This window comes from Podarcis cretensis (genome assembly GCF_951804945.1).
Source record: "Podarcis cretensis genome assembly, chromosome: 4".
In the NCBI taxonomy this organism is placed as follows: domain Eukaryota; kingdom Metazoa; phylum Chordata; class Lepidosauria; order Squamata; family Lacertidae; genus Podarcis; species Podarcis cretensis.
This window is the reverse complement of record NC_137173.1, coordinates 57,797,326-57,869,257: the sequence shown is the minus strand read 5'-3', so window position 1 is coordinate 57,869,257 and position 71,932 is coordinate 57,797,326. Positions and strand designations below refer to the sequence as shown.

At 43.7% G+C, this 71,932-nt stretch overlaps 1 protein-coding gene and 2 long non-coding RNA genes across 4 annotated transcripts; 2 read left to right on the top strand and 1 right to left on the bottom strand.

Annotated features, from left to right (window-relative positions):
• The first annotated feature begins 26,113 nt into the window (after positions 1–26,113).
• LOC307215447 lies at positions 26,114–30,095 on the top strand. The gene is made up of 2 exons (XR_013838510.1): positions 26,114–26,414; positions 28,959–30,095. It is a non-coding gene; the product is annotated as an uncharacterized lncRNA (long non-coding RNA).
• Positions 30,096–38,024: 7,929 nt separating this feature from the next.
• Positions 38,025–52,583, top strand: SIK1 (salt inducible kinase 1). Of its 2 annotated transcripts, none has more exons than XM_079974665.1 (14): positions 38,025–38,174; positions 38,902–39,132; positions 40,032–40,148; positions 42,351–42,414; positions 42,732–42,893; positions 43,270–43,394; positions 43,520–43,643; positions 44,222–44,445; positions 44,995–45,144; positions 45,697–45,819; positions 46,181–46,403; positions 47,887–48,162; positions 48,568–48,817; positions 49,616–52,583. In XM_079974665.1, the coding sequence occupies exons 2-14, from the start codon at positions 38,980–38,982 to the stop codon at positions 50,019–50,021; spliced, it is 2,397 nt and encodes a 798-aa protein (XP_079830791.1). In that variant the 5' UTR covers positions 38,025–38,174; positions 38,902–38,979; the 3' UTR covers positions 50,022–52,583. The 2 variants fall into 2 exon arrangements, with proteins under 2 accessions (XP_079830791.1, XP_079830792.1); XM_079974666.1 differs by lacking the exon at positions 38,025–38,174 and adding an exon at positions 38,275–38,397.
• Positions 52,584–58,180: 5,597 nt separating this feature from the next.
• On the bottom strand, positions 58,181–61,558 carry LOC307214534. Its single transcript, XR_013838198.1, has 2 exons — positions 61,289–61,558; positions 58,181–58,372 (listed from the first exon to the last, which is right to left on the bottom strand). It is a non-coding gene; the product is annotated as an uncharacterized lncRNA (long non-coding RNA).
• Between the last annotated feature and the right edge of the window lie 10,374 nt (positions 61,559–71,932).

Genomic DNA, 71,932 nt, shown 5'->3' with positions numbered 1-71,932 from the left:
CTATGTTTTGACCCTCTGCACATCAGTAGAGGGAAATTTATATTAGGCTGCAATTCATGTTGGGAATCGGAGCTAACGTGATGTGCATATATGGCAGGCTTCAGGCTGGGATCCAGGTAAGGGAGACTGCTAATTGTAGGCAGATGTGGGTACAGGCTGAACAAAAATTAGTGCAAGCAAGGTGAACAGCTGTGGTCTCTACAGCTTCAGCTCAAATGGAGCGTATGAGGAACAATGCACAGTGAAATGTTTGTGGAAGTCACTTCTGGCCACAATCCAGAGATATAAACATGCAGTAGTGGGCCGCAATTAGGGATCCAAGAGAAATTCCATTCAGATCGCATTTAAAAGCAAACCTACCTAGTTCACACAATGCATGATCTGTAACACAACCATCCTTTGAAATCACCCTTCTCTGAATTTTGCATTGCGGTTCTCTAGCCATGTAATGTGTCCAAAAATGCATATGCTGGGGCAAAGTCTGAATAAAAATGCATGTATTAGTGAAAAATAAAAATAAAAGTGCATATAATAGTGAAAATAGCAAACGAAATTGGCAATTTCCTCAGGTAGTGCAATGGGTCAGTGTGTCTGGCTGTTAAGCAAAAGGTTGGTGAGCCCACCCAGGGACGGCTGTGGGCAGAATTCCTGCATTGCAGAGGGTTGGGCCAGATGACCTTTGGGGTCCCTTCCATCTCTACAATTCTATGAAAATATATGGGTTAATTGCTTTGCAAAAAAATGTGTATATTAGGCAAAATTACATACCAAATTGTGTATATCAGGAGACATTTGCACTAAAATGCTGATGAGGACTTGAACAAAATTCACAAATTGCTATGGAAATGTGGAGAACTGAATTTAAGCCTGGAAATTTTGTGAAACAGGGAGAAAGCAACAGTGACAGATTTGAACATAACTAACTGCAGTGCATGCAGATCTTTCTGAACCTACCCATTGGTCGATAGCCTGAGTTCTGTCACCCGTGGTTGCTGACTGTTTCACAAAGCAGATGCAGGGGAGCTGCTCAGAGGTAGTTGTGAACATCTTCCACCTCCTCCTTGCCCACCTGACAGAATGGCACAGGTGCCTTCCACACTAAGGAGAGGCCAAGGAGGCCTTTTCTGACAGTGCAGTAGCACCAGGGTCAGGTTTAGCTTCTCAGATTACAACTTTTTGTGACTAAGTACCCTGGCCCTTAGGGATGCAGGTGGCACTGTGGGTTAAACCACAGAGCCTAGGACTTGCCGATCAGAAGGTCGGCGGTTCGAATCCCAGCTACGGGGTGAGCTCCCATTGCTCGGTCCCTGCTCCTGCCAACCTAGCAGTTCGAAAGCACGTCAAAGTGCAAGTAGATAAATAGGTACTACTCCGGTGGGAAGGTAAATGGCATTTCCGTGCGCTGCTCTGGCTTTGCCAGAAGTGGCTTAGTCATGCTGGCCACATGACCCGGAAGCTGTACGCCGGCTTCCTTGGCCAATAAAGTGAGATGAGCGCTGCAACCCCAGAGTCGGCCATGACTGGACCTGACGGTCAGAGGTCCCTTTACCTTTACCCTGGCCCTTAATCCATCATAATGTCATGGGGAGAGTGTCAGATTAGTTAGGATTGGGGGAATCCAGGTTCAGATCCTCACTCAGCCATTGGGTGACTTTGGGCCAATAGCTCTCTCTCAACCTGAGCTACCTCACAGGGAGGTTGAGAGGAACAAATAGAGAGCGAAACCAGGCATGTTGCCTTGAGCTCCTCGGCGGAAGCCGGAATATGAATGTAGCACATTAAAAACAACTTCAGAAAAGAAAATAACAGGAATTGGAGAGGGAAGGCAGGCAAATGGAAATATTGGAAAGCCTAGCTTAATTTGTGTTGACTTTCACCTGTTTTCAGTGCCAGGGCTCAACTATGGAAAATGAAGTAGAAATTGATGGTGTTGCCTCTGAGCAGGTGCAGAGCGCCCTTTATTTCACAACGGAGGGCAGAACTACATGTTATGATGCATTGGAATCTCAGTCCTGTTTTGATTTGTGGGGGCGAATTGGAAAGTGAGAGATATTTCTTAACCCTTCCCCTGCCCGCCAGTTCTTTCCTTCATCATTTCACCTCGACTGTTTTCCCCATGGCTCCCTCTCACAACCAGCTTCGAGCCTGGAAATAAGCTGACGGGAAAAGGAGAAGCTGTGAGGGATAAATGGTGAGTGGGGGGGTGTTATATACTCTCCCCCATTACCTTTACTTGGCAAACAAATGTTTGGGAAGCACAGACTTCCTCCTGGCAAGGTTTCATTCCATTCTGAGCAACGGCAAGAAACACTTCACACACACATCAAGGAACAGGCGGGAAAGCTTCCAGATCAGAGGGTGTTGTTTCCAGACAGACTTCAGCTCTGGCATCTTTTTTTCCTAGAAATCAGGAACCCATGCGACCAAAGTAAATAGAAGGCTGTAATTGTGCTGCTTGACATTTTCAGGCCCGGCAATTGACATTGCTAAAGCAGTCTGACACAAATTCCACAGCCGAGAAAGACGTGTGGGGAAATGCATCACACATAGAAGCGGCTGTGGGCTCCTGATGCAATCTGGCCCTCCCCTGGTCAACTGCTGTGGGCATGACGCTTGCCTGCTTCTGGTTTAAAGAGATTCAAGCTCTCCCGGGTGCTCCTCCCATCTGAGCCGGCCTGTGTAAACCGAGCGCAGCAGCAGGGGTGGGGAAGACATCGCTTTGGTTTGTCCATCAGAATTTGCTAGACGAGGGATATGATCGATGGCAGCTCTTTCGGGACAAGCCATATGGAGCCCCGTCCCACCCTGATTCGGGGCATGTGGCACGTAGACACAAGCACCCTTGTGCGCATGCACATGTACACACACTGCTACAAAGCTATCCTTGTATAAACTTTATCAGGAAGTCATCTGGACAGAGTTTTCCAGACTGCTGTGTTTAACTCTTCCCTGATGCTGGTCTGAATTTATACTGTCTGATTATTCCCACAGATTAAACAGTCTGTTTCCAGTTGTTCCAGTTTTCTATGAATCACTTCCATACTCTGGCCGATGATCTATAGTCCAGTAAGGAACTCCGGCTTTTCTACATGGATTTGGGCAATAATTTGGAATGCACACCTTTGGACGAGGTGTCAGATTATAGCACAGATTCGGCCGAGTTGCACAGAATTAATGTTTGTTGATTGCATTTGCACTTCATCTTTCCTCTAAGGAACATTTGAACCAGTGCACCAACTCCAGCCAGATCCTGAACTGAATAGGGCCGATTTAGGTCAATCTGGGATTTGGCCAGAGCTGGTTGAAGCAGCCCTAGACAAGTCAGATTGGGTCCACGTGGAGGAATCTGAGGATTCCAAAAAGTAGGTGGGTGGGAAGCAAAGAGAGTTGGAAAGCAGCAGACGGAGGGAGAGGGGAGAAGAAGTAATTGAGATCACATGGAATCTGCGCCCATCCTTTGTGGACTAAATGAAAATGAAACACGAAACAATGATTTACAGAGCAGGAGAAGGAGCAAGTGGTGAGGCTGGGTGTGCTGAGTGTGAGGATAACAGATCGAAGGAGCTTAAGGGCATCTCTTAAGGGCACACATTTTATTTTATTTGTTTATTGCATTTATATACCACCTTTTCAAACTCGAGGTGATACAGTGGTTCCTTGGGTTAAGTACTTAATTCGTTCCAGAGATCTGTTCTTAACCTGAAGCACTACTTTAGTTAATGGGGCTCCTGTTGCTGCCACGCCGCTGGAGCCTGATTTCTGTTCTTATCCTGAAGCAAAGTTCTTAACCTGAAGCACTATTTCTGGGTTAGTGGAGTGTGTAACCTGAAGCGTATGTAACCTGAAGCGTATGTAACCCGAGGTACCACTGTATATGCGGTTCTCCCCCTCCACAACAACCCTTTGAGGTAGGTTATTTTGAGAGACAGTGACTGACCCAAAATCACACCGTGAGCTTCATGGCGATTCGAACCCTGGTCTCCCATGTACTAGTCCAACACTCTTAACTGTTACACCACACTGGCAGGAGAGATACTATGATCATAAAGGTGGTTTTCTCAGGGTGAGGCTCATTTATTATACTGCAAGTGTGCTGACTCATGCAATTTAACTAAATGCAAGAAACTCAACATATAACATGTGTATTACTTGGTGGAAAGACCTTTACTTTTTATTTTATTTTAAAAACTCTATTTTTAAAACCCTAATTTAAAAGGCCTCAAATTGCTTCAGGACCCAGATCCAAGTCAGATTGGGACCTTTCTGAAGCACTGGATCGGGCCTCAAATATGATGAGGGCAGGGCATGTGTACAGCCCCAGTTTTAACCTTACAACCCTCAACTGCTTAAAAATAAAAGCAAGTGGATGAGGAGCGCCAGTAGCACATCTCCTGCATAATGTGCAGCTTGGTCCTCCAACCTCACTAGAATTGCCTTGGCTTCTGGCATTACAGTTTTCACATGTGGGAATGCTGGAGCACAGGAACTCACGAGATGTTCCTGAGTACCTGAGTTTAGTAATAGTAAGTGGTGTCCATTACAGCTAGATTACATTTGTTGATCTTTAACATCTGAATCCTTAGAAGGCAAATAAACAGGGAAGGAAGTTCTTAAGAGTTCTTATCTTTGTCACTTCCGAAAATAACCACATCTTGAGCAAAGACGTGCTGGTCATCTCACTCATTGATCAGCAGAGCAACAGACACAAATGGGCCCATGAAAAAACTGATTATGTCTTGCTACTCCAAACGATTCCATCAAAAAATGACATGAAATAATATATATGATGATGACACCACGATCTTACATGTTCTTTAAAGCCGTTATATCACCACAGGCAGCAGAGAACCTGACATCTTGCACTGCACCTCACAAGGAATCTGAGGCACTCAGCTAGGGATTGAGTGGGTTGTGGAATTCAGAGTTTATCCTTTGCAAACAGGTGCAGAAAGGGTGTGTCGCAGCGGGGGCTGACATCCAGCTACAGTTACAGGCCAAACACTGACATATTACACCAGTTTAAATTTGGAGGGATTCTTTCCTGCCAATTGGGTCCTTCTGGATTTACAGCACTAATTACAGCAAAGGTCCAGTAATAGAATGTTCACCTGGTTACAGTGGAAAATCTAGGTTCAATTTTTTTACTGAGTTTTGGACTTACCCAATAGAAAGCTGCATTGTACAAAGTCATGTCATTGATTCAGCTAGTTCAATATTGTCCACACTGACTGGCAGCAGTTCTCCATGGTGTTGTGGTCAGAATGCCAGACTAGGACCTGGGAGACCTGGGTTCAAATCCCCACTCAGCCACAAAACTCACTTGCTGACCTTGGGCTAGACTCTTCATTTCAGCCTGGCCTACCGCATAGGGTTGTTTGCAAAATGAAATGAAATGAAAGAGGATTGTTTGGATAAAAAGGATAAAAGGCAAATATACTCTGAAGAAATAAGCTTCTGCCCATAGACTCCCATAATTCATAGACACATGCATATGTACCAGGCATACAAGCCATGGATGCAAAACACTTGACTTCATATTCATAGTGCCCAGGTAATCAGCTGTCCCTTTCTGAGTTGGAAAAATCTAATCTCTAGGGTCTCTTTTGCTCACCTTACCTGCAGAGAATTTGGTCAAACTTTTCTATAGTCAGCTCAACATTTGCAGATATGGTGCCAGAATTTTACATAGCATTCAAAGTATGGGCTGCACATACAATTTGTTTATGCAGGATCAAAATCTTCTTTAACATATTATTTTTACTAGAAATCTTAGTCCCTCTTCCAGATCATCAGTCTTGTCTCTTTTCCTCCCTTCCTGCTTGTAGGCCCTGGGTGTGGTTTCACTGAGCTCTCCCTTTCCCCAGGAGATATTTATTCAGTTCCAGTCTTTCCTGGGCTCAACCTATTGCTTATCTACCCCCTTTCTTCAGCCATCCTAGCTCTGGACTTGCTGCTTCTAACTCGCCTGCCTCTCTTTGGAGCATCCTTCCCATTTAGCTTCCCCATCCTCATTGTGCTGTGAGCCCCTGGGGCTCCTCAAAACCATAGATCCTCTCACTTTCCTTACATAGTCACATGTAAAGGGCACCAGCATTGAAGAAACACAACCACTGCAAGCAGGGTGCTTGTGCTCTCCAGCCCTCTCAGTCCTCTTGCAGATTCAAATGGCTTCAATGCAACAGCTCAGCTAGTTAAAACATTAATATAAACAATGATAAAAGCAAGAGTTTATTAAAACAAAGCCATCAGAGAACCAGATCTTTTATGGAAAGTAGCATGAGAAGAGCATCTGCTCTTGTTCCTGGGAAGACACAGCGAAGACATCAGAAGCAGGTTCTTTCATCATCATTTAATTTATATCCCACCTTTTTCAATGACAGCAACTCAACAGGCAGTTCCCAAAAGCCTACTCAAACAAGAAAGTCTTCATTGCTGGTATGATGGCTCAGGTGGGGGTGGGGGAGGGAAACAGTCTCTGAGGAAGGAGTCTTGAATCTTTTTCATTCCCATCTGGGCAACCTGACAGGGGCCACATACAAGTGGTGGGTAGAGTCAGAAGCAAAAGTGGGCTGGGCAACTAAGGTAAAATTTACCTTTGTACATTAGCCTAGTTTCTACATGCAATCACCTACCCCTCTCTTTCCTCCAGCCAGCATGATCACAGATTAAGGACACATTCCAGCCAGGCAAAAAGCACTCACGTACTCTCCAACAGTCCTTTTCCCCCCTGGGGGGACGCAGGGAAACTCATACCCCTAAACATTTTGTGAATCTAACTTTGGCCTCATTGAGGGGCATTATTTCAATATGAGTAGAAAAATGAGAGTACCCCTAAACTTTTTTTTTTTAAATAGGGAAAAAAAACACTGCTCTCCAACATTCCTTAGTTGAAAATCGGGACGCTTGTTGCGCCATCTCATAAGTCACCTGGCTTGTGTGGGAGAGCAGTACCAAAAGATGCATGCTGCTGTGGCAGTCAGCTGTCCGTCTCCCCTGCCACAGCCCATACCTGGCAGCTGATCACTCCCTTCGTCTGCCCTTCCTCTGCCCACATTGCACCTCAGGCCGCTATGACAGCGGAGGTGGTGGCTTGGACAGCAGCAGGTAGGGGTTGGCAAGAGCGTTGCGCATGTCCACCACCTCTGCTCCGGCGGGGAACTGCCTCCCCTGCACACTAGGGTTCTGCTTTATGAGGGTTCCACTTCAAGTGCAAGCACTGTCCTCCCCAAACTCAGAAATGGTGGTGCTGAAGGGGGGGAATGGGATATTCTGGGAGCAAATCATAAGCCGGGATGGCTTCTGTAATTCCAGGAATGTCCTGGAAAAACAGGGTCACTTGAAGGATGATGTGAAGCAGGAGCAGTAAGGGTCATGGCCTTGGGAGGGTGTGGCCAGGACCAGATAGGGAGACACAGAGGGCTGCATTTGGCCCCTGAGCCTGCGGTTCCCTACCTCTGCTCTGTCAGCCTTCCCAAAACATGGAGGCCTTTAAAGGTAAACACCAATACCGTGAGTCATGTTTTAACTACCCCCCCCCCGTTTTGTTTAATTTAATAGCTAAATGTGCTCCTCTGTGACATTCATGACTTGAAGATGCTTGCTCAGTGGCTTTTGAATGATGGCAGCAATTGACTAGCCATACCTGTTTGGGTGGGGGCTGTAATAAACAGTTTTGCAACTGGAATGTAACCAGCAACGAACATGCAAAGTTTTGCGGTTTGGTTGTGGGTGTGGGAGGAGAGAGGGATATGTTGTTTGCTTTGGGGTTAATTGGTGCTACTTTCGCTTCATTGCATTTGCTTCCCTGGTTCCCCAGGCTCACCTTGTATATTTGCAAATAAGGAAAAACCACCAACAACACATAAATGGCTAACACTCTGCCCTTCAAAGGAAACAGATATAAGAACATAAGAAGAGCCAACTGGGACAAGCCAATGCCCCATCTAGTCCAGCATCCTGTTGTCACAGTGGCCAACCAGATGCTTGTGGGACATCCACAAACAGGACCTGAACACAAGCGCACTCTCCCCTCCTGCAGTTTCCAGCAACTGGTTTTTAGAAGTATACTGCCTCTCATCAAGGAGGCAGAGCGTGGCTTCTATCATGGCTAGTAGCCACTGATATACTTGCTGAACTCTAAATCCCATTGTACCTGGCAATAATTGGAGTTGGAGTTTCATGACATCTAGAGGACCGCAAGTAAGAATGAGGTAGAAACTGGATGCCCTATGCATTTAAGGGTGAACCTACCTAATTCACACCATCCGAAACAATACGTAAGCTGAAACACATCCGCACCTCAACATTCACACTTCTCTGAATTTTGCAATGCAAAATAACATTTAAAAATGTGTCCTGTTAGGGACAATTTTGTTGCGAAACTGTCTTAGGCAAAATCACATACTAAAAGGGGTATAGCAGGAGAAACTCACACACTGAAAATCTGATCAATTAAAAAAACAGAATCACAAAGTAATGTGGAAAACTGAATTTAAGATTGGAAAAATGAGAAGCTGAAACTGCTGGGGTGACTGTAGAGTGAGATACAATATGAATCAAGAGGAAGATCTTAGTGCTTTGATTTTCCACTAACATCCGTGTGGTACAATATCATCAACTCCCCCACACCCTGCAGGAAAAGCCTCAAACAGTCCCAAGGAAAGGAAAACTGAATTAAAAGGGAGGCCTTTTACGAGTCCAATAGTTCAGCTAGCCGTGTGCGTATTCACACACTGCACACCAAATAATGTTGTGTGCTGACTCAAAAACACATCTTTGGTGGTGTATATCTTTCAGAGATTCGGTGTACAATATTTAGGAGGATAAAGGGTGTACTGAGCGAAAGTTCTGACCTTTCAGCAACCTGTTTGGGACCAACAAAGATTCAATTTAGCCATGTATGGTATAAACACCAAGGGGAACACAAGCAGCAAAATTAGAAAGGAATCTAATCAATAGCCCCAAAGATAAATGCCACTTTAGGCAGCCTTAATCTAAACTGTTGACAGAAGCCTATTCACAGCCAAACGATGAATTCTAAGTGCAGCCCCCCTTCTGGGTGGGATAAGGTGGCACAGCCAAGCCAAAGTAATCAGTGTTTTATCTGTCTCCCTCACATTTAACTTCCACTCTCCTAGTCCTCTGGGAGGGCTCACGCTGGAAGCATTAAGAGCAGACTACGCCAAGTACTCCACTAACACATTTTGGAATCAAAGGTTTTACTGGAATCTATTGATTCCAGCAGACTTGTATAAGCCTGCGATATTTTTAGTGAGAAGTCATGCACTTTGCAAATCACTAAAAAAAGGGAAAAAGTTCGGCTATGTGCAAATTGTCACAAGTAGCAAACAAGCTACAGCAGCAGTTCTGGCCATTCTTGCCTGGAAGTAAGATCCACTGAACTTGGTGAGACTTTCTTCTGGGTAGATTTGCATAGGTTTACGCTGGAAAATTACTTCCATAGTTCTTATTAAGCTATTCACAGCAGGGAATTTTCAGGAATTGGAGGCAGCCCTTGCCAAATGAGACTACTGGGGAATGATTACGCTTTGCAATGTTGCCTTGGAAGGGAAGAAAACAGGCAACAAGATGTGAAGGTTCTTGTTCAACTTTATTGTTTACTTCCTGTTTTGGAACGGAGGGCACCCGTGGACAGTGGCTGATGCTCGGAGCAGAGCCAGGTGAAATAAATGCTCCATTACAAAACCACAGAAACACTGACCAGCCTAGACCACAAAGCTGGACATTCTGAATATTCTGTGGATGCGACTTGCTCATGACCATATCTGAGAAACCGATTGGGGTGTGTGTGTGTGGATTGTGAAGACATTTGATTCAGTTCATATTTAAAGGTGAACTTACAAAACTTGCACTTTCTGAAATCATACGCAAATTGAAATGCAACCCTCGTTCACAATTCACACTTCTCTGAATTTGGAATGCAGTTTTCCAGCCTAGTATCATAGAATCATAGAGCTGTAGCGTTCGTATGTACAAAAATGCATGGACTAAAGTAAAGTGTGCATATAAATGCACGTGTTTGTGAAAATAGCATAAAAATGAATTATATTAGGGGAAATTGCTTTGCAAAAATGTGTATATTGGGCAAAATTACATGCAAAAATGTGTATATTAAGAGAAATTAACACTTTAATGCTGATAAATTTTTCAAAGGCCTTAAAAAATAATCAAGCAATCACTAACTGAACTGTGCTGAAGATTGGGAAAATGAGAGGAAATGAAACTGACATATTCCCCCATCCCTAATGACAAGGGGGGGGGGGAATACCCAAGGTGCATAAGTGAGAGAACTCCACTCCTGGCTTGTGCATGTTGATCTCGGGCTGCTTCAAAATTTCCCACTTGAAATGTTTCTTTTCTATATGGTAGGCAGGCTAACAGGGTATGGTTTGCAAGCAGCTATCTTGTCCATTGTTGTGCCAAGTGAGTGGGAAGTTTTTAAATCAGCTGCTTTGATGCTATGGTGCTACCTTGGCGTCATGAGTGGACTGCTGATTTTGGCATGTGCTACCCTATTGGGACACGGGTGGCGCTGTGGGTTAAACCACAGAGCCTAGGACTTGCTGATCAGAAGGTCGGTGGTTTGAATCCCTGCGATGGGGTGAGCTCCCGTTGCTCGGTCCCTGCTCCTGCCAACCTAGCAGTTCGAAAGCACATCAAAGTGCAAGTAGATAAATAGGTACCGCTCATGCGGGAAGGCAAACAGCATTTCTGTGCGCTGCTCTGGTTCGCTACAAGCGGCTTAGTCATCCTGGCCACATGACTCGGAAGCTGTACGCCAGCTCCCTCGGCCAGTAAAGCGAGATGAGCACCGCAACCCCAGAGTCGGGCATGACTGGACCTAATGGTCAGGGGTCCCTTTACCTTTACCTACCCTATTGGGTGGAGCCATGGCCACATGGAAGACATCGTGATTATCTTTGCAGGTCTGCGCTCACATTTGAAGTAGTGGTTGGCAGGTGGGAGGAGAGATCTCTTCCCTGTGGCTATCCAGGCACTAATGCTGCAAAATGAAAAGTGTGGAACAGGGAATGGACTCACTTTTGTGCCAGAATGCCAAAAGGAGCAAAAGGAAAGCACCATTCTAACCCCCAGTCTTCCAGAGAAAAGGACAGTCCTATATGTATAGTGGCAGCAATCACCCAGACTTGCCCTGGGTGGGAACGGGGCTGTGATATATACTCTTTCCACACCCATGGCCAGCTCACCAAATCACTCCACATGTCCTCAAGGCCTTCCTTACTTATTAGATGAGGCTGCCACATGTTTACAGGTGAGGCTTTGCTATATTCAAGCTACCTGAGAGGTTCACATTACGATTTAAATGTCAACAAAAGGGAGCGGAGCAAAAATAGTTAATCCTTCATGCCTGAGCGCATGACCGCACCAGAGGAATGGGAACATCTGTCCCCTTGCTTTGAGAAATGAAGGTGCTTCAGATTCCGCAGTGAGGTCACTATGTCACAACTGCTCTATTTGTTTATGACAGCGTGCCTTGTCCCACACCCACATGGGACAGAAGCTCAATACGGCATTTGATGCATTTGATCAAAGGGGAAGTTGCTCAAACTCACTACCGGTTGCACAAGCTCCTCTTTGTTGTAGGTTCTGGGAATAGTCTTGGCATGGCTCTGACGGGTGGGATTGGGGAGCTATACACTTCAAGTTCTCCATTTTTGTCAGCTAGGGAGGCAAAAGAGCAGTTCCCTGGAAGGAAAGAGCTGGCTATTCAGTAACCCCCCAAGGCCAGATAAAAGGGCTGTGTGTGGACAGCTAAGGAAGGAGGCCATCGCTAAAAGAAAAGAGAAATAGCTTTGTAAACAATCATAGGTCGAGTCGAGTTGGATTAATGGCTTCTTGAAAAGGTTGCTTGTTATAAGGTCTGTGTGTGTGGGGGGGTGTCTGATAGCAAAGTTGGTATTAAGGGAGAGGTAGCAGGGAGTGGGAAGAGGGCTGGCCTGAGAAAAGGAAGAACAACAGAACTGGCACAGCAGCCACATTCTCGTGTGAGTGCAGCATGTGGTCACTTTATTATTAAATCAATCCAGTGCTAATTATCTGCTTGGCATTTATCAAGGAGATGAAACATGCAGAGCTGCTGTGCCAGGAATTGTGCCTTCCCACTATCTAGGACACTGGCAGGCAAGGGAATCACACAGAAGTGTTTTCCTCCTTCCCTCTGAAGTTATCTGGCACACCCTTTGTCAGACGTCAGCAAGCCCAGGAGTCAGCAAGAGGGCAGAGAAAGATCACCCAATGTGTGGCACGTAGGATGATTACCAGGAACGAGTGGCAGAGCCCAGCCCAGCGTTTATGGCTCCTCAAAAAGCTGCAAACATTGTTAACAAGAATCGTTTTGCAGGGAAGGAAAGTTAGGCTGTCCCAGTAAAGCTTGGCATTTCTGTACAACAATAGTTTTTGAGAGTCTCCCTTGGGAAGCACTAAGCCAGCTGCTCTCAGGCCCCCTTCCATTGTGATGTGCCGAGTGGCATAGCCCCTTTCGACTCAATCTCCTCTCTTCCTTATCAGTGCAGCAAAAGCATTTCTAAAGAGCTCATCCCTCTTTTGACTGACTGATAGGGCAGCCATGTAGATCCATACCCTTAGAGATCCAAGATCTACAACTCCCATCAACCCTGATCATTGGCCATGCTGAGTCCAACAGCATCCAGAGGGGTCTCAGGTTCTCCATCCCTGAGTTAGTGGTGCTAGGCCTCAGCTGTATTTTATATCAAAATAAAATACAATTCATTTGTGAGAGGTTATGTCTGTTCTTACCAAAAGCCCAAGAACACTTCTGGCTGTGTTATAGCAGAGCCAAGAGGGGCAGTTAACTGGGAAGAGGGCCCGTCCCTCTGCTTCTTAACAAAGCTGTAGCTCCAGCGACCAGCTAGGAGCCAGTCATGAACAGTGGCGTAGTGTGGGTTACCAGTGCCCGGGGCCACACAGAGGAGGTGGATGTGAGGGAGGGAAATGGGCGGAATATGCATGCACATTCAACTGCCTAAAGGTGTCTGCATCACCCAGGAGATTGCAGCTGCAGAGATAAGAGTCATTCTGTTGTCTGGAGAGGTTACTTCTTGTTTCGCATGGAGAAGCCAATGGAGCCCAGCAAACAGAAGCACGCTGTTGTGTTGAGGCAGCTCTGGGTGTTCGAAATTTTGTGCCCAAGGCAGCCACCCCTGTGGCCCTCCCCATGCTACGCTATTGGTCATAAGGGCTTTAGCATAGCTGCTTAGTTAAAAAAAGTTATGTGGGTAGAGAGGTGGAAGGAATGCTCTTTCTCCCACCTCACCCCTCAGCTTCCTTCTGTCCAGGGGCAAAGAGAAGAAGCCACCAAGATGGTGAGTCCGGTGGAATTCTTGCTCTCTGCCCCCTGACTTAATGGGCCAGTTGTAGTGTTCTTATCAATAGCCTGAAACATTACCTGAAATCTCTCACACAGTGACGCCTCTATGCCAACATTTGGAACTCCACTTCTATGCAGGGTGAATCATTGTTTTGATTTTCATCTGAGATGAGAATGTGATGTACTAACATGATTTCCTGTCCCAAATGTTTTGAATCCTGTCTGAATTGTCAGCTGGGATTCCACCAACTTGGGGGAACAGGCAAAAACAAATACACAAATAGGTCACAATAAACATGGCCTGAGCAAAGTCTAGTGTTATTTTGAGTAATGAATGTCAGTAATCTGGAACACTGGGACCATGCCCTGTTTTTATTTTGAAATACTGGCTAAAGCCACAACGCCCCTCACCCACCCTTTCAGGAGCCTTACCTGCTAACATGCTCAATGAATGGTAGTGCTTTGACTGGGGGAGGAAGCCGATATGATTTCTATTTTGAAATATATTAGAATGACAGGACAGATTGCATAGAAGGGAAGAAATGGATAAAGGAGGAGGTCCGTGGCAAGTGATTCATTTATGAAGTTATACTTAGCAATTCCTTATGCATTTCTAAACTTGACACTACAATCTGTGGCAAAAAGAATTCTAATTCTATATTGCTCAATCCAATCTTTCTGTGACATCAGAGGAGCTAAGCCAATTACAGCTGTGGCCTGTCTGCATACCCTACCTCACAGAACCAGATTCTGTTAGGCAATACATTGAAGACTGTGGGTGTTAAATAAGTGTAATAAGAGTCTCTTGCAAATGTTTTGAGTTTCCAAACAATTTTGCTCTCAGTTCAGTGTCCACTACACTTGTCATAGTGGCTTTGATCCATCCGTAGACTGCGATGGTGGTGAGACATCATTGTTCCACCTCTCTGGTTTGTGAAGTGCTGCAAGGGTCTTTCTTATCTTCCATGCTTTTTAACTTCTACATAGAAGAACCAGGTGTGGTCATGTAGAAGGTTTGGCTGAGCTGTCACTAGTACGTAAAACCACACACAGCACTCTCATTCTAGGCTGCCTCCAATGCATCCTCAATGTGCCACCCAGCAGAGTTTTTCTGGGTAGTGAGGGGTCTGTTACAGTCTGGCCTGAAGAAGGTGGCAGAAGAAACGGCAGCTTGCTGTGACTTGTTTGCAAAGCATTTTGAGAATACAGCAGATGGATCTCAGAAGGTGTCAAGAGCATAGGCTAGTCCCGTTGTGTTGGATGAATTTCAGTTAGAAAGGCTTGAGGATGTGGACAAGGTGCTTGGATTGGTTAGTTAATCCTAAAAACATTACTTCTGGTAAATGAGCCACCATAGACTCTAGAGGGCTGTGGAAATTTGTGTCCTGGGACAAACACCGGCTCCCTCAGCTAGTAAAGCGAGATGAGTGCTGCAACCCCAGATTCGTCCACGACTGGACCTACTGGTCAGGGGTACCTTTACCCTTACCCATGTACTATCTGAAACCAAAGGGGCACATTGGTTGCCAGATGTGAAATATGTTGGCATTATTTTCAGCTGTCCTACCCCACTACTATGTGTGTCTGGTTTTACAATATCTCAGAAGCTGCAGCTGGTGTCTTCCAGACCATCGGTTGCAAATGGCAATTGGAGCACTTCACACTGATCAACTCCATTGTTTCCCTGGCTGCTTTTGGGTTCAGTATAAACTGTGGCTATGTGTTTGTTTATTAAATCTATAGACCACCCTATGGTGTGTTTTTTTAAAAAAGGAACTCAGGGCAATCTACATAAAAGTTTAAAATTACAAATGCATTACAAAACACAATCAACAATGCAATAGGATTAAGAGGAGTAAAACTACTCAATCAGCTAAAATGACCATGATAGGTTTTTTGTTTGGGCAAATAAACAAGTTTTAACTTGGCACCAAAGAAAATAGTTGCCAGTGCCAGGCATACCTTCCGGGGGGGGGGGGGTGGTATTCTGAAGTCAAGGACAGAAGGCTCTCTCTTTTGTTGCATCCATGATGCACCTCTTCTAAAGATGGAACACCCCAATGAGCCCTGAATACCACCTTTAGAGCCCTGTTCTTTGGTTGGCAGGTAACAGAAAAGACAATTTCTTCCTGATTTTATGGAATTCCCACTTTGGGGAGATCTAATAGCCCCCCCCCTTTCATATATTCACAATGGTTTTGAAAACATTTTTCTTTACAAGCTGACTGGACTAATGGGAATTGTGGTCCAAAACATCTGGAGAGCACCACTGAAGGCTGTTTTAACTACTCTTGTGTTATTAACGGAGTTTTCATTGGTAGCTTGAAATCATCATTGATTTTTTTTTTTTAAATTGGAATATTTATACCCCTACCAACTGGGAGATTTTCTCAAGGTGACTTTCTAGGGAGGGAGAAAAGTATATATAAGTTCCCTCCAGTCCACAGATTTTCCAACTCCTAAATTTTAGGACAACAAGCAAATTACAGAGGAAAATAACTCCAGAGTGGAAATGGCTGCCATAGTCAGTTGTTCGTTCTTTACCAAGACTTCTCCTTTTCCTGATGTCTCTTACAGCTTCTGGCTCCTGAAAGCAGATGCAAAAGGCTTTCCAGGGAGCACAAGCCTCCTCACACATTTCTCATATGCCCCAATTGCCACTTTTAATGCAAAACTGGGGTCAAACAAAAGAAACTGTAATAAATGATTACATAAAATATAAGAATAAAAGGGGGTTTGCAAGAGCCCAATTCTTATTCTTGTCTAAATCTCTCTCAGCATGTCTCTGACTTCCCAGCTGGGCATCTGGTTCAGTTTTTTCTCAGTAATAAAGCCGAGCCATCTTCCAGAGTGTCTGACTGATTCCTGACTGTGAGGACAATCTTCTTGAGAGCTGAATCCCAAATACATTATACACCCTTTGAACTTACAAGTGAACAGTTGAGATTGGGGCTGCACCAAATGTTTTTACACAAGCATTTTCAGCACAGAAAGGGAGCTTTTGGAGGGTCTGCAAACATGTTCTTCAAAAGACCTCCAAAACTTTATCGATTCTGCACCTTTTCTCTCACCTTCACTGCCCCTTGCAGCAGTTGTCCACACTATTTCCTTCTCCTCAAGGGTGCCATCTTGAATATTTTTGGGGTGTGTGAGGTAAGTCCCACCCTGCATAATTGATCATAAGACATGGCGCATACCATTTGAATGGCAATGCCTGTCGAATTGACATGAAGGCATGTGACTCCCCCTATGTTTTTGTTTTAAAACCAAATGCAGACTTGGGAGGAGGTAAGCATAATGAGAGGTACAGTACAAAGGGAGAGACTACTTAACCCTTCCCCCCCGGACATTTGCTGCTCAATGAATGCCTCAACCAAACTCCATTTCCCCCTTGCAGGGTAGAGCATATGAACCTCAAATCTCTTTGGAACGGTCTCCCTCAGGAGGTGGTGGGTTCCCCCTTCCTTGGAGGTTTTTAAGCAGAGGCTGGATGGCCATCTGTCATGGATGCTTTAGTTGAGATTTCTGCATTGCAGGGGGTGGACTAGATGACCACTGGGATTCCTTCCAACTCTACAATTCTATGGTTTATGGAATTGTGAGGGGGAAGTGGCATACAATGGCATGCCAGACATATGTAGCTTCAGCCTGAGTCAGTACTTATGCTTTAGGCTCTAGATAGGACTGATCATTCCAGAGCTAGCAGTTTTATGCCACAGCAGGACTTGATACTGTTTTTTCTGCCCAGCATAAGGCTAGCAAAGCCAGTGGAGTCATGGAAGCTTTCTAGGAAAGAGAGGAAATTACCACTCCCAGCCAAGCAGTCCCGAGCCTACATGAGAATTGGGCAGAGGGATGTACTTCATTATTTTCTGGGCACAGTGTGTTCACCTTCGAATATCTTGTTCTGCACTTAGCAATCTGTACTTTGCGTATCTCATAAAAGTCCATTTATTTCTTACTTTTAAAAATCAAAATGTATGTTTGAGTCATTGTTGCATAAGTCTTTGGATTCATTTGACATTTGGATGAGATACAGCTTGATTTCACTGGTTTGGCTGAAGCTTTCAGAATGTGCGTAAAATGTTTGTGCATGGTAGGTGGCTGGCATTTGGATCATATAGCACGTTTGAATCAAAGCTGTGTACAAACAATAATTGTTTAAGCCTTGCAACACCTTAGCAAGGTAGCTTTTATTCTCCTGCGTAAACCTGAAGGCGGGAGATATTAAGCAACAGGCTTTGGGCCACATTCCAAATCAGAAAGCAGAAGTTGTGATCTTGGATTTTCTGCCCTAATCGCTGCATTGCATCTCCTATTTTCCCCATGAGGTGAACAAGGACTGTGAATATAGAAATGTAAGCAAAACAAAATCCTATAGTACTTCAGCCATAGGATCTCAGCTGTGGGGCTATGCCCTCAGTTTTCAAGGAAAACCCAACCTGTTGCTTTACTGTTTTCTGTTAAGGAAGCTGACATTTGGGTGATGAATAGAGCCCTACTGAGCAAAGTGTAGTTTAATTTTTCTTGGGGGATTTGTAATTAGAGCCACCCACTAGCACTTTCCCATGCAAATTGTATTCTTGATTGATTCTTTAAGCAGAGCATTTGAGTTTGTGTTTCCTTAATAGCTGTAAGTTTATGAATAATTTGGCATAATATTGTGATCTCCGGAATGTCAAAGTAAATCTTTCACAGTGTCACTGAGATGGCGGGTGGGTGGGAAGTGCCTTCATTAAGGATCTTCAGCTGCTTTGTGGAGATCTCCTTTGAAGCCACGATCATTTGCTTATCCAACCAATGATATAATGGTTTTTGAAGGTGGGGAAGATGGGCTTGCTTGCTCATAGGTCAGCATGGCAAAAGTTCCTCTAAGTTCCAAGAGCTACCACCAGTGCTTTGCCATTTAATTAGCAGGATTGTCCAAATGCATACTGTTAGTGCAGCTGCTGGCTGGAGTTGACGGGAGTTGTAGTCCAACAACTGCTTTGGACCCCAGCCAGCACATTCTGCCTCTCCCTCCCTGCATGCCCTTGGGCTGATGGGAGTTGTTGTTCAAAGCAGCTGGACAGCACCAGTTTGGCAAAGGCTGTCTTAGCAACACATCAACCCACATTGTTCTTCTCTATCACAATCATTCCCGGAGAGCCACTTGGCCCCTTTACAGCAGACCTCCTCCAGATTTCCCCCCCAAGAAGGGCATGTTTGCACTTTCACAAGACTAGTTAATGGCAAGTTATCACTGAAAAGGTCAACTTGTGGTGACTTCATGAAGAAATCACCAGGGCATGTTTGAAATGTTTGCGTGAATTGGCTCAGAGTTATGCTAAATGTGCAGTGAAAATCCTCCATGTGTAGCAACACAGAACTACCAGACTCTAAGATTAATGTTTATTAGGACTGTGGACATGGGTTCAAGCAAAGGTTGACACAACCTAAATTAGCACTACTTGAGTTCTCTGTTAACCAATCTGCTCCCAAATGTTTGATCTACTGAAGTTGTTCTCATCACTCCTTCCCATTCCCTTCTGCTTATTTGCCCATGATCCACAACCCCCCTACTTGAGTACTTAGTCTGATGATACCTCTGTGTGCTGTCATAGCTTTGGATATTGTACATTGGTAGAAATGGCCACTATGCAGAATAAACAGTCATGGCAGCCCCCAGATAGAATTCATCTTTGTCTTTGAGCATCTATGGAGCTGTAGTTTCTGTCTCTTCCTCACCTGCCTTTCCCCCTATTTCATTGCTGACGTAGACCTAGCCTTTTCACGCTTGCCAATTCTCCCCCAAGTATTTCCTGCTAGAAAAGATGTTCAGATTGGAAAACAGGGGCCGAGGCCAAATAGAAAGTAATGCCTTCAAGGCGAGCTAAGGACAATCATTTCTCCAGCTTGTTGAGTCACATGTGCTGTATGGAAACTACCTTGAGGATTTTGTGGAAGGAACCTCCTCCCCTCCCTTTGGCTGATATTTTCTAATATGTTTTCTAGAGATGTGGAGAGGGCCTCTGTTGCTGTCATGAAACCAGGCCTGAAACCAGGAACTAATGACATTTGATATGGGGGAAATTCTAATCACATTGAGGGAGCATTAAATTGGGCTTTTTCCTCAGTGCCATTTGAGGAGTGTGGGACACCAGAAAAAAAATGTTTCTGCACTGTATGTGTGTGGGGTGAGACACAGAATGGGCAAAATAAATTTCTCCCCTCCAGTGGTGCCTATGTATAGAATCCCAGATTCCAGGAACCTATCACTGCAACTCTCCCCGTGTAAAAAGAGTGCATGGGAAAAGGATGCTGAACACTCCCTGCAGTGTGTTACTTTGGTCACATCTTTGCTTTCCAGATGCTAGTAGGGAACAAGGAAATGTGGCTGGAGGAATAGACTGAGCGAAGGGAAGGCATGGGAAAGGGGGAAGATTCATCACCTGTAGGAGTGGACTTTGGTACTATGGTGCCCTGAGCTATGGTGCCCCCCCCCATCAGCCTTCACATTGTGCCAGGCTTTGGGAAGGAGATGTAAGGGCTCTGGCAGGGTCCTAGAGCCACACTGAGATCTACAGGTGAAGCGTGGCATACTAATTTAACATATAGCAACAACAACAATTCACTACATCCGAGTTGCAACACTCTGCAGAGCCCCCTCAGCTCAGCACCCAGTGCAGCAGAACCAGTTGCGCTGCCTGAAATCCACCTCTGCTGCTTATCAGGAATGATTGCATATGTTCATCCTCTTTTTGATAAGTTTCCTGTTGCTAATTTCTTTGGAGAATGCTTAAAATGATATAGAGTGCTACATTATAAAACACTTATAACTATGAGGACACAGGGAGGGGAATATTTCCGTGGCCATTTGTGTCATTGGTGGCCAAACCAGAACTTGTGGCCTGCTAGATCCCAAATAGAAACAAGTCCTGGGGTATGGTTTATTTACTCCGGAGGGCTTCTGAAGCCTGGCTGGATATGGGGCATATGCTAGAGCCTCAGCTGCCACAGCAGCAGAAGTGTTGATCAAGAAGTTCAGGCACAGGGACTGAATGTGACCCTGCAGCCACCTCTCTCTGGGCCTTGGGACTCTTCCCAGGCCACACCCCTTCTCCCTTCGTCACATCTCTCAATATGGGAGTAGCCAGGATGTTGGGGGGCAGAACCTCAGTTTTGTATTGATTTTTACTGATTTTGGGGGGCAGCTGCCCCCCTGCCCCCCTTGGCTTTGCCCATGTCCCTCACTAGCCCTGTCTTGTGCCCTCCTTGAGTGCTTTCACTTGACTAGAATGTGTCACTGAACTCTGATCCTGCTTCTTGCTTCCCTGGACGGAAGGTAGAGAGGGGTGTGTGAGTCAACTGACATTTGTTTCTCCATTCACTAGGGCTTCCAGCCCTGCCCACCGCTGTTGTGTGGCCCCAGGAAGTTTGAAGGAAATGGCGTGCACTTGGCCTGGAAAAGATGGCCCACCATCACTAAGTAATTCAGAGGCTTCATTCTGCCGTCCCGTCAGAGGGTGGCCCCACACCAGTTCCTTTCTGTGAGTGAAGGTGGCTCTGAGCATGTGCTGTTTCTGTATTAGCCACAGACCACGAGGTTCCCCTTTCAATCCCTGGAATACTTGACAGGTTGTAAGGGAACAATCTGTGAACAGCTATGTTTCCCCACCTTCAGCTATGATCTTATGTGTCCCCGACTGACCTTGCTGCAGCATGACGACAAGGTCTGATATTGCTCTCGTTTCCAGCAGTGCTTTAGAGTTGCTAGTAGCTAGTTCAGCATGCAGGGGCACAGCTGATTACTGATCTAGGAAGTTCTCATCATACTGAGCCTGAACAGCTTGTTGCTGTACCCTGCCTACAGTGAACGTACACTTCCTTCTTCCATAAATGGCCGCACATGCACTTTATTTCTAACTGGCAAGGGGCTGTTTGGGAAAGAGGAGAGTATATTAAATTAAATAGGGGGGAGATGTGTGGGAAAGAGACCTCTGTCAGTGGGTGTTGTTAACTATGCAGCTGTGTTGAAAATCAGATTCTGCACACAGGTTTGAAAGATGGAATGCCAAAGTTGTTCATTCAGATTTGTAGCCTTCTCTCTCCCAGGGGCTCAGGACAGAGATATACCCAGACTCTCAAAGAGCTCATACTTTTAATTCACACTGAATAGGGAAAGAATAGGGGAGACAGGATAGTAGGCAAGGGCAGTTCTGTATATAAATGGGGGAGGAAATGATGCTCTTACATGTAATAATAATGAACTGGTATAGACATAACCCTGGTTACCAGCTTCTAAAACAGCCCGTTGCTTGGTTTTGTTGCTTCCACAGGCAACTTGCAATTTATGCAGGGGTTACGTTCCAAGGCACCACACGTTTAAGTGAAATCACGTATATTTGAAACACCATTGAAAAAGCCTGCTAACACACTGCCCCACTGTGCCCTGACCCTTTTTAAGATGTTTTCAGGTCACTTCTGGGTTTGGCAGGGTTGCACACATGCTCAATCACACACGTATTGGTCACGCCTTAAAGAGTTGCTGCCGGTATCTATACTTAAGGGCCTTCAACAAGTCTTGTGAGATCAAGCAATGCTATAATAAAATGAGGTCAGCTAGGAATAGATGGTCGAAATAATTCAAATTGTATATTATTGGCCTATAGCTGATACATGGACAGTAAAACAGTACCCCACAATTATTATTATTTATTTCAACTTCTCAAAAAAACACCATTTTTTAAAATGGACTCTTGCAGTATGGAGTTTCTGAGACAAATTGGGGGTGGGGGTGGACACAGTCATCAACAATGAAGGATTGAATTAGCTTCTCCTAGGCTTCAGCGGACCTGGTATCAAATTCAGGCAAAATGTGACTTCCCCCACCTCCCTCTCTTTGCCCTACTGTATGAACAAAGCGGGAGAGCAAAAAGCGAGCGATGTGCTTCTTTCCTGCCTCTTCATGCTCAAATTATAGGCAAAGAGGTAGGGAGCCCTTCATGAAATCCTCTCACCCCCATCACACCCCTCCTTTTGAAGCCTGTTAAAAACAGTAGCTTAGCGGCCAACACAAAGAAATGGGGAGATGTTCCCCTTCTGTTTCCCCAGTAAGTCAAGTGCTGCCTTTTGTCAGGTTTTCCTAACAGCTTAAATTGTAACGCTGTGGCCTTCTGCTGAGGTGGCAAGGGGGAAATTTGCTATAGAGTCATGCTTAGCCAATTTAAGGCTCCCCCCCCCCTTTCAGCAGAGTCTCCTGGGCTGGTGAGAAAATGGAGGAAAAGACAACTGTTGTAGCATTGCGGGTCCTCCCTCCTTTCCTTAAAGATCTTCATGTGCAAATAAATACATTTTGTTTTTGCCTGAAATCAATTAAGTTGAAGCTTAGCGGTGTTCACTGAGCAGAAAATCTTACCCAGTGGGTGAGCAGTCCAGCCTGCCACTCTCACCACAACTACTGCTAAGGAAACCCAGGCGCTCTAAATGTACTTCTTCAAAGCCTGGGAATCAAGATGCTGCTGAATGGTTTTACAGGTGTCACATCTTTATCTGAGGCTAACAACCAAGATGCAGAGATGATGGGTGTCCCAGGACCACTTGTTCATCTATATAGGAAACCTCTAAAGATGCACATCACAAGATCTCAGAGGGCGTATGCAGGATCAAAATGTCCTATTTTGGCCAAAGGTTTATGCAAGAGTGGGTGTTTTGAAAAGCTGTATCTGCTGTTTGATAGGTTTAATTTTACAATACTGTGTATCATAGAGGCTGAGTCTTTTAAGATACCGTGTACATCTTCACTAATGCTATTAGAATACTGTTTTGTATTATCTGTTGATTACTACACATTGAGAGAGGGCAGACACACCCAAGGAGACAAGCCTAGTCTTTAAAAGCAACACACGTTCACCCAAAAGTAAACAGCATACTATCAGTATACCCCAGCCAGCTGTAAAAAATACAAAATAAAAATCCAACTTCTGTCTCCTTTGCTGGCTACTGCTGCTGAACTCGTTCTCCTGGGCAGTAGCTAGTAGCCATCAGTCATCAAAAGCAACCAATGCTTATCTAAACTACACCTTCTGGCTATCAGTGCTCATTGAGCGAACATCTACAGAAGCCTAGAGAAAAAGTCACCTCTGCAATTGACGGTCATAAAATACAGGGTCTGTGCATTTCAAGTGAAATATCCTGTGATGAGGATCAGTTATTAAATGATCCTCATTCATCAGCCTAAGCAATACAGACCACAAATGGAACCATGTGCATTGGATAAAGCAGAGGTGGATTTAGGGGAGCACCACCGATTCAGTCACACTGGGCACAGAGCCTCAGGGGCTCTGCAACTATGATGTAGAACAGAAGGTGAGAGGTGGGGGGACCCGGATTTTGGAGCTGCACAGGGTGCCAGAGAAATTTGAGACCCCCCCCCCCAAGGTCTGCCATTGCAGACAGGGGCTTACAGAACAAGCACTTCCAAGCACTGCCCTGATTTTTTTTTAAAAAAAATAATGTAAATGATAAACATTTTCATCTTAAGAATTACAGAACAAATCCTGCTCCTTGTTCAAATGCGGTGGCTAAGCACCGGCTGTGTGTGCAAAATATCTGAAAGCTGCGAAGGAGAGGCAAACTGGCTTTGCTACTTGAAATGGGAAAGTGGGATTTGAAGTGGACAGGCTGGCATTATTTCTGGCGCAGGAGTGCAGCAATTATCTCAGCTCCGTCCCCAAATGAATGGCACAGCAGCTGCAGAGGCTTGAGGATTCCGCAGAGAGGCCAAGACGGAAGCCACTCAAAGCATGGAAGCCGCCAGAATATCCTGAAAGCCGTATTTCATGCATTTGGATTTGTGGCAATTCTGTCCTGTGGGCTCAAAGCAGGTAAAACACTTTATGGATTTATTTATAACTTTTGTATGCCATCCCGAAACATAAATGTTCGCAGGATGGCTTACAGTAGATAAGTAAAAAATACAATGCATTTTCGTTCCCAGGCGCATGGTGCCTGCAGCCGCTGTGGTGAGAGCCCAGGCATAGAAATAGACACAGGACATTGGTATTGGGTTGAAATAGGCCACAACTTTGATTGATTACAGATGTAAGTAGATTTTGCCCAAGGTATTAGGGATGTATCTGGTATCAAGCAACTCATCTGCTGGTTGATAAGTAGGGTTGGGTTGACTTTGACTGGGGGAGGGGATCCACCCCCTAACATGCACCAGGTGGTATGATCCCACCAGGGCCACCATTGGGAAGGGTGCTATTGACCCCATTGACCTGTGTATGGATTTTTGGACAAAGACACACATTCCTGGACCCCTTTAACAGGGTACCTGATCACATAAATATCCAACCCAATGCTATGAGATGGGCAAAAGCCTGCAGACCAGCCAACTTGTTTGCAGGAGAAATTCTTCCCTGGCCATGAATATGGTGACTGAATATACCATAGCAAATTCCTCACACTGCCCTGCCCGCTTGCCTTTGGGTAGGAAACATACAGACTGGGTGGGTGGTTAATCCCACAATGAACCCCTAAGAGCAAGGACCCCCGGATGTGGCCTTTAATTTATAGCACTGCAACCCTGCATCCAATGTCCCCGGATTAGCCCATTCAAAGGGGCCTTTGCTGCCAAGGCTACTGTGGCTGGAGGAGCAGGAGGCGCTGAGGGTCCCACCCACAGCTGCTTCATGAAGGAAAAATGGCCCCTGGTCTGGGCAGCGGCTGCGCTGAGCAGCAAACACTGCTTCCCCAGAACCGCACATAAACAGAGACTGCAAGTAAAATGTGAAACCAGTGGCGTAGCGTGGGTTGTCAGCACCCGGGGCAAGGCAAGTAATTTGCACCCCCTAACCCGTGGATTTGCGCCCCCTAACCCTAACCCCCAGATGTTGCGGCCGGTGCGGCCGGCCCCCCCTGCACCCCCCACGCTATGCCACTGTGTAAAACCATTAAAAAAGGAGTGGGGAGCTACACAAATCCAACAGAATGGAACCTGACACTCCTCCGTATTAAAAACACATTAAAAAAGAACAATCTTGAGAGGCTCAGGTTAGTTATTTTAAAGGCTTGAGTGAACTCCTGGCACCAGGCAAGCTTTCCTGGGAAGGCTCTTTTATAAATGGGGTGCCACATTGGTCTCTGGTCGGGGTGGTGGGAGTTGTAGTCCAGCAAGATCTGGAGGGACCACACTGGCTACCTCTGGTGTAAAGGCTTGTGCTGTTAGGGGATCTGGCTGTGTACGGGGCAATCTGGGCCCTGCAGAATTGTTGTGTAAACATCATTGCAGACACATGCTGTTTAAAGGGCTGCATCCTCTTCCTACACCCACAGGCTGCCTGTTGGCAATACCATATTGAGGTATGATTAAATGGCATTCAGAAATTCTGCTGAGCTCCTCGTGTTCTGCAGACATAGTTAATCCTCAAGGAATTTGTGAATGGAGTGTGCAAAATACATTTGACCTTTAAGTAAGCCCTGATCGTATGTCTTGTTCTATGTTGTTGTTTTTTTAAATCACAATTTTCTACCCTGGCGACTGTAACTGTTACCTTGGCTGATTTTATATAACCCCACTCTTTATTTCCCCCCTCTTCCTGCTTTTTGATTTTTCTGGTGAGTACAATTGAAAATGTCAGTGATGTAGCTCCAGTATCCTCCAGTAAGAGGAGGATTAGAGTTTTCCTGACAGAGAAGGGCAGAGGCGGGCGGGGATTACAACAGTGCATCTGACGTAAGAGAGGGCAGTTTATGATGCATCAGAGAGGATAACAATTATAGGAAAGCAGAAAAAGATGAGAAATGAATGGAATACATATTGCCAGGGAAAGCCAGCAATGTGTGTTGCAACAGTTTTTTCGGCAACCTCCCTGCTGTTCAGTGTTCTACACACGACTGAGCCCACCCTTATGCATTCCTACAGTGGAAGCAATGCACCTGATTTATGAAAGGAAACCGGCTTTAGTAATTCAGTTACTCAGTTCTTAAGGCTTTTTGTTCCTCCCTCTGATGATATGTGGATAAATTTAGTTTTCCCTGCAGGATGCGGCATCGTACAACTGTAAGTTATCAAAAAAAGTATTTCAGGGTTTCTTTGTTTTTTTAAAAAAAAAATCTTATGAGCAAGAGGGTGATGTCAGGGGAATATTTCAGTAAGTGATTTAGGACTCAGTATACAACAGTACCATCTTTTTAATGTCTTATGCATAATGCCAGAAAAGCCTAATTAATATGGATAAACCCAACATTGGCAGTAATTTTATTGGTACATGATGCACTCATATAAATTAATTAAATGTTGCTTAAATTTGGTGGGATATGTAGATACAAGGGAATAGGAAGAGCTAACCAATTTTACACCTTGCCCAGTATTCTCATGGTTTGTACAAATGCTAAATATGTAAGATAAGCAGAGCAGTCTCCCTGTAGACTGTATGCGAACTACATCAGCAAGACCACCACCACAAGGGCTTTAAGAAATGTCTAACCAATGCCAAGATTAGCGGAGGTCTTGTTACTAACGTCAAAGAGTTGAATCAGGCCCTAATTGCCTGCTAAATGACCACAGAGACCAAAACACATCACAGCTTTAGTCGTCACATTGAACTCATGGAAAATCACACTGGTTTGTTGCTGTGACTGACGTCATGCCTAACAGACTAGGGGGTTCTGTGTCCTTCTCAAAGGTGTTCTGTAAACTTGAAAGCTCGCATACTCCTATTACAGTCTACATTTCTTACAGCACAATCCTACTTGTGTCGTCTCAGAAGTAAGTCCCATTGAGTTCAGTAGGTCTTACCCCCAAGGGAGTGTGAACAGAAGTGCAGCCTTATCAACTTCATCTCACACATTTTTTCCAGCTTAGTTGTGGATATGTCATGTTAATATAGTAATGATATTGTTTCGAGTTGGTGGGTGCCAGGGGTAATGAGTTCCAGACACCCATAATTCCTGGATTTCGTAAGTGTTAGAATTTAACCAATGCTTGGAGAAATAAAGTGGAAGTCAGTCTCTTAATAACTGGACTCAGATCTTCAAAAAGATGGGCCACTAGCAGAGAACAAAGGCAGGCATATGGGCTATCAGCAAAGCATAGACTCTGTACCAGCCAGCAGATGGGGACAGCCCTTCCTGAACTATGAGATCACTAGTCATAATACAATGCCAGAGTTTTTCTTAGGAGGAAGTTTTAGGGTTTTAGTTGGCTGTGGCATAATCAGGCTTGAGATATGGCGATATATTACTTCCCCAGCCACATTCACCTGCACTTTACAAAAAATTGCATGGAAATTTAGAAGTGCACTCAGCAATTATATGCTTGTGAATATAGCTTTTCTGTCACTTCCAGTTTCAAATTATTGATCATGGTAATTGGCACACTTTTCAAGGACTTACCGTATATGGAAATGGCCACACACATTTCAAATTTCATGCCAGCTACTGGCATCTTTTAGTTTTTTCAACACTTTACTTTTCAAGTGTTGTTGCTATCTGTAGTTTAGCACATTACCGGCAAAATATAAGTGGTTTGAGTAGGTGTTATTGATGTCCAGTCGAGCTTGATCTAGGCCCTAGATTCTAGGGAATTGATGAAGGCCACAAGGCCAAGTACACCTACTTGGAAGTAGCCACAAGCAAATATGTACAGGAATTTAGTGTGAAACCTCTACTCCATTCCAGCACTGATGTCATGAATTCTTAACGCTTTGCATCATCCTGGCACAAGCCTCCTCTTTGAAGTTCTCTTTCGTTGCTAGCAGAGTGTTGCTGACAATGCGTGTCTTTAGTAATGCCTTTGCCAATATGTAATCTCCTTCTTCAAAGCATCTACAGGGGACCACCTACTTACCAAACAAAAATCCAGCTCATTGTCAATCAGCAATTTGTAGAGCAGTGACTCATATCTTGAGCGTTTTTGAGGGTTTGAGGGTTTCTAAATTAGCGTGATGGTACCTAAACTCTGCATTTCTCTCTTTGGTAAGATGAATTCAAACCTGTAAGCATTTGTGTGAAAATATTTCATCATTCCCTACCTGTAACTATACAACCTTTAGAATACATCTGAAGGCAGTCCTGTAAAGGGAAGTTTTGAATATTTGATGTCTTATTATGTTTCTGTATATGCTGGAAGCCACCCTGAGTGGCTTGTGCAATCCAGTCAGATGGGCGGGGTATGATGATGATGATGATGATGATGACATCCTTTGCTAGCAAAACTCCTGTACAGGATTGCGCTATAATTATACTAGCTGAAAACTCAGTCTATTTCTTCTCCTTTTTTCTGCTTGAGGGCTGATAACATTATTACAGATGGATACTGACAAATTCTTTCTCACAAATCTAGGCTTATATACAGGATCAGGGACCATTCTTTCCATGCTTGTGCTTTGAGAATCAGTCCTGGTTGGTGCTCAGTAATTTTTCTACCTTACATTTTTATTTTAACAGTTTTAAAAGTAAATTACCTTGAATGAAATCTCTGTGCTTTTGCCATTTGACCTAACATTGCCCTCCTTATTCGTGTCAAGATCCACTTGTCTCTTCCTGCCTTCTCATCACTTCCTTTCTTTTCATACTAATGTCCTCTTCTTTTTCCTTTGTGCAGGTTTGGTCTCTCTCCCCACCCACCCTATCAGCGGCTTGAAAAATCTGTAATCAGTGCAAATGCCCAGTGCCTCCTCCATCCATTCCCGTTGCAAAAGGCTGAAACTGGTGTGGTAAGGGCCAAAGGGCAGTACATTGTGGAGATCTGTCCATCAATTATCATTGAGCTCCCAATTAGCCTCTCTTGAGACAGACAGATGCTTTGGCTCTCCCAACGAATGACTCTCCTTTGTGCATCGCTATACATCAGGCTTGAAACTGATTCAGTAATTTTATTTTTTTAAAACAAATGCTAAACACCACACAGAAATGGAGTAAGAGTATGGAAGCAACCTTGTAAGAATAAGCCTCGTTGCCTGTAACCACAGAGAGCTGAATATTGGCGAAGGTTTTTTTCCTTGCTATCTCTACCAAGAACTGATGGTGAACAGAATAAAATAAACAATGATATCAGTTAACTCTTCCTGACCTAAATAAAGATGTTTAGCTATTTAAATCAAATCACGGTTGTTGTGTTTGGGTTTCTGTATTGCTGCACAATCATGCAACACTATATGAAAAACTGTGTAGAAAAAATGGGTCACTTAGGGGTATGCTTGTTGCGCTGGCGAAATGTTTAGTGCCAGCAGAACTAATATTTGCATGAGAAAATGCTTAAGTAGGTTGCTGGTAACTTTGTTGCACAAACTATTGTGTAATGAGTTTTTGCTAACGCGGCTGTTGCCCTGGATTTCACTGTTGCAGAATACTAAAACTCACCGGACTGCTAACGCAAGAACCCTTGCGCTAGCAGAGGACATTAGATACAGCCTAATATATATTGTATTTTGTATTTGGCAGTGAATGCTCTGATAGTAAGTGGGGAAGCTGGTGCAGAGGCTCAGAAAGTTCCAATGCTCAGAAAACAAAGCAGTTTGTGGCCGAACTTCGGTGAAGGGAGGGGAAATTGTTCATTTTGGTCGGGAAAAGATTAATAGTACGCTGAATTTTGGCTGCCTTTTCGTTTTCAACACTGAAGTTTCCATTTCATAAGCAGGTGAAGCCCAGATTGAAGAAGAAACCACCTCCAGTGAACTATCACTTTTCATTAGCATCATTATAAAGCATCTAGAGTTTGGTAAGTGCTGTATATACTATTTTTAAAAAAAAAACAAAAAAAACCACAGACAGTGATCTGTACCCAGTGTCTTACAATCTATGAATCCAATAGACACAAGGCGAAAGGAAGAAGGAAGGGGAAAACAATGAAACAGGCACCAATTCTTAAAGTTATATAATTAGTCTCATGGTGACCAGTTTGAATGTAAACAGTTCAGGAAGGGAAGAAGGCAAGTGGCCTCTCCATGGCACCAGAGGAGATGGCTCTGCTGTCCCCCACTGATGCAGCCAAGTGGAATGATGAATTATGGCAGTTACTAATTGGCATGTTTAGTCATCTTGTTCAACACTGCAATTTCCATAAGCTGTTTTTCTTTTTAATTTTGTTTTGGTTACTATTACTCTCACAGTGCTCCACCATTTCCAGCACTGCATTGTCATACTGCAGGAGCAGTGAGGACACCGTTTATTTTAAAAAGGTATAATCACAGATAATACATTTTTAACATGGGATACCCACTTAGCACGTGGGTGGCGCTGTGGGTAAAACCTCAGCGCCTAGGACTTGCCGATCGTATGGTCGGCGGTTCAAATCCCCATGGCGGGGTGCGCTCCCGTCGTTTGGTCCCAGCACCTGCCAACCTAGCAGTTCGAAAGCACCCCCGGGTGCAAGTAGATAAATAGGGACCGCTTACTAGCGGGAAGGTAAACGGCGTTCTGTGTGCTGCGCTGGCTCGCCAGATGCAGCTTGTCATGCTGGCCACGTGACCCGGAAGTGTCTGCGGACAGCGCTGGCTCCCGGCCTCTAGAGTGAGATGAGCGCACAACCCTAGAGTCTGGCAAGACTGGCCTGTACGGGCAGGGGTACCTTTACCTTTACCTTTACCTTTACCCACTTAGCATAAGTAAACCTGTAAGGAAATGGTTTTCTCCCAAGACAAGGCAAAATTAAACATGATTCAAAGCTTTCTTCCAGCTTCTTGGTGTGACCTGCTTTTGAAATTATTTCTGCAGCATTCACCTTGGATTATTTCCAAACGTAGGGGGATTTTTGTCCTGGGGGTGGGAGTTTGTCACTGTTTCTGTTTTTGCAACTTCTGCCCACCATTTATATGGTGTTCCCATGTGGTTTTTGGCAGGAAATTGGGCTGTGTTATAAAATGCTCATTTATATTTTAGCAACCTCTTCAATAAGCATAAAAGGGGGTGGAGTTCTGAAATTTTTGAGGGGAGAGTGAAATTTTTCAAAGGTCTTGTGTAAGTGTATGTGTACCTTTACCACCACCAGCCCCCCCCCCCATTTCATTTACTTTAAATTATGCTGTTGCCTGTTGCAGTAGCGGAACACCTCTTCTCCCAGAAGGCCCCTGGAGCAAGGCTACATCCTGGCCTAGCATCATTCCAGGGGCATTTGGGCAGGGTGTGTGCATTTGAAATAATGGAGGCTGCCAGCTGCTGAGAGATGTTTTCCTGCTGCTGCTGTGTAAAACTTAAGGCAGGGCTGGCCCACCCATGAGGCAAGGTGAGGTGACTGGTGCCTCAGGTGGCAAGATCCACAGGGGAAACTAATCTTGACGTAGATCTCTATTTCCCCCCACCCTCCTGATGCAGACCTTCACTCACCCCTTCTTCCCTTGTGGGGAGGGGAGCAGCATTTTGTGGTTCCATGGTGTGTAAAGAATCCCACATTCCATTGTTTTGCATGTAAATAGGGTGGGCACATGGAAACTAACAAGAGTTCACCACCATCATAGTTTGATCTTCAGGATGGCTGCCAAGAAACAGGAAGAGTGTATTCCGCCCCAACAGTAAGACTCGCTGGTGCCATGACAATTTCTGTGTCAAGGAGGCAGTTGAGCAGGTTGATGAGAAAAATTCTCAATATCTGTTTGAGGAGCACCCACATGTTTTTCCAGTCCGACATAGAAATGCCACAGTAGGCACTGGATGTGCAGTTTCTGCAGCAGTCACCTGAAGGAGGAAGCTTTCATTGTGGAGCATGAAGAAATCCCACCAATGGAGTTCCCTCCAACCTCCTGTAGCCCAAGCTGTGCGCAATTTGATGCTTCCTTCTAGTTCATCCAATCCCAGGGTGACCTCTACATTAATGACTGCCTTGCTTGAAGTCATGACATTTGCTCAGACCAGGAGTCATCAGTTACTCTAAGAAAGCCCAAACAACTCCCTATGCTTAGGGGCATTTAATTTTTTTTTGCAAACTCAAGAGACCAGCTTGTTTCTTCCAGAAAAGAAGCTCATACCTCTTGGGCCAGGGGTGGGGTGTATAGTAGTAGACAATGGGACAAATGTGATGAAGACTGCAAAGGATTTGGGGCTTGGACACACTGACCTAGTCTTTAGGTCATTTAGTGGTAATCTCCCATTTGGCTTGATCAACCCAAGTGTCTCATCCAAGCATTTGGCACAGCTGGCAGTATGTTTATCCAGAAAGGGAGCTGCCTTTCACATCCAATGTGGCCATGCTCTCATTCATTGGGAGCAAAAGGAACTGGAGCTTGGGTCACCAACTGCAGATGCAAGCACCTTCTTCTCTGTTGCCATGGATCAAGAAGAGGTCTCAGAGGAACTACAGAGAAAGGGTGAAGAGTAGAAACTGATTCAGAAGAAAAGATGGAGGATGACCGCTAGACAGACACAGACAAGCTACCAAGTGTTCAGTTATAACTTCTTTGGCAGTCCTGGTTTGGCAGTAAAAAATACTTGCATTGGAACACACAAAGTAAACTAATTGGTACCTTTCTGACAGAAAAACGAATCCTTAATCATTATTTCCCCAAACCACATAATTATTAAAAACACCATAAATTATGTTGCTATTATGTTGTATTATATTAATTACAGGATGATGATGACAATGTCCCAAGGAGAACTTTTACAAAGGGGAGCTACAAGGAGGCCTCTTGTAGGCATTATCTTTGTAAGTAAACTATATGAACTTTTCCAAAAACTCCCAAATCAAAGTTTTCATTTTGTTTTCTAAATGTTGTCTTGTTACTTTATAAGTATGAAAATAAGATTTATGCAGAGATAAATATGGTTTGGTTCTGCAGTTTTCTAAAGAATAAAAAGCTTTCCTTGGTATAAATAAAACTCAAAATGAAAAGGAAAGAAACATTGCAATCCTATACATATTTGCTTAGAAGTAGCCCAACCCCCTCTTCAATAGGACTTACATCTGAGTAAATATAAGAGTGCAGTATGTCAGGTCATGTAACTTATGTGTAAGTCAGTCACAAGTAAGTTTAGTACTTCAGAGTCTTGAAGCCAGTTCTTCCAGGGCCCTAGGGGAGATCTTCAGGTGTCCCTGTCTGTCTATGCCCCAGCTGGATCACCTGCACATTCTATTACCTTTTCTCCTGTGATGGGTGAACTCCTCTGATCCCGCATGCTTGATTTGGAATTGTGAATCCCTTTCATGCTTCTGCTGAACATGCAGAGGTGGGGGAGCAGGGAGACGTGACCAGTGGGGGCAGTCCTCCCCTCCCCTCAATGCATTTAGTCAGCATGCATGTGACCGGCATGCACAGGACTGTGAATATGACGAAAGGGGGAGCAAAGGAAACAGAACTGGGGTAAAGGTCTGGCCTAGAGAAATGATGCCATTTTGGCTGGACATGGGCAAACAAGAGAGGGAGCCAATGTGTATAGAGTTGCAAAGTCTAAAGTCTAGACCATGTTCGGGGAATTCTGATGGCTGTGGCTTTTTATAACATCACAGTGTTGTGACCTACCAACCCTAATGGGCAGAAAAGGATAAGGGGCATTGGTTGGGAGCAGGCATGGACTGAGTTTCAGAGATCATATGGAACTGGCCAGCCAGTTATTTGGCTGCAAGAATATTGTGATTATAGAATGGCTCAATCTTTATTTCACTTCATTAATTCCACCAAAAAACCACCCCTATTTGTTTTGAGTCTACAAACTCCCTTTCCTGCAGTTTCATATCTTCCTGTTGTAGCAATTCAGCCATTCCCAGTCGGAGGTTAATTTGTCCATACAATGTGCAAGCTAAACAGTCTATGAACACAAAGCTGCCCCTTTCATTGAACAGGCAAGCCCATTTGTGTAGGAACTTTATGCACACACATTGTCATAATGCATACCCAGGGGTCTGCATAAGGGCAACTTTGTGGACTGATTCTATGCTGAACTGGTGAGAGTGATAAAGCATACACTGAGAAACTCTGCAAACTGCAATGTTGGGGGGAAGTCATGCTGACTCATTCCTAGACAGATTTTAAAGTGGTACAGCAGATCTACAAGGCATTTTAAAAACAGAGAGGCTGGGGAAGGAGAAGGAGAATGTGTCTTAACTTTCAAAACTTCTATCACCAAACTACTTGAAAACATCGTATTAATATTTAACTGGAACTGGCAGACAGAAAAGTGTGGGAACTTCTTTATTAAAAGAATCAATGTTGATGTAAATGGCATTGCAAACATCACAAGGATATCATAAACCCTGGGAGGTTTTAGATGAGAAGAATGGGTGAAACCTGACTTGTGTCAATCAAGCCCTAACATGTGTGCTACCTCCAGACTCATCTAACATGAACCACAGATGTGACAGACACCGAGGTCTGGATATATCAGAATGTATAACTGGGAACCAAACACAGTCTCCACTCATGACTAGAAGCTGATGCAAAAGGGGAGGGGAAGTGGAAGAAAGTTTGGTGAACAGGCATAGGAGCAAAAAGGGAAGTGATCCCTGAACAGTACAACCATCACCTGTATACTCATACCAACCTGAGACTTCCTGTTGCTTGTGCAGTACTAGCACACAAGAGACAAGTACCAGCAGACCCCGGAGAACCCTGAGATATGCAGAATTGCAAAAAGTTGCAGGGGGTAAACCTCAAGGTCCTACCCCAACCATAATAATTCAATATAGAATACTGAGAGACTGAGAGTAAACAAACTCTAACTGGGTGGGAGAGGAGGACAGAACAGTGGCTGAATGGAGTGGTTGGAACAGGAGGATGGATAAACACACACATATACACATATGATGTATACATAATAATAATTTTGTTGTCTGAATAGGTCCTGGTTCACCCAAGAGCTATTTATTTATGTTGTGAGGCTCAGAAAGTGAGAGCTTCCCATAGACCTCAATTGAGCAATGAAATAATTTAATGTAGCTGGAGTTGAGCACAAGTGTGTTCCTCCATATATAACACCACACAAAGTTTCCCATTGAAGACTGAGCAAGCTCAGTGGGCACGAAGTGCAAGCTGGTTGCAGGGCGGGGGAAATCGGGGGAAGGTATGGAATTGGCATGCAATGGAAACACTAGACAGCAACATTCCACACTGTAACATTGTGTTGCAAGCCCCACTTGAAGGAATTAATTCTAGAAAGATACAAGGGTCCCCAGGATAAACCTAAGACTCCAATGGGCGTCACTCCTGTGTAATGTGCCATAATAGATCATTTTACCAGTTATGCTGAGCTGCTCAATATCATCCATTCCTGGGTGACAAATCCGTTTATTTTATGACTACAGTAAACTCCTGCCTTTTTCCAGGTGTAACTTTGTTTAGGACAGTCTCTTGCCAGTGTTTCAAGGGGATGAAACATAGCCTGTCACAATGTATCTCACTCGTAATCACTTCTAGGGAATTGTTCATTTGCAGCCACTGTGCTTGTACATGTTGTTTTGTTAGGTTTCAAGTGCTTCAATGAGAACAGTGAGTTTTGTTTCCTAATAATCAGGAATATTCACCTGTTATTTCACATGAGGTTCTTTGAGCACTGTTCAGACACTAACTGATCATCACTGAACAGGTACATCTCATTACCTCCATCACAAAGATAGGTCAAGTAAAGTCCAAGGTCATTGATCAAGTTTGTGTCTAGCAGCCCAAACACTCAAAACTCCCAGATGTCTATTCTGCTAAGGCCATGTCTTGTTTCTGTCACACCTACACTCTTGTCCTTGCAACCTAATTTTAACTTGGCTCACTGGAAGACAGCTGTGTAGGAACCATGCAGTGGGTACAAATGATTTTTTAATTTTTATTTCCATGGAGTAAATGTGCACAGAATTCCTACCTAAATTTTACTGCTAAGCAATGAAATATTGACCTCTCCTTCTCTCTAAGAAAAAATATGTCCAGGATATGCTCGTGATGTTGTAGTTGGTTGTTGTTGTTTTAAACACCATAATAAATTTTATATAACATTTATATATCAATTTGTCTCAGTCTCAAAATTTCCCTGATTTTTGTTATGTTCCTTCTGTGTTTTTTTTTTTAATATAGTTGTGATTATGCTAATAATTCAAAGGGAGGGGGGAAACCCCCAAATGAAATGAAAAATGTATAAATTGGCTAGAGCTGCATAGAGGGAGCACATGCCATAAACCATGGAACTGAGTTGACTACATATATATATATATATATATACACACACACATTAAGTATACAGAATTCTCTACCAAGCCACAGCTTCTGCATCACCTCACCCCAAAATGACGTTGCTGATGGCTAAATTTTGGGCTGGGGTGATTCTCCACTCTCATTCGGAGGTTTTGCTGCATTCTTCTCCACTCCGGGCAATTGAAAGCAGCCTTTGGACTCCTGGCCCGCTGCCACATTGCACGAGCTCTCGGCCAATTTAAATGGCATTATAAGAGTTGGGGCAAGGTGACCCACGCAAACTGAATCCAGGCAGGACAAACTGTCAAGGTCACGCCGGGGATTTTGCTTGCAGCCCGTTTATTATTTGTGCACGCAGCACATAAAAAATGAAGCACTGGATCTACAAGGCACGTTTAACTGTTTCGGGGCGGGGGTGGTTTGTTGTTTTAAATTTGGTGGCCGCCGGTCCCATCTTCGCGGAGTTGTGGGCGCCGAGGCTCCTTGTTCTCCATCCCTTATCGGGAGATGCGAGGAGGGAAAAGCACATCTTCTTGGGCGCTTTTGGAAGCCGAGGTCTCTTTGGTCCGATTTTAAGCGCCCCGAGGGTCACTTGACACACGCGGCTTCCAAATCCCTTGACACGTGGTTCCAAAAATCAAAACAAAAAATAAATCGTATATGCCCGAGAGCCCAGACCTTTTTCGAGGGGGGTTCAAAGCCAACTTTCAACAGGCGCCTCCCCCCTCAACCGGCGATCACCCCCCACAGGCCTCATCCCCCCCGGGGCGGGCGAGGAGCCGAGCTGCCCCTGGCTGCCCCCGAGGAGAGGCCATTCCTGCCAGCCTAGCCTCTCAGAGCCGCGGCCAGGTTTAATCCCTGCCTTGGGTGCCGGTGCGTGAAGCTGCCTAATCCTATTTCGGTGCACATGGATGGGGCGACACCGCCCTGCCTGCCCGCCTCGCTTTGCTGCGTCGGCCAAGAGGTTAAATCCGCCCCACTGGCGCCTACGGGGTTAATCGGGGTCTCGGGTGAGGCGGTGCACGTGCGACCGTTAACTGCCAAGCAGCCCCGCTCTCCGGTCGCCCTTTGCACACGGTCTCTTACATTCTCACGCAGTGGAGTCCGTAGGGTTCCACGCGCCCAATCTGACACTGGGCTCCGGGGCACAAGGGGTTAACAAAGGAAAGGGGGGAAAAGAGAGAAAGGGCCTAGGCTGAGTTCCGGCGCCGGACGGGTTAATTGGAGGCGCTGCGGCTCCGACAGGGGGCGACCCCTGCAATGATAACAAACGGTCACGTGGTGCGGTTCGAGCGGGGAGGGCCGTTCCTCCTCCTCCTCTCGCTCCCTCCCTCTCCCTTTCTCTCGGCGCTAACGTCACCCCACCTTCCCCATCTCCAGGGCGACGGGCCCATCTGGGCGCGCGTCAGAGCCGCCCGTCTCTTGGCAACGGCTGGATGTCTCTCTCTCCCTTCTCATTCAGCCTCGCGCTTGATCGCGCGTCGCTCTGGCGTCAAAGTGACGTCAATGGGCCTGTCTCGGTTTTCGGAGGGGGCGGAGGGAGGGCTTCCCGCGTGCTCCTCTGGCTCCGGCACACACAGAGCGCGAGGGCAGCAGGGAGAGCAGCAGCAGCAGCAGCCTGGGAGCCTGGCAGGCAGGCGGGCGGGCGCGGAGCAGGAGGCGGCGGCGACGGCGGCAGCAGCAGTCAGCCCGCCAGCCAGCCCGCCTAGCGCAAGGTAGAGTCGGAGAGCGAGGCGCGCGGGGAGACGCTCGCAGCCGGCGCTGCGCTGACTCGGGGCAAGTTTTCCGAGGGGAATTTCCCGCGGCGCCTCCGCCTCGTGGCTTTTATGCTCCGTCCTCGGGGGCATTCCCGGGCTCCCCACAGTCTGGGTAGCCTAGTCTCTCTCTGCCTCCCGGGACGGCGGCTGCTTTGAGGGAAGCCCTTGCTGCAGCCCCATGGTAGCTTTTTAGTGGAGCGTTTCTGTATATCCGTATATATGTATATAGTATAAATGACGGTCGTCTTGTGAATAGTCCAGGCGACGTTCCCAAGCTGCAAGACTCGCCAAGCCGTAGGGGATTTGCGCGGCGCTCGTCTTAACGCCCCCCAGTTCCCGTCCCATTCATTGTTAGTGAAACTTGAATGGATCGGGCGCAGAAGTTAGTTTTTCAGATGATCCTGGAACGGGTTTCTTCCCTCATCCTAGACAGAACTTGCCCAGCACTTTTCTGCTACTTATTGCTAATTTTTTAAGCTGCAAAAGTACCTTTCATTGCCTTTATTGTGTAGTCATCTTAGGCAAGCTTTGAAAGAGTCAGTTGCACTTTCTCCAAGTTGAAAAGTCCTCAGGACTAACTTCTGAAGTTTGAGGCAATTTGGTAGAGCCTCAGTGGGGCAGATTTTATATATATATATTATAATTCACTGAAAAATTCACTGGAACTTTATTTGTCGTCTTGCAGGTGCAGATTCCAGTCTCGGAAGAGGAAGGCTTATGTAGACATTTCTAAATAGCATTTGTCACTCACCAAAATCAAACCATGGTGATCATGTCAGATTATACAACTGTCCCCACCTCAAGCCACAGCCAGCAAAGGCCTCTTCGGGTCGGATTCTATGATATTGAGAGGACCTTGGGAAAAGGCAATTTTGCTGTAGTAAAACTGGCCAGACACAGAGTCACCAAAACGCAGGTGGGTGTGTTGATGTTTGCTGCCTTGATCTGTATAGAAAATCAACTTTAAAGAGCTGGTAGTATTCCTCTGTGGGGGTTTCTGTTTCCACAGATAAGGACTAAACTAGGTACATTAAGAGAAACTCCCTGGAGTAGACTGTATAATAGAATGTAGTTAAAATAGCAGCAGTTCAATTTGCACATTGAAATCACTTCAAAATTAATTTGGAAGTATTGGTGATTAGTGCTCTCTTCACTATTTTTGTTGACATAGTTAAAACAAACTGAAGACATGGTGTCTTAGTTGCTATTCCTAGGTAGTTGTAAGTTTTTGAAATAAGCTGTGTAGTGCAACTCCAGCTTACATTACCTTTCTAGAACTTTAGTGGGATATGTGATTTGGATCAAAATACTGAAAGCTTTGAAATTTTATATATATATATATATATATATATAGAGAGAGAGAGAGAGAGAGATAGATAGAGAGTGAGTTTAATTATATATGCTGAATTTCTGATCTATTTTCTTGAATCTGGACTAGACAATATATTATAAAACATGGAACATCGGGGGTGATTGCCATTTTAGTTAAATTCAGTGACTGGCACTTTGATTTCTAAGTGTAGCAGTCTTTAAGCATAGTTTAAGGAGTAAGTAAGTTGAATTTAGTGACACTTCTAAGTAAACACGTTTACAATCGTGCTGCATTCACTTTTACCTGTTTACAAGTCCTGTTGGTTCCAATGAAATGGATAGTCAATGAACGAGTCTTTGTGTTATTATTGCATTTGTTGATCCCCTAACTTTCTCAAATATGATTCGTTTTTCAAAACATTTTTTTATTTGTACTTGTATGTTGTGCAGTAGTATAAAACCATATTTTACAAGTGTTCTGGGTTTGTTTTCTTGAAACTATAGGTTGCAATAAAAATTATTGACAAAACACGGTTAGATTCAAGCAATTTGGAGAAAATCTATCGAGAGGTTCAGATTATGAAGCTTTTGAACCACCCCCACATTATCAAGCTGTATCAGGTAAGAGATAAGTTCTGATCACTACCTGGCTATTAGACTTATCCTTATGGCTTTGGCTGCTAATGATCTTAAAATGCACATGCTTCCAACAGGAAATGAATTAACATTGCTTTTCTAAACAGTGCTGGAACAAAGTGACAAAGTATTTCTTATCTAAATATTTAGGAAGGTTGTTATTTTGTTTTCAAAATCAATTCAAACAGTTATAAATTGTTCAAATGTGACTGCAAATCATTTGATGTGCTAGGTGTGCTGGGTAGGCATACATAACTAAAATCCCCTTGTGCTTTTACACGATGAAAATACTTCTCTGCTTATAGAATTTTCAAAACCACAATCAAACCTCTACTTACAGTGCTGATTATTTGAATTACTAGTTGAAATTGGGCTTTGTCTGAGTAAATGTGTTTAGGGTCAGGAAGTTTTCTTAAAATCTTGGTTTTAGGAACTTCAAAAGCCACAGTGAAATACTATGCAATTTGTTCTAGCTCAGTTGTATTTTCAGCACATGCATTTCTTAAAAAAAGAACAAAAACTGATGTACTCTGCATCTGGTGAGCAGAATTGAATTTACAAATGCTAAACATCTTATCTAATTAGTGTTTGGTGGAAGTTCCTCTTAATCATCTTAAAGAGCACCTTTGGATTTAAGAGGAAGGTGATGAGTGACTTTTTGTCTAAGGAAGAAGAAAATGTTAAACGTGGCTTAAGAATATAGCTGCTCTTAAGTTCAGTGTACAGTAACAATTGCCATAATATAAGATGCCTAGAAAATATCTTTGGGAAGATGAGCAAGGATAAGCTTCGCAAATATGAAAAGCAGAGCCAGTGAGAAACTTGTTTTGGTGGCAGTATTATTTTTAAAGTACACATATATGGCTCCAGTATGAACTGCTGTAACACATATTTAGGTCTATTTGTCATCACTCTACCTACCTGACAGATAATTTTTATTTCCTTTCTATAAAATAGTCCAGGTCAAAATAATATTTCAGGCATTGAATATTGTTTAAATCCTCTCATTGCTGAATTAGGCTACTCAGCTGAACCAGAAAAGTGTTTTTAGAAGCTGTTTTTCTGAGGAGGAGAGGATAGTATTTCTACCTACACGTCTTTTCTGTGTTCATTTTTTGATGCACCCCTTTGGTGGAGGAGTCTGAGCTGCAGGAATTAGGTGAAATGCCAATTTGGGGGTGGAAGGATAGTGTTGACTTAGTTTCAACAGCACTGTCTAATTTTAATCCAATTGGCCTCTTTCCCAGAACATTTTAAATGTCTTACTCTTTCCTGTCACTTCTTTCTGTGTATATATATTTAAAATTTATATTTTTCATTATGTTTATATGTGGGATGAGAGCGCCTTTCTCTGCCTTTGATAGTCAAACCTCATTGCAGAATCTTAAAAAATATAGTTTCTGAAAAGACACTGATGCTGCTTTGTGGTTCTTAATCCTTTTTTGTAAGCCAGAATTTACTGAACCAGAAAGTACAGTTCTGTTTGGGAGAGCTGTCTTTGATGGATGTTTTATATTTATCATTTGATGCTGTAAAGCAGGAGAGGCAGTCTCGGGGAGCAACGTGTTACATTTATTTTTTTTGAAAGAATTTGAACCATATTTTAAAAAATGCTTTAGGTCATTTTAAACTTATTTTGCAGGCGGTAATGCCTTTTAGAAATAAATTGATACTGAAATTGCCATTCACACTTCAGTGTTGATGGATGTTGAGAAATAGCTGTGCACACAGAGGAAGCTGTTATGGATAGACAGGCACGTCTAGTAACTTACTGAGTGAATAATAATACCAAGTGAACACAATACCAAGTGTGAAAGGGGCGCTTGGATAGTTCTTGTTTGCTTTTTGTTCCACCTTCTGAATGTGTCGGTCACCTGCTTCCTAACAGTGAGATCACGAGTCCTGTTAACGGTCCTTAAATAACATGATACGCCTGTGTAGTTAATATACGTTAATGTAATAAATTATGGACATTGAAGGAAGAGGTGGATGCTATTGAAGTATCTCTGTATGGAAACAATATTAGGTTCATGCAGGGAAGCCTGGTCTTTTCGTTTAGCTCTTTTCTGTGGAGCAAATGCATTTGATATTCAAAGTATATTAAATATTTTAAAGGCCTGTATCTTTAATGCATTCTGGTTTTTTCCCCCCTTCTCTCTTTCTCCTCTCCCTCTATACCCTTATTAGGTTATGGAGACAAAAGATATGCTTTACATTGTAACTGAATTTGCAAAAAATGGAGAAATGTTTGGTAAGTACTTATCAAAGCATAGCAGTAGACACTTCCTTAGTAACTTGAATGTTGGGTGAGGAGCATGCATCTTAGCATTTGGATAAATGTGGGCTTTGTTTATCTGCAGACTTCTACAGACATAGGATTATATGGGTTACACTCTACTTCAGATAACTGTGCTTTGAACAGACAAGTATTTGTCTGGTCTAGGCTGCAAAGCCTGATATAAATGAATTCCTTAATTAGCTGAAGTCCAAATAATGGGAATTTCTTTGTGGGCATGTTGTTTTATGAGGGTACAGAAGCTGAGGATTTTTTGTCATTGTCTTTGGCAGATCACTTGACTTCCCATGGTCACCTGAGTGAGAGTGAAGCACGGAAGAAGTTCTGGCAGATCCTTTCAGCTGTAGAATATTGCCACAGTCATCATATAGTGCACAGAGACCTCAAAACGGAGAACCTGTTGTTAGACTCTAACATGAACATCAAGCTTGCAGGTGAGAATGGTTGCACAGATGATGTCACTAAAAAACTTAGTAGGGCTTCATGAAATCCTTGTATGAACAACTTCTTTGTGTGATGCCGCAATAGACTGAACCTTTGAAATTCTATGTTTATGAACCTGCTGAATGGATTATATATAATACTTAGCAAAGAAGTATAGGTGCAATTTATTTATTTACTGGATTTATATAAGCTGCTCAGTGACATATTTTCTCTGAACAGCTCACAATAAATAAAAGAATAAAATCCAATATTGAAATACAAAAACAAAACAAATACATAGAGGTCCCTTGCAGTGCCCCTGCTTGCTTTAATTACAAGTGTATTTTTAAAAATATAAAGCAATATTTCATTCATCTTCCTCTACAGACTTTGGGTTTGGAAACTTCTACAAATCTGGAGAGCCTCTCTCTACGTGGTGTGGGAGCCCACCTTATGCAGCCCCTGAAGTCTTTGAAGGAAAGGAATATGAAGGTCCGCATCTTGATATATGGGTAGGTATTGCATTCTGTATTAGATTTCTGGTTGTGTATTAATTTTCCAAGATGGTGATGCTTGACAAACTTCGCTGACTGCATTTCAGGCATTCATGTATTGCACTGTTTTTATTTCTTGGCAGAGCCTTGGCGTTGTGCTTTATGTCCTTGTCTGTGGCTCTCTGCCATTTGATGGACCCAATCTGCCATCTTTAAGACAAAGGGTGCTCGAAGGACGATTCCGCATTCCCTACTTCATGTCACAAGGTGTGTTTACCAATCTTTCTGGCATTAGAAATCCACAATTCCTTTCCTGTTTCCTAGTTATTTGTCAGATTTTTAGGTTTTGAACCATATTTTCCAGATAAAAGCTTTTGTCTTTTATAATCCTGTTTTTGGTGTTTAGATGAACCCTTTAGATCTATGTTGATAGTGAAAACATACATTTCCCAGGTAGATTTTCTTTGACATGTACAAAGGCAAATCTGTGTAGAAGAGGATGACACTCTGGCTGTAGTGGCTTATATTTTATTTAATGAAAAGGGGCAGTTTGCTACAGTTCCCCAATAACTTACATCTTGCTCATGCTGTGGAAAAAAGAACAAGTTAATTTTTCATCTTTTTCAGCATATAGACTCAAAAACAGCTTAAACTCTTTTGAGTGGTATGTGATACAATTGCAAAATAGCCATGAAGATAGATTTACCTTGGGTTATCAGACAGTTGTTTGGTGCTCTTTTATGAGTAAGGATAAAAAGTAGTGCCACTAGTTTAGCTTTCAGTGATGTGTCTTGCCTCTTAATATCTATATTCATGTTTCGGTTTTGTGTCTTGTCTTTCAACAGACTGTGAAACGCTGATTCGACGAATGCTGGTTGTAGATCCCACAAAACGAATCACAATTGCCCAAATAAAGCAGCACAAGTGGATGCAGGCAGACCCTTCCCTTCAGCAGCAGCAGTCTTTGTCATTCTCCATGCATAACTACAACTCTAACCTGGGTGACTACAACGAACAAGTCCTTGGGATCATGCATACTCTTGGGATTGATAGGCAGAGAACAGTTGAGGTGAGCCCTTAGCTACATGTTTGGCATCGGAGAAGCCCTTGTCCCTTATAAAATATTGGAATAGACATTGTGCTCTATAGGAAAGGGTAATATGTTTCCCATTTAGATTTCAAATTTTGAAAATGGTGCCCCATGTTGCGGTGGTGCTAAAAAGTGGTGTGTTGCTTGGTAGAATTTCTTCCACGTTATCTGGAAACCAGGCAGGGTGCTTCTCAAATATGGCACTATAGGCACGAGACTGAATTATTAGGCTGCAGACATACCTGGCTGATAAGAGGGAAATATGGGACATATGAGACGTAACTTGAAAGCACACATGACCAAGGTTTTTTTGTCTTCTGAGAATGGGCTTGCGTTGCTTCTGATAATGCACACATCCCAACCCCTCTATTTTAAATGCATCATTTTGTAGAATCCCTCTTAATTTCGGGGGCTCATTCTTCCAAGTAAACGCGTCTTGACCTTCTGACCTTTAGCGAAGAGATGGCACTCCCCTTTTGAACCAAGCAATCTATTAACAGCTGCCTTTCTCTCTCCTGTCTCCTCTAGTCTCTACTAAACAGCAGCTACAATCACTTCGCTGCAATTTATTACCTTCTCCTGGAGCGTCTCAAGGAGTACCGAAGCAATCAGTTGTCAAATCGCCCAGTAAGCAGCCGTCAGCAAAGGCCAAGGAGCTCAGACTTCAGCAGCATTGAGGTAAAATGATGCGCTGTCTTCATAAGGTCACACCAGTTCCTCTCTGTCCTTCTAAGAAGTATATATTCTGCTGCATATTCTGCTTCTGGGGCAGTAGCTTATATTTTGTGTGACCAAGAGTGGCATTTTCCTCATGTTTCTTTTTATGCCTGAGATCAAAGGACATTTTTCAGCAGGGGATAGGAAGCGGGTGGGGAGGAGGTCTCTTGTACCCGTCCTCAGTGTTGACAGGAAACGTGGCTTGCTTCAGGTTTAAAACCAAAATTCTGCAAGCACTCAGGAGGATGTAGAATGAATTATACAAGTGTAAAAACTATAGGCTGCAGGAAATCTCCGTCTGTGAAGCATTAAGCAGACGGGAGCTGCATCCTGTGCAATGTCCTAGCCTCTGTATTACTTGGAACTCTGTATGGATATGTATTTATTGAAGAGCAAATTAATTCATCCTTTCATATTGATCCATACCCGTGCAGCCTTTCAAGCTTAATGTATTTGTTCTGGTTACAAGAGCGGTTGGTAATGACTGTTCTCTCAATCCTTCTTTGGCTTCAGTTGCCTCAGGACAGCCTTGCCAGCGAGACCTTGAGATCATCTCTGTTCTACCAGCAGCCCCAGAATCTGATTCAGTCGCCCTTGCAGGCAGAAATGGATTGCGACATAAACAACCCATTACAGGTTGGTGCTGCTAGCGTCCTCACTTCATGTTTGATTGAAGGAAGTGTGCATGCCTGTGTGTGTGTGTGTGTGTGTGTGTGTGTGTGAGAGAGAGAGAGAGAGAGAGAGAGAGAGAGAGAGACCTGGGGGCAAAAAGGTCTAGGATGCATTTAAATAGCCACCCCATCCATCTTTTTATTTGTTTTGCACTCCCATGTTAAATTCATAAAACCGAATAAAAAATCCCTTGAAGGATATCATAGAGGCATAATCCACAGGGTACCCAAGCAGCTATGATAATGAAGGGATCGTTGGGGAGAGGAATGTGGGGAAGAACCAAACAAGGGCACTCTATCACTTCCTGTATTTTTTGACCTTTCAGCCTATGTTCTTTCCCGTGGACCCGAACTTCAACAGTCTTTTTCGGAATCGCTCAATCTCTCCAAACAGCCTCCTGGAAACCACCATCAGTGAGGAGGTCAGGCAAGACAAAGAGCTGGAGGAGGAAATTAAAGCCTTCAACCCCATTCGCCTCCCCATCAACACAAGCCGAAGGCACACGCTGGCTGAAGTGACAACTCATTTTTATCAGTGTTCTCCACCATGTAAGTGTTTGCAAGAGGGGCAGACCGCAGGATATACATAGAGGGTAGAAGAGTGTTTCCTTTTTGTGCTTTAAACAACATGTTGACAGACACCAAAGTTTTTTTGTGCCTCTGTTTAGTGCATTTATTCACAGTAGGCTATTTAAAAAATTTGGCTTTGGAGCCAAACAGCCAAGTAACTCTCATAGGCCTATTCCAGAATGGGGCTTTTCCTTCCAGTACACAATAAACATGTAATGGTTATTGGAAATCTGAACGACATTTACCCAAGCATGATCATCTTTGTAGAGAGAATTTCCTTTTTTAAGCATTGTAGCTGCGGTGTTTGTCAACATTTTGTCAAAATATGAGCCCCATAGCTGGGATTCCCATAGTTGGAAGATGGTGGTATGAGTACCATTGAGAATATATAATAACTCAGCAGCAGAGCTGTTGGTTCAATCCTGGAAGTCTGCAGGTAGAGCTAGGAGAGATTTGTGCTTGAAATCCTAGAGAGCAGCTGCCTGTCATTGTAGGCAATGCTACTTGACTCTGTATAAAGCCATTTCCTATTATTTTTCTTGAGACAAGCAAAACAGGCTCTTTCCCTAGCCATGCCCTCTTAAAACCTTTTAATTCCCCCTCTCTTCGTTCTCTGTTGCTCCCCAAAACAATAGAGCACTTCATGTAACCATTTAATTTAAAAGTGCAAGTCTGAACATCAGACCATAGTTTTTGTTAACTGTTTTATTTACTTTTTTTATTCTTCCCTGTTCCCATTCCCTCCCCACCCTAGTTTCTTTGGAAATTGTGTGTTTTCACTCTTTGGTGCCTATCTTCAGTGGCTATGGGGTGTGTTTTTGAAGCTTAGTGAACAGTTTGCATCTCTCGCTGCATTCCATGGCTTTTGGAAGCAGGATATTTTGCCTCTGACACGGAGTTCTAGCCAGCTATGCTAGCTTCTTGGCTGGTAGGTTGATGTTGCTTTCCAGGGAGGAGAGGGAAGAGATGGCAGGGAGGTTAGTGCAGTGCAAGCACACTGGCGGGTTAACCTCCCCAGCACATCCTTCTCCCTCCTGGTAAGCTACGGAACCTGCCATGATTTGTGTGCTACCTTTACTAAACACACACCACACAAACCCACAATAGTGTCAACGCTATTCCCGTACCTTCATCCTGTCCCCTGGAAAAGGCCATGTAAGCCCTAAAACCAAGATAACTATTGCAGCTGCACTTGATAGAGCAAGGATCCCCTATTGTATTATTTCTTGCTTTAGCAATAAAATCACCCTACAAGACTACATTGCTGCTATAACTGGGATGGCACGCCTGCCACGTACAAAGCCTTGTGAGTTTTATACTTGTTTGCATTGTGGTCTGAGGCTTTGGTTAATGGTAGATTTTCTTTAGGTGGGGAGATTAATCTTATTTCCAACAGTCTTCTTTAACTTCCTGTATCCATTTTGCAGGCGGTCTCTTCCAACCCATCTGCTTCTTTTTGTAGGTATAGTCATTTCCTCTTCCGCAAGCCCTACGGAAGGAACCAGTTCTGACAGCTGCCTCACTTCATCAGCAAATGATGGCTCTGTGGCTTTGAGCAACTGTTTGGAAGATCAGATGATGCTTGGTCACCCAGCGACAGCCAGAGTTACATCATCGTTTCCGACTTCCCATTCGGACACACCAGTATTGCAGGCTCAGGGCTGTCTGGGTGGTGCTTCTCTGTTGCCGGTCAGCTTCCAGGAAGGAAGGAGGGCATCTGATACCTCACTAACTCAAGGTAATTATTTCCTTGCTATGTAAGCAATACCAGTCCATAAACACACACAGTAGATACATCAAGTATTCGCTTTTTGTAGTTCTGTAATCAATATGCCAGACTCCTGCTTTCATCATAAGATTAGCACAGACCATCTGCACACATTTTATTTGCCCATCCCATGAAATAACCTGAAAATGCAACAGTGCAGTTTATAAGATATGGAAGTTGGGAAAAGAGGAGCTGCTTGGCAGATAAAATTGGGTTCTATTTGTCTTCTGTGGCTCTTGTACAAGGTTCCTGATTGGTGGGGAAATGATCTGCAGCAGGTCTGTAGTAGGTGCAAGTAATGTGTGTGTCCAAAGACAATGTCAACATGTCATGCTGGTAGATTTATAACTCTCCTTCTTCTTCTTTGCTTTATAGGCTTGAAGGCGTTTAGACAGCAGCTACGGAAGAATGCTAGAGCCAAAGGTTTTCTGGGACTGAATAAAATCAAAGGGCTCGCTCGCCAGGTGTGCCAGTCCTCATCTGCTCGGGTAGCACGGAACGGCACGAGTCCCTTCCAGCATTCTCAGCAGAGTGCCTGCGTATACAGCAGCGGGGGAAATGGTGGCAGCGGCGTAAGCAGCAGAGAGAGCAGGAACCTCCTTGAAGAGGTGCTTCAGCAGCAGAGGTGAGAGAGCAGCACACTGGCTATTGTAACAGTAGCTTCGTATATCATGACCTTGCCTTCACACTGAAAACAGACGAGCTGTTTACTTTCCACATCACTTTTGGGACATGATGTGTGATCCGATGCTAGCATCGCTAGCTCCACTTAAAGCATCAGTTTGCGATATAGGGTGCTCAGGTTTAAACATAAATGGGTTGCTTAAATGGGTTGCTCAGGTTTAAACATAAATGGGTGGGCTTAGGTTAGCCAGGGCTAACTGAAGCCCACTGCTTTCAATGGGCTTATTATTATTGTTATTGGGGGTGGGAGGAATTCCAGCTGTTGTCATAAGATTCGTTCTTAGTATTTTCAGGCATGGAAGGATTCTTTTTAGCATCTTACATTGCTTCTGCATCACACAGAGTCCTGCGCAGACATCCAAACTGTGTGCATGGTGGGGTGGGTAGGATCTGTGCATGCTGGGTTGTACACACATAGCTAAACTTGCAAACAGCATTTTGGGTGAGGCAAGCACACCACGGAGGATGGGATGGGCTAAGCTGGCAAGATCCCCATTTCCCACCACACACATAGAGATGGAATGTCTGTGTAGGGCTGCAACCCACAAGGGAGACTCTGTACCAATGGCTTAGTCATGCAGAAGAATGTTTTCCCCCCACCAAATCCGCTGTCATGACTTGCAAAGACAAATGCTTCTAATGCCAAGGTGTGAGGGACAGAGGCTGTAATGTGAGAACAACCCCAAGGAAGCATATTAAAAATGGATAACTTCTCCACTCTCTTCTTTCTTGTATCCAGAATGCTCCAGTTACAACATCACCAGCCAGCCTGTCACCAATCTTCTCAGGTGTCCCAGTCGCACACCATCCTCATGCCTGACACTACAGGAAGCAAAGCATCCAGTTCCTTCCCCCTTTCCGAACTGCAGAGCGAGAACTCATTAGAGTTTGCCTTCCGCAACACCCAGTTTCTCCAGCCTCACCTGTTTGGAGTCAGTGTTTCTCCAGTAACTTCAGCTGCTCACCTCCTAGACACCCACCTGCACATCAGTAGCAATGTCTCCCCCATCGCCTCAATGTTTTCTCAGCAGAATGGCTTTGCTGTGCAACCTCCGAGCTATGATGCAGTTACTTTGCAGCATGGGGACTTTGAAATGGAGGACCTTACATCCACCCAGATGGGGAAGTTCGTCTTAGTCAAATAAGATTCCCCTCCCCGCTTCCTGCTCTCCAGTTCTCGTGATTCACACATCTCTCTTTTGGAAGAGTGTGCTGCTCTCGCTACGATCTGCAGATGGGTGATTTTTATTATTTTTTTGCAACAGTAAAAACTCAGAAGCAATAACCTGTTTGAAATATGTGAAGAGGCCATTTGGCTTAGTAAAGCCCCGAACTTTATAGAACTAAAAGAAAAAAGCAATACTTGCGTCTTTTGGCTTCAACTGTACTTGCACTGAACAAATGTAACCAGAAACTGAAAGGAGAAAAAAAAACCCTTTTTTGTTTTTGGAAGAAAAGAATGACAGGGAAGTGGGGGTGGGGTGGGGAGGGCACAGGAGAACACTTTTCTGGTACTGTATTAAAGTCAGGCCAATACAGCTCTGCTGTTATGCAAGACTTTGATGGCTGTCAATGGTTGTGGTGTAGCAGGGGAGGCTTTTCAAAGAAGGGACCAGAGCCACCCTATTCACAATATTTGTTTATGGATTTGTGAAGACGATAATTACCTCTTTTCTTAAAGACGACAAGCAAGAAAAAACCGCCACCCACAAACATAAACACAGATGCTTTTGTGTCACATTAATCGTTGATAGGGGAATAATGACAAAATTTTTACGCATTATTTGTTTTTATACTCTTGTTAAAGGAACCAATACCTCTCTTTACTTTATATTCTCCCTTACTCAAAGGTTTATACCTTAAGAGGAAACTGTGAACTTTTCTGCTTAGTCTCTCACTTGTAGCAGCTAAGGGTAGTTTGTATTCATTAGAAGCAATTAATTTGTCCTCTGGCGGTTCTGTTACCAGACTACAAATTGTGTTCCTGCCTTTCTCTCTTCCGGTGGTGGTGAGGTTCAACAGTAGGAAAATGTCTGTGCATCAATGAGGAGATGCCCATGGAATACTGTAGAGGTGATGGGAGCAGAATTGCTAAGAGGTGCTTGTGTGGGAAGGCTTTCTTTTTAAATTCTTCTTTTACCTCCCTTCCCACTGCCACCCCTTGAAAAGCACTATCAAATGCTTTGAGGTTGCCTATGGGATGTCTCTCAGTGCTGCACACAATTAATGCCGCTGCTAATAAGATTTTTATGCATTTCATTATCAGGGTCCAAACTGAACCGTCTCGTTGGGGAAACGTGCAATATTCAAAAGGTTGTGACAATTATACTGACAGTCAAAAGGAAATAGGATAGCACAACTTGATACTCTTCGTAAACAGTCGTTTTTTGAACAAACTAGTTTAAGTGAGATGAACAGCACAACTTCTGGGTTTTGTTGTTTTGTATACTAATAGACGAGAGGTTTGTTGTTTTTATTTTAGGCATTTTTATTTGCGGTTTTAATATTCTCTCTCTGTGTGTGCACACATATAGGACTCAGAAGACAATATACACTACTTTGCTTTTGAAATAAGCTTTTTGGAGTTCCCTGGCATTTGCTTCCTCTGACCAGAGAATGGCTTTTGTTGATACTAGTGGAACCCTGGCAATGGATGTCACAGGGAGCAGGGAGATCACAGCGGGTCTTCCTTTGACCTAATACATAGTTGGCGGGGTAAAGAGTGTGGGAGATCAATTGTCAGTAGCAGGTGAGCAAGCTTGGCCAAAATTACCATTCAAATGTCTGAAAACAGCTTCATTCTGTCTAATACTTTTAAGGACCCATCTCTAAATGTAACACAGGGGTGCCTTCAAGTTACTACTACTGCTTCTTGCAACCTGCAGTGTTATATATGTAAAAAAAGAAAAAGAAAAAAAAAGCTATTTTTTTAAATAAATAAGCCAAAGACTGTCTGTCTGTGGTGGTAGTGAGGAGGGAGATAAAATTGTATAGATCTATCTGTGGCTTTTCAACCTCTTTATCTGTGTACAGTATCTATATTGACGTGTCTTCAGTTTGCTGCTGCTGCTTTGTGTTCTGGAATCTCCAAGGTGAAGGGAAATAACTCTGTACAACCTTCTCTCTGACTGGTGCCTTTCGGCAGAGAAAATACCAGACTCATGCTAACTTGCAAGGCGGTTTGGTGTGTGGTTTGTAGGAGTGGCTACAAGGAGTGGGAGCAAGATCCGTCACAAAGCAGCAACGTTGCCTTCATTTTCGTAAAACGGTAGCAACATGTTCTTTTATGAACTGCATTCCCCACCCCAACCATTTCTGTCTTTTTACTTTATTTTCTACCATAGATCAAGAGGCCACAAAAAACAACTTTTTGTTCTAAGCAATGACAAGCACTTTACTTCTTGAGCCCCCCCTCCCCAATTGCTATAGAAAATGCTTTGAAACTATTCCGAAGTAGAAAAAGGTCATTTTCAACATTTCAGGGTTTGTGTCTCCTTTCCCTCCCCCTTGTAGTGTTCTTGACAGTACTGTTTTGCAGACTGCAATGCAATAGATTATTTAAATACACTATGTGATTGGTTTAATTAAGATGTATAGTTTTATTTTTTATCATGATGAGATCATTTTGTTTCTTATGTTAAAGAGATGTACACCAAAATGATTAGTTGTGTTTTATTTAATATTTAAATAAACAGTTGTTGAAATAATCTGCCTTGCAATCCTTTTTTTTAAAAAAGTGGGGTGTTTTTTTTTTTTAAAGATACATCTATTTGGGTTTCCCTTACAGCTGATCTTTTTGTAAAGTCTTTTATTTCCATGGAAAACAGAAGGGCTCCTCAGATGTTTTCCACCCCCACACAAATATGACGGTGTTTCCTGATCTGGTGTCCTCCAGAGTGTTTTGGATTACAGCTTCCAAAACTCTGTGCTAGCTGAGGCTGATGGGAGTTGTAGCCCAAAACATCTGAAAGGCGCTAGGTTGGGAAAGGCTGGTATATGGAATACTTGGAAAAGGAAACAGAACCATGTTCCCTGGTCCTATCCCCAGTCTCCACACAGTCACTGGAATGTATACAAGGTCTTTCTTTTTGTGTACAATTCTATCCTCTTGAGTGCAAGCAACTAAAATTCATCTGGCACTAACAAATTTATTATGGCTTAACATTTTATGGATTTTGGGGGTCTTCATAGGGTTGCCAACTTTTGATATTAAAAATACTCATCTGCTGCTCTCCTAGGACCTTACGTGGAGCTAGTTTCACCAAGAACACCTAGAAGGTTAGGGGAGAAATTTGCAGAAACATAATGAGTCGAGATGAAAATTATATAAAGTCTGTCTGTGTGAAACTCAGTATAACAAAACACACCAGGTGATGCACTGGATCAAGTATAGTAATCAGTCAGTCTCTCTCTTCCTCCTACTATTTTATATAGTTAGTATTAAAGTCCAAATAAAAGGATTTATGATGTAGAAATGTCATAAAATTATATTCAGTATGGATTTCTAAAAATGGGGCAATAACTGTCACCTAATAAATTCCATAGGAAGGCTGCATAAATGCCAAATGACTTGTGATTAAATCAGTAGCACGTTAACACACAAGAAATCCACAGCCAATATATGTAGAAGTACAAATTAAGTATTGTAACTTCTCTCATACCAAACACGAAAGAAGCATATTGTCGAGGAGGAATTGTTTTAAAGTTCTGCCTTTCTCACTGGTTCTCCCCTGCCCTGAATAATGGAACATCATAAGATTGTCAAAAGTCTTGGGATCTTTTGGAAATGTTGCAAATCATCCTCTTGGCTGGCCTTTGAAGCTAAGGATTAAGGTAGCAAAATGAAGGAAGTATCAGTGAACTTAAAAAAATATCTGTTCACGTATACGCAAATTCTTGAGCTGTCTCTGTAGTTTACTGGCATTTTAATCCCAGATACTGGTTACTTCCCTGAATGCAGTTTTGCTCGTAAGACCTGTCAAATAATGGCTTGTTGGCAAACCTAGATTTACCCAAGCGAATATTGTTGCCCTTGTTGTGGGGTGATGTAAGTAGGGCAGCTTCTGCTTCCTCCTTGGCCTGCCACTAACATCCCATCAGCCACTAAATGCAGTGTACAGGACTTGGGCAATAATTATAATTATTACTTTGTGTGGCATTGCTAGAGACAGGGCTGTAGTGCCAGCATGGCATAAACACCACTTTCTGCACTGGGGTGGGGGTGGGGGTGGGGAGGTGTGTTCAGAAAGAGATTTCTGTCTCTTGTTGGGGACCAATAACGGTTTGGCAGATGGGTGTTGGCCGGGGGAAAAAGCGCTTGTCTTTTACTTTCAGCAATTGTCAAACAGGAGATGCTGGCAAGCTCTGTGCATGTCATCTGTTTTTGCATATGAATTTGGACAAGATCTTCCAAAGCATCTAGATTTTCCACATGCTTATCCCTCTTACATTGCATAAGCAGAAATAAATTGCCTATGAATGCATACTTTTGGCTCAATAATTCCTTTGGCTACATACCATTAGGGAACTGGGGCTGACACCAACTGTGAACTTAACTCTTAGTATCCCTGCTCATAATGAACGGCTGCAAATGTAGCTTTTAAATCTGGGGCGTAGAGTGTTGTGGTTTTTGCACACGTTTGTTTTGAGAGGCACAGAAGGCTTCTGAGGTTGGAACCTGATCGTGGGACTTGTTCTCCCTTCTCCCAGGCTGTTTGATTGGTGACCTTGAAGCGTTTCCTTCTTCCTCTATAGCCTGGAATACTGCTCTGTTCCACAGATAATCTCTCTCTGTAGGGAAGTACTGCATTGCTCATCCCACTTCTCCAAGTTGTGGAAAGTCCCATGGGTTCAGTGTTTACTCACTTTGGAAGGAAGTTGCTGGAGGCTTATTGGCCTCTTTTAATGGTTCTGTTTGCTTACAAATAAATGGGCTGAGCACAGGGAGAGCTACAGTGTAAAAACCCCAACAGACAGCCCAAGTTCACTGCTGTCATGTCAGATTTCCAGAGAGGCACCCGACACCCTATGGTGCTTACAGAGAGCCCAAAGTCATATCTCTCTCTCTCTCTCTCTCTCTCACACACACACACACACACACACACTCTCTCTCCCTCAAACTGTGGACCCCCAGACATCATCATTTATTAAAGGACAGGTGGATACCTGTTGTCTTTGTCCATGTAGTTTTCTTGGCAGGGATACTGGAGTGGCTTGCCAGTTCCTGATCCAGGTGGATCACGTTTGGTCAGAACTCTCCACTATGACCTGTCCATCTTGGGTGGCCCTGCACGACATAGCTCATAGCTTCTCTGAGTTATTCAAGCCCCTTGGCCACCTCATGAGAAGAGAAGACTCGCTGGAAAAGACCCTGATGTTGGGAAAGATGGAGGGCACAAGGAGAAAGGGACAACAGAGTTTGAGATGGTTGGACAGTGTTCTCGAAGCTACCAGCATGAGTTTGACCAAACTGCGGGAGGCAGTGGAAGACAGGAGTGCCTGGCGTGCTCTGGTCCATGGGGTCATGAAGAGTCGGACACGACTAAACGACTAAACAACAACAACAAGGTGGATACCAGCTTTTTGCCTGCTTTTAGGTATTCCCTCCCATGTCTGTGGAGTACTATTCCAGTTGGAATATATTCAGCCCCTGTAATGGAAGGGTGTCCCCCACTGCAGCACCAATCCTGTAAGGAATCCCAGTAGCAAAGAGGATCCCATTCTGGTCCTCTCTGCTGCTGCCACCCACTTAGTGTCACTTTGGGCAAGAGGCATGGGATCCGCTACTTCCTCACAGTGATCTCCGTGGGATTAAAGAAACAGCAAACCAAACACTGGCTTGGCAATTTCAGTCCATATTCCCACCTGCTCTCCCAGGTACTTGAGCAATGAGTAGCCCAGACAGTCTAAGCGACATGGAAGACAACCAGCCCTTGAGTGTGCCTAGAAATCAGTACAGTGGTACCTCGGATTAAGTACTTAATTCGTTCCAGAGGTCTGTACTTAACCTGAGACTGTTCTTAACCTGAAGCACCACTTTAGCTAATGAGGCCTCCTGCTGCTGCCGCACCGCCGGAGCACAATTTCTGTTCTCATCCTGAAGCAAAGTTCTTAACCTGAAGCAATATTTCTGGGTTAGCGGAGTCTGTAACCTGAAGCATACGTAACCTGAAGCGTATGTAACCCGAGGTACCACTGTATAGCCCAGGAATCCAATCCAGCAGTTTATTCAAAAGGAGTATATCACTTGCAGGTTGAAGGATCAAGATGGACAAAGGATTGTTTGGCCCAGGGTGTTGATTGACAGGTGGCCAGGTAAATGCCCAGGGTCTTGGGGATGAAGCAAGCAGGGGAAGAATGGCAGGAGGTGGGTGGGGGCTGTCAAAAGTGTGAGACAGAAGCCTTGGTGTGCATTGGGAGTCACAGCATTCTCATCTATGCATGATGGAAAGCTGGGTAATCTCAAAGCAATGAGGTGGGTAGAGTATAAGTGTACCACAGCCCCAACAAGGACTCCCCCCTTAAAGTAATAATAATACAAATAAAAATGTGCACCCAAGCCCCTTAAAGGTAAAGGTAAAGGGACCCCTGACCATTAGGTCCAGTCATGACCGACTCTGGGGTTGCGGCGCTCATCTCGCTTTATTGGCCGAGGGAGCCGGCGTACAGCTTCTGGGTCATGTGGCCAGCATGACTAAGCCACTTCTGGCGAACCAGAGCAGCGCACGGAAACGCCGTTTACCTTCCCGCCAGAGCGGTACCTATTTATCTACTTGCACTTTGACGTGCTTTCGAACTGCTAGGTTGGCAGGAGCAGGGACCAAGCAACAGGAGCTCACCCCGTCGTGGGGATTCGAACCGCCGACCTTCTGATCAGCAACTCCTAGGCTCTGTGGTTTAACCCACAGCGCCACCCGCGTCCCACCCCAAGCCCCTTATTTATCATTATTATCCAACTTTCCAAAATGTTAACACTTCTTGAGATGGTTTGACCCCTTTCTGTTTTAACAATACAAATTCCACAAATATTTTCCATATTTCCTAGGAAGTTTTCCCAATAAAGGGAATACTGAGCATGGAAGGTACTGTCATTGAGCAAGAGGGTTACAATACTTATTGCTTTTGGGTTTCCCTGAGCTTCTCTGTCCCCTTTTTAATTTGTGGTTTTCTCTTTTGAAAAGGATACAGTTCTCTTTTTGAAAGAACTTACTAAATTATAGTGCTGATGCAGAAGGCTGTCTGTTTCCTGTGTGTGTGTGTCTGTGTGTGTATGCGCGCAAAGACTTCAGATGATTTGGCTGAGAGAGGCGAGGAGATTATAATGAGCCAGGCTCTGGCATGGGAGAGCAAACAGACGTAATAATGCTGTGAACTTGTTTTCCAGCAACAGCTAATTTGGAATCAGCAACCTGCACAAAGAACATTAACACTGCTGACTCATGAAGAAATTAAAAATTATTTTTGTTGGCTAAGTCTCTACCCTTGCCCCATTTCTATGAGCTTGCTAGCCAGATCATGGGTTGTTTATTATTTTACTCCACTTCCAAATCCTATCTGGCTGAATTAGATTGAAGTACCCTCATGTGAGTGTCTCAACACAGGCAATGGAACTAGATCTTTAGCTTCACACTACTTGCGATGGTTCAGTTCAGCAAACAAGAAACTTGGCGTTATGCACTTTAATTTCCAAACCAAAAAGGGTTTGTCTGCTTGCAGATTGCACCTCTGATGTTGTAGGGCCCAGTCTGAGATGCATGTGCTTGTGATTAAAATCATAGAAGGTAGCCTGAGGGTCATCTAGTCCAACCCCTTGCAGTGCAGGAATCTCAACTAGATCATACAAGACAGTTGGCCATCCAACCTCTGCTCAATTATTACCATGTCCAGTGTTTGCTGGTCTATGTAGACATGGGTTAAATATCTTGCTAAAATCTGTTCCCAATTAGGTTTTTAAAAGTGTCCCTTTTAAACACACACACACACACACACACACACACACACACACACATGCTTCCTATTCAATCGTACCTTTTAATAAGATATATCTACTGTCCTGATCTTTTGTTGTTACTTTAGGATAGAGGTTATAAGACCAATTTTAGTTTGGCACCAGCTGAGGCCTAGTATACAGATTGTTTAAATGCAATTCTCCAAAAGTTTCTCCTGTGTTTCCTATGTATGTGCTTCTTGCATCCAAAGGATTTCTACTTTGGGAGTTTTTTCATGCACAAGTTGTTTTGCACTTAAGGAAGAAATGTTATCTACACTTGCCAGAATTAATTAACTGAAAGAAAAAACACACACACCACATAGCACAACAATTTATTATCTCAATAATTCACTACTATCAACTTTGTATTTCTTGCTTCAGCTTTCTCTTCAACTGTGTAATGTTTTAGATACCACATTTCCCTTTGTTCAAGATTAGATTGCCTCATTGGAATACTTTGGTCAAATTCTTCTTTGGCCTTCCTGTTCTTCAAACCTCCCCAACAACCTGCAACACACAATTTTCAACAGTTTGTTTGCCGCTGCCGATTTCTTGATTAGTTCTTTGGTTTTCTTTATCTATATACTTTACAAAGCTTAAACTCTCAGTGATTATTCTTTATCACTATGTTTTTGTGATTATGAACCACAAATAATTTTGGTAGGAAACCCCACTGGCATTTTATTCTTCGGCAGTTCTCTTGTCATGATTCTAACCCCCATGTCTTAATAGCGCTGGGTGCTTGTCAAAACACTTGTGTTTTAGCTCTGCCTAGCATTATCCATTGACTTTAATAGATATAGTGTGGAATAGTTACTTACTTTAAAATATAATAATTTTATTTTACACATCTCTAGGTTTCTAAAGCTGAGCTGTTATATTAGAATTTAACCTTTCCACAGATTACAAAAAATGAATAATCATTTTTCCATAAATGAATAATCATTTTCTTTTTCTCCCCGCCCCCCATTTTTTCCTTCACAAAGTTATTATTTGTTACAGTTCTCAAACTTCTGACAAAACATATCTAACCCCAACTGGGGAGCAGTGGAACACAATGGAGCTTCTGATCAGCCGCTTCATCCCAAGCCCTGGTGGCCAGAGTGCAAAGGGAGAGGTGCTTTTTCCTGATTCCCTTGGCAGATCCACAAGGCTTTGGATCCAGTGATAGAGTCCCTTGATCTGTAGTCTGTAGCATGGCTTGCTTTCTTGAGTTACGTCTTTTACATATGTCTTGAAGTCTCTGCCATGGAGTCACAGATTTTCCTTGGGACTCGTCTGTCAGCCTCAGTGCTCCTTGCCTGCAAAATGTCTTTCGATGATTTCTAGAAGATCTTCTAAATCAGGCTTCCTCAACCTCGGCCCTCCAGGTGTTTTGAGACTACAATTCCCAGCATCCCTGACCACTGGTCCTGCTAGCTAGGGATCATGGGAGTTGTAGGCCAAAAACATCTGGAGGGTCAAGGTTGAGGAAGCCTTTTCTAAATCATTAACTATGTTATATACTGCCTTAGAACTATATACACGCCTTGACTTGTTGGGCTCACGTTTTCACCCAGACCTTGCCAAGTCCCACTCCAGGTACACTCAAGTGCCATAATTTTGCTTTCCAATAAATGGTAGCCCTAATTCCCGCTGAGCTGTCTCTTTACGCGCCACAAAGGTTTCCCCTCCACTCTTTACTCATATGTAAAAGGTAAAGGACCCCTTGACGGTTAAGACCAGTTAAAAGTGACTATGGGGTTGTGACCCTCATCTTGCTTTCAGGCCAAGGTTTGTCCACAGACAGCTTTCCAGGTCATGTGGCCAGCATGACTAAACAGCTTCTGGTGCAACAGAATACCGTGATGGAAACCAGAGTACACGGAAATGCCATTTACCTTCCTGCCACAGTGGTACCTATTTATCTACTTGCACTGGTATGCTTTCAAACTGCTAGGTTGGCAGGAGCTGGGACAGAGCAATGGGAGCTCACCCCATCACACAGATTCAAACCACCAACCTTCTGATTGGCAAGCCCAAGAGGCTCAGTGGTTTAGTGCCACTCTCCTATGTAGAATGTACCATCTGTTCTGGTCCTTGTAGCCCCACCTGAGAAGGCTGCTGATTCTGCAACTGATTGATGGATGTTGGTTTAAAGAGACCTGATTTTGCTCCTGCGAAGCTCTCTTCCCTCTGGCTACATCCCCTTCCTCACAACTAAAACACAAATTAATTTCAGGTATTCATTTCTATCTAATATTGGGTATTGTTTCCCTTCAGTACTACCTTTGTGTCTGCCTTGTCCCCCGGAACATCCATTAACCAGTTCATAAGCATTCATAATTTCATTGTCTGTTTGTTTCAAAAAATTACTGCACATAACATTGTGTGTGTTTGTGTATTTGTGCATATGTACATGTTTTCCAACTCTCGCTATTCTCGTCTGATTTTAGAAGTAGGACTTCATGATTGCTGAGAAAGTATTCAGCCATGCAGGGAAACCCTCTGTGGTAGAAGAAATGACGCGCAGCAAGCCAGCTTGCTTTGTGCGGTGGAATTTTCCTGCATTTCTGCTACATTAATCATTCTGACACTTGTACTGTTTCGTGATCTAGAAAAGTCAGACTTGCTCCCTACCTGTTAATGAGGCTAAAACTTCTAAGCCCCAGTGAGTGGCATTTGAAATGTTCCAACAAATGCAACAACTAAATAACGAATTAAATAAAAGGGGGAAGAATCAGAACAGCCAGCAGAGTTTCCCTCTGTGCCGAATATTTCTCTAGTTGTTAAAATAAGGCTACCACTTTCCAGACCACACTCATGCAGTGGCTAAGAGTGTGGTCCGGAAAGTCCCCAGTTCATAGGCTGCTCCAGTCATAAGTGATCTTGAGCCAGTTTACAGATGGATACATTTGTCAATTTTGGCAGCACTAGATTTAGGGTGGTGCGGGTGGTTCCACTGTACAAAGTACCGAACCGTAGGGGTGCAAAACTGAGAAGACCCATAATTGAGAAGATCCATTTTGGGGTGCCAAATTTTGGCCTTGCACAGTGCTCCATGTTATGAAAGATAACAAAGTCTGCCCCTGGTTTTTTGTTTCTCTCCATTTGTTTGTTTGTTTTGCAAAATTTAGTTCTCCTCAATTCTGTGAGCAAATTGTGTGTGTCTATATATGTTTAATCTCATGGAAATTTGTCAGCATTTTAGTATAAATTTCTTCTAATATGTTACTTTCTGGATGCAGTTTTGACCAATATATACATTCTGCAACGAGCTTACTGTAACATTTTGGCATGTTATTTTGACAAATGTAGCATTTTTCGAACATTTCTACCCAATATATACATTTTTGTAAATTTTGTTTGACTGGAAAGTTATTAACACAAAATTCAGAGAATGAAGCTTTGAACAGGGGGAGCTAAACATTTATCAGTTACTACCTTCTGCCTTGTTCAAGCCGCTGTTGAAAGACTCAGCTGTTTGAAATTGGCAACCCCAGAAACAGGTTCAGTGTTTTTTAAGTTTTCCAAGTAGCGTTGCTATTCAGCGATGGTGAATCACTGAGGTAACATTTGTCCAAACAAAGTAACGTACTTTCAGCACTCTTGCTACCATCTTATGGAAATGAAATAGATCTACCAGGATGCTTTCCCTTGGCTTTTCACGACATGAGACTCACAGCATGATTCAAAATAAAATAATGAGAAGTCTCGCATAGCAACAAGAAGTGACAGCAGATTTGTTTAGGGCGTGCCTTATAATGAGGCTATGGGAACAGAAAAGTAATAAGGAAACACTGATGGTATCAGAAACACACTGGATCAGATGATAGCTTCATATCTCTATAGCTACCAGTATACCCAGTTAAGTAAATACAAGCGTGTGTTTCTTTTTTAAATCCTCTGAAGAAAAATACACATGTATAAACAGAACGAGAATTTTTTACTTTGTAGGTATCACATAATCCCAAGTGAAGTTTTATAATTCGTCTTGGCCACTTAATTAACAGCCTTTCATTACATCTTAATTAAATGTGCATATCTAAGAAGCTTTGTGCAGCTTTTCACAGAATTGCTACATTTTTCCATCTTCATGCCTGGCAGACGGAATTTGCTGAGCTGCTTCAAACGTGCTTATCCATTTATTTTCCATTCAACCCTAGTGCTGAGATGTTCCCGTAGATCCTAAGTGGGGTGGGGTGGGATGGGGTGGGGCATTAACAAGAAACATCCACCCATGTGGTTTATTTCTGGAAACCACAGCACAGTAGTAGTACCTGGCAACTTTGGCTATTATGAGTTGATAGTTGAGTGAATAAGGCAGTAGCGCTTGAGACTCCCAATTGCATGAGGCGACTGTCTGCAACCAGCCTCCTCCCATGTAGGTGCTCCTTTGAGGAATGTATGAGCATTGAGTGGGTGCTAAGAATATCAATAATCTTAAACTTAAAAAAAAGTAGTGTTGTAATAGTAGCTTGATGTGGTTTATGAACGTCATTGAATAGGTATAAAAAGCATATGCTTTGGAGAAACTTTTCTTCTAAGCCCTCTTTCAAGCTCAGTGTTCATTGGCGAAGATATACCCCTCGTTTCTTTAGCTTTGGTTGTGCTGTTGACTCATTGCTAGTTTACCATAGAGTCAAAACACTGACCTAGGACCTGGTGTAGCAGTCCTTCCAGTTTCCTTCACTTCTGCTCTAAGACAGTGGATTTCTAGCAGTCTGCAGAAATTCTACCTCCTTTAGAATCTGCTTAAAACAATGAAAGAAGCAGAAAGCCAGGGATGTTTAATGAGTGTAGAGAGCCAAGACGAGGAAGAACTTTGATTCAGTTCACATCTAAAGGGAAATTTGCATAGTCTGCATTTTCCAAAACAATATGCTAACTGAAACACAACCATACTTTGAAATTCATTCTTCAAATTTTTCAAATTCTTCAGCTTAGCATTGTGCAAAGACATGTATACAGTGGTACCTCGGGTTAAGAACTTAATTCATTCCGGAGGTCCGTTCTTAACCTGAAACTGTTCTTAACCTGAAGCACCACTTTAGCTAATGGGGCCTCCTGCTGCCGCCACACGATTTCTGTTCTCATCCTGAAACAAAGTTCTTAACTGGACGTACTATTTCTGGGTTAGCGGAGTCTGTAACCTGAAGTGTATGTAACCTGAAGTGTATGTAACCCGAGGTACTACTGCATACTGAAGTGTGTATAGAAATGCACACATTATTGAAAATATCATACTAAAATGAATTAGGAAAATCACACTGCAAAAAATGTTTGTTAGGCAAAATTGAGCACAGCTGAGGTGGGTGTGGCAGTGCCCCTTTCCCCTAATGGACTAGCCTCCACTGACCCTTTTCCTGAGCATGTAACAACAGCCCAAGAGAATTTTAGCAAGTGAAGCTTTACCTGGGACAGAGGCAGAATCCTAGGAAATTCAACTCTTCCTCCAGGAATCTGCTTTAATAAGCAGATTCAGGATCACACTTCAAAACGACCTTGACAGATTAGAGAACTGGGCCAAAACAAACAAGATGAATTTTAACAGGGAGAAATGTAAAGTATTGCACTTGGGCAAAAAAAATGAGAGGCACAAATACAAGATGGGTGACACCTGGCTTTAGAGCAGTACATGTGAAAAGGATCTAGGAGTCTTGGTTGACCACAAACTTGACATGAGCCAACAGTGTGACACGGCAGCTAAAAAAAGCCAATGCAATTCTGGGCTGAATCAATAGGAGTATAGCATCTAGATCAAGGGAAGTAATAGTGCCACTGTATTCTGCTCTGGTCAGACCTCACCTGGAGTACTGTGTCCAGTTCTGGGCACCACAGTTCAAGAAGGACACTGACAAACTGGAACGTGTCCAGAGGAGGGCAACCAAAATGGTCAAAGGCCTGGAAACGATGCCTTATGAGGAACGGCTAAGGGAGCTGGGCATGTTTAGCCTGGAGAAGAGGAGGTTAAGGGGTGATATGATAGCCATGTTCAAATATATAAAAGGATGTCACATAGAGGAGGGAGAAAGGTTGTTTTCTGCTGCTCCAGAGAAGTGGACACGGAGCAATGGATCCAAACTACAAGAAAGAAGATTCCACCTAAACATTAGGAAGAACTTCCTGACAGTAAGAGCTGTTTGACAGTGGAATTTGCTGCCAAGGAGTGTGGTGGAGTCTCTTTCTTTGGAGGTCTTTAAGCAGAGGCTTGACAACCATATGTCAGGAGTGCTCTGATGGTGTTTCCTGCTTGGCAGGGGGTTGGACACGATGGCCCTTGTGGTCTCTTCCAACTCTATGATTCTATGATTCTATGATTCTAGCTCAAAAAGTCTTATAGGGGACCTGCAAATGCTTGACTTAGCTGTGGCTTTCCCACTGGACTTACAGAAAGATCTTGTTCACATTGCACATTTCCCCTAGTGTGAGTGACAACTGCATCTGCAAACACCCACACCCCAAAACAGAGCAACATGTGAATAATCTGTTAATAAACGCCTCGTAACCGTTTTTACGCACATCCTTTTGTTCACTGGTTTAAGCTAATTGAAAGCTGTCATGCTGCCTAATAGCCTCAGCTGTTGCATAACCATCAAGGTGTGGAACGAGTTTCCCTCAGGAGCTGGTGGGGCATGTACACATTCCACCCTGATCTCTTCACTGACGCAGCCTGGAGCTGAGCCAGATCGTTGGTCCGTCTAGATGACAAGTGGGCAGCCGGTGGCCCTCCAGTTGCTGTGGGGCTACAACCACAATTATCGCTGACCACTAGGCATGCTGGGTGGGACTGATGAGTTGGAGCCCAACAGCACATGTGGGGGGGGGGCAGCACACAGATTCTCAATCCCATTCCTAATCACAACAGTAATAAGGCAATCCTGGGTATGGTCGTTTTGTATTTCCATTATTCTACCCACTGAATGAGTGACAGCTGCCAGTTACATAATACAATGGAGGTTTGTGTCAGTGGGCTGTTGAACATTCCCTGTAATACATATGCTCACAGAAATACTCTGTGTAGGCTGCCGTCAGATGCTACTTCCTTAATATCACCCAACACTTTTCAAGATATGTCCTAATATATTTCTAGCCGATTTAAATGAAATAATGAAAAATCCAGTGTCTCTGCGGTTTCTGTGGGTCTCTGTGAAGCTTTCTCAGAAGCTTGTTCTAATCTGCAGCAATCAGACAATCTTATATAGTTGAAATGCTTTCGTGAAGGTCCCCCCCCCCCGCCCTGAGACTTTTGTCTTACTTCTTCCCTTCCTTATGATGGTGAGCGAAGATTAGCAGCAACATTAGCAGCCGTAGTGCCATCATGGGAAAGTTCAATCAGATACACCATTCATTTGAAGTAATTAGCATGCTTGTTTGGGAAATGGAGGTGAAAATCAAAATTTTCCAAGTTGATATTTCTGAAGGAAGTACTTAAAAAAAAAAAAAAACATTAAAACTGCAACTTACTTTCAAAATGTTTTGCATCAAGCCAAGAAAGAGAAGGTAGAGAATTTTATTTATTAGATTTCTATACCACCCTTCATCAAAAGATATCAGGGCAGATCACAGAATAAAATACAGGATGAAAAGAAGGAAATAAGTAAAACATCTGATCATCATGCACATATCTGTTTCTAAAAATGAAGCTTTGGGAGATGTCTCTGAGAGATTTATTACATGAGAAATCCACCTTGCAGCATTTGGAAAATCAAGAAATGCTTCAGGGCAGCTGACCATTGGCCACGCTGGTTGGGCAGATGAAAGCTGGAGTTCAACAACAACCAGAAGATGACAGGTTTCCTATTCCTGCCTTAAGGCAGCACCTGGGCAGGCTTGACGAAGGGAGGACTGTAGCCCAGTGGTGGCCTGTCTGATCTGCATGCAGAAGGTCCTGGGTAGGAACTCCAGGTAGGACTAAGAGAGGTCCCTGCCTGGAACTCTGGGGAGCCGCTGCCAGTCAGTTTAGACAATAAAGAGCTGGGTGGACTATTGTTGGACTTGGCGCAAGACAACTTCCAGTGTTCCTAACAGCTCTGGGTATTCAGATGATGCCTCTCAGTGGAGAAAGTTGCTAGCAGGTTGCTTTTTGATGCAGAGACCACTTGGGAATGTGAGGAGGTATTTATGGAGGTAACCCAGTCAGGAATTAGATTTAAAAGGGAGATGGAGGCAGAAGCAGAGGGCAGAGCTGAGCTTTGAGCTTTGCGATCTAAACACATTGAGGATGCAGGTGGGAGCACAAAGTTTGCAGGGAGGTTAGATGGTGTTGGCTATGTACTGAGAATCGATTCTGATTTGTCTGTGGGGAGGTTATATTATGTTGCACCATAGTGCAATTCATATATATATATATATATATATATATATATATATATCATGGCTCTATGTACAATTGTTGTAGAGTGCTCTGATTTTTTTATGAGTAGCAGCACATTTTTTTAAAAAAAATATAAATAAATTATTTTAAAGGCTAAGAATTATTACTCAGAATAGGCAAATACTGAATACCAAGTTACCACCTCTTCAGTTGGGTCAACTTTCTCCTGCAATCTTAGCTTCCATTTTAACTCCTACAAAATGTCCTATTTTGGAATCCACCCTTTCCCAACGACCCCCTTTGTGAATTTATTGCTGTGGGATTGGAAATCCGGTCATCTGTTTTAACACACAACCCAGAGCAGTTTGCAACACCTGCAGCATTACATAATATCTTTCCAAGCTTCTGATCTGTATTTTGTAACAAGATTTCTGCCCTATGGAAGATGCAAGCTCAGAAACAGAGTGGTATAGGGTAGTCTATGTGAGTGTTTCAGAGGAGGCTTTATGAATTTCTGGTTTGTACTGGTCTGTTAGGTTCTTCTAGTGCAATCCAGCTGCAAATGTCAGAAGGAACAATCATAGCTTTAATCCTTTGAAAAACAAAATCACATACACACAAAGCAACAGTGACTGATAATTGACAGCGTTAACCTATACTCTGTTTAAATAAAGTCTTTCATGCTTTCTGGTCCAGTCAACCCCAAACCTGTTTATTTGCAGTTATGACATCACTGAGAACAAGTACCCATGTGCTTACCCCATGCACAACCTTTGTGCATTTACATTCCAAAATGAGAGCATTTTCTAACCAGTGTCTACCATATGATAAAGAAAGATTTGGTGGGCATGACTGCTTGAACTTGAAAGCTGCAGGCTTTGGAAGTCAGCCCCATTCGTCAACAAGACTTGCATCTGAGAAGTTGAGTATATTTTATACTGGTATGGGAGCCAGAGGTCACAGAGGTACCTACATCATCCATGGAGACCTGAGTTCAAATCCCTACTCAAGCTTCAAAGCTCACCAGTCCTGAGAGATCTACATTGGTTCCCAGGACGTTTCTGAGCACAATTCAAAGTGTTGGTGCTGACCTTTAAAGCCCTAAACGGCCTCAGTCCTGTATACCTGAAGGAGCGTCTCCACCCCCATTGTTCAGCCTGGACACTGAGATTCAGTGCCTAGGGCCTTCTGGTGGTTCCCTCATTGCGACAGACAGAGGGCCTTCTCGGTAGTGCCGCCTGCCCTGTGGAATAAGCAGCTATCCTATTTTTAAAAGACATCTGAAGGCAGCCCTGTTTAGGGAAGTTTTTAATATTTAATGCTGTATTGTTTTTAACACTTGATTGGGAGCCCCCCAGAGTGGCTGGGGAAACTCAGCCAGATGGGTGGGGTATAAATAATAATAATAATAATAATAATAATAATAATAATAATGTAACCCTGGACCAGTCACACACTGCCAGTCTAGTCTACCTCATCAGGTTGCTGTGAGGGAAATTGTGGGGTGGGGGGGAATGTATGTCATCCTGAGCTCCTTGGAGGAAGGGTGGAATAAAAATGTAATAAAATAAGCATAAAGCCTCCTGTTATGGCAACATTGTCATGCACATCTTGTTCCCTGCCACACAGACACAAAGGCAGAGGTCACCAATGTGCTCTCCACCAGTCATCATCCCCAGCCAGCATGGCTAATGGTCAGAGATGTCAGGAGTTGTAGTCTAATAATATCTGACAAGCACCACACTGGGTACTCTAGTACTAAAAGCACAGGTACAATTCTCACCTTCTGTTCTGACCCAATGTTGGTCCCTGCTTCTTTGAAAGGTGCACTTGCAAAATATCATGCTACATCCCCTTCCTCAACATCAATGGGTAGTGACCAAGGAGATAGTAGGTGCCCTTTTGGTCTGTTCCAAACTTGGGTCTCCAACTGTTTTTGGACTACGATTCCCATCATCCCTGACCACTGGTTTTGCTGGTAGTCCAAAAACAGCTGGAGACCAAAGTTTGGGAAACCCTGATTTCTGTTCAAATTTGGCATCTATGCAAATACCTGTTTTTCAGGTAAAGGTAAAGGTAAAGGGACCCCTGACCATTAGGTCCAGTCGTGGACAACTCTGGGGTTACGGTGCTCATCTAGTTTTACTGGCCGAGGGAGCCAGTGTACAGCTTCCAGGTCATATGGCCAGCATGACTAAACCACTTCTGGTGAACCAAAGCAGCGCACAGAAATGCCATTTACCTTCCCACTGGAGCGGTACCTAATTATCTACTTGCACTTTGACGTGCTTTTAAACTGCTAGGTTGGCAAGTCATCCCCAAATGCAGAGGAAGACTGGGCTCCTGGATATGCAGTAGTTATCTGGAAGCTGATATTTTAGCAGATCTGACATGTTCACTTTACCTTGTTTCAAAACTGGCCAAATGAATTGGTTTAAGATTTTAACACAGGGATGGGAACCCTGTGGCCATCTGTATTTTGCAGCACTACAACCCCTATCATCCCTGACCATTGGCCACACCGCCTGAGGCTGATGGGTGTTGGAGTCCAACCACAGCTGGAAGGTCACAGGTTCCCCAGCCTGCTTTAATGGAAGCTGACAGGTCCAGTTGACTCCTCCTTTCCTTCACAAGCAGCAGCTAGTTTGTAAGCTGTAACAGTGATACTACATGGAAAAGCCTAACGGGTTTAGAAATGTAATAAAAAGGCCTTTTCTCAACATCACAGACTTTTCTCTTCCATCCCTTCACCAGCTGATGTGTTTTTGAAGGCATACTAGCATTTTACTTCAATCTGCAAGAAACATTTTTGAGTTGCTGGCTTGAATTTAAAAGAAAAAGAGAGGACTGGGTTGAGTCAATGCACCCACTACAGAGGAATAAAGGAAGAAATCTTGCCCTTAGCCTGACCTTCTCTGAACTGATGATTCAGCCTCTGTTACAGCTCAGAAGATTCTGGTATGCATAAAGAAGCACATTGTATGTCAAGGTAATTTCCATCTTTAGAGTAATCCAGAGCAGGAGGTGTTTCCATTTTAGAGGACTATTTAGCACAGCAAGCATCTGAGCCTAAAACAACTTTAAACCATTTTAATTCTGATGTATGCATATAGATCATAGGCAATGTTGAAGTTGCTTCAAATATCTCCTAGGCTTGTGAACTTCCATGCAGGAAGATCAATCCATGAAATATAAACGAACAATCAAGCACGTTGGTCACACAAGTATCTGTATTTCTGTATGAAAATGTCCTGGGAAGTGGCAGTTGAAATGGCTTCTTGGTGCATGGACAGAGCAGTGCATGTATACACAGCAAAACAGATGTACTGAGTTTGCCCTTTTTCCTATTGTATTCCTGGTTTAGGGACGCAGGTGGCGCTGTGGGTTAAAGCCTCAGCGCCTAGGACTTGCCGATCAAAAGGTCGGCGGTTCGAATCCCTGCGGCGGGGTGCGCTCCCGCTGCTCGGTCCCAGCGCCTGCCAACCTAGCAGTTCGAAAGCACCTCCGGGTGCAAGTAGATAAATAGGGACCGCTTACCAGCGGGAAGGTAAACGGCGTTTCCGTGTGTGACTCTGGCTTGCCAGAGCAGCGATGTCACGCTGGCCACGTGACCCGGAAGTGTCTCCGGACAGCGCTGGCCCCTGGCCTCTTAAGTGAGATGGGCGCACAACCCCAGAGTCTGTCAAGACTGGCCCATACGGGCAGGGGTACCTTTACCTTTACCTTTATTCCTGGTTTGGTGTCCCATGGTGTCTATCTAGGCTAGCGTAACAGGTCACGACAATTAAAAATATCTATAAAATTAGGTTGCTCTGATTCACAAGTTGTTTGTTTTCTCCCATTTGGCATTGTGGCTGCATTCCAGCTGGTTCTTATCTATGTTTTTGATTGCATAACGTACTTACTCAATTTCTATCAAGTGCGGCTACAACAGGCTCTTTGAAGTTACCCTTATTCCACAAAGCACAGCTGCGTTTAAACAGGTCAAAAGCAATTTCAGGAGCAGTGGCGTCAGAAGGGAGGAATTTCCTAACTCGAGGAGCAGTATCAAAGTTGGGCATTGCTGTGGGAAAATGCTGGTGGTTCTGATAGCACCACTTCCAAGTTAGACACATTGTCTGGGAGCTTCAGGGTTCTCTTTCCTCGCTTCTTTCCCATGCTCTCCTCTCACAATCCGCTTCCAGTCCCACAGAATTGGCACCAGGCAACGCCTTGCTTTTGCCAAGGAACTCTATATGATCATCCGCCCCAGACACGCTGTTCTTTAAGGCTTATGTAACAATTGTGCATGTTAAAACAGTGTATTCGGCTCCAGGAGCGTCACAGAGTCTTTTAAAACGAATCTTGAGTAGGTGGATATAGGCCATGGTGAGTGATGAGAACAATATTCTGAATCACTGTGATGAAGCTGACCCCATCCAGTTCTTAGATGTAGGGTGCTTCCAGTTGGGGGCTTTATGCCATAAATGAGTCAATAAGATACCACTTTTCTGTATGTATGAGTGGCATGCAACCAATTACACAATTTAGTCTTTGACATTTCATAGGTAAGACCAGTGCTTTTTTTCCTTAAATTTTTTTTTAGGCGTACTCTCATTTTGACTCAAGAAAATCACCATTTTATAGTTCAAATTGGGAAAAATAAATGCAGTAAATGGACAAAAGCACAAAGATTCACAAAATGTTTAGGTGTATGCGTACCCCTGTGTCCCTGCAGAAAAAAAATCACTGGGTAAGCCCCTGCTTTCCACCCACATGGATGAGCAGTCCTTGATAGGATGTTTCTGGCCGCTCCCTTTAATGCCTATTCTACACCCTCCACCACCTTTTCCCATTCTGGGCATGTACACTGCATCTGTGTATGCACACCTTTTAAGTTCCTACTGAAAGTGTAGAAGAGTCAACATATCCATTCCTAGTTATGTTCCCCAATGGGCAAAATGAAGGGTTGTGCTTTGTGTATGGGTAGGAAGAAGGGACAACATTCATTCATTTCAATTGGTAGTTTGTTTGTTTGTTTGTTTGTTTGTTTGTTTGTTTGTTTAAAAAATACAGAGGTCTTCCTCAAGTTTGATTGGCAACTATACCAAAAGAATGCCAACGATACCAAAAATCCGCTAAAGAGGTCTTGTGGAAGACTTGTGTATTATTAAGTGCCAATATATGCACTGCAATTTTGGCCTCTAAGTGATCCCCCACATGTGTTAAAAGAAGAGCTCCTCTGAACTGGGTTGTTGAAATTTCCGTATGCCTTCAGCATGCAGCAATTGGTGGAAATAGGCACACTTTGTATTTTTTCAGCTGCCAGAAACAAAATGGTTAGGTTGGACATGGATGAGGAGCAGACACAAGCAGGGGAGTGACAAATGGGACCACCCACTGAAACTTCATCACACATATGACAAACCAGCCATACCAAATGAGCTTCCACGCCAACAGTCAGTGTGGGTGTATAATGGGTGGTTCTTACTTAATGGCTTTTCTGGCTTTGGGCTCATCTACACTTCCATGATTTCTTCCACTTGTCCCATGACTTCTAGGCATGGGTATGAGAGGTTTTTCTTTTGGCCCTCTGCTTTCCCTGGGGAAAACCTGTTGTTTACTTCTAAATCAGAACAAACACCAGTCAACAGAAGACCTGATTGATATTTGTTCTGATTCAGCAGTAAAGAGCAGGCTTTCCTGGGGAAAGCAGCAGGACCCAAGAAAAATCTCCCTGGACCCATGCCAAGTGTTGATGAACCCTAAAATGTACCCCCCCAAAGCATGGG

Excerpts from the sequence above, each read along its gene's own strand:
- SIK1 (XM_079974665.1), top strand. The coding sequence starts at position 38,980 with ATGGTGATCATGTCAGATTATACAACTGTCCCCACCTCAAGCCACAGC. Across the intron at positions 39,133-40,031 it reads ACAGAGTCACCAAAACGCAG|GTTGCAATAAAAATTATTGA; the intron begins GTGGGTGTGTTG and ends TTGAAACTATAG. Across the intron at positions 48,818-49,615 it reads GAGGTGCTTCAGCAGCAGAG|AATGCTCCAGTTACAACATC; the intron begins GTGAGAGAGCAG and ends TCTTGTATCCAG.